Below are 72089 nucleotides of genomic sequence, written 5' to 3'. Positions count from 1 at the left end.
TCTTCCATCCGACATGTACAGTGATAACGGCACTAATTTTCAAGGCGCGGACCGCGAATTAAACACTACCTTTCAGCGACTTGTCGCCGACCCTCAAATACAAGACGCTATCGCTAATGATAACATAAAATGGCATTTTATACCTCCCTCTGCTCCGCATTTCGGCGGACTTTGGGAAGCCGGTGTCAAAGGATTAAAGTTTCATTTGAAACGAGCGATTGGTTCCCGAACATTATCGCAGATCGAGTTCGCTACGCTGCTGTGTCAAATCGAGGCTTGCCTAAATTCCCGCCCGATTTCCGCGTTACATGATGATCCGAATGACTTTTCCGCGTTAACTCCGGGTCATTTTTTAGTCGGTCGCCCGTTAGTAAGTCCGCCTGAAGAATCTGTTTTAGATATCGATTCGAATCGGCTGTCTCGATGGCAGCAAGTGCGTGCGATTTTAGAGCAGATCTGGCGTTCTTGGTCTTCTGATTATTTGCATACATTGCAACAAAGGCGTAAATGGCAAGAAAACAAACCGGAGCTCAAAATTAACGAGCTGGTATTGTTGAAAAATAATTTGGCACCTCCTTCGAAATGGGAACTTGCCCGAATATTAGACGTACATCCGGGATCGGATGGGCATGTCCGAGTAGTTACATTGCGTACTGCCAAAACCACTCTAAAGCGACCAATAACGCAGATCTGTCAGCTACCGATATCAAGTGACACTGGCTCTTAAATTAACTTGCGTTTTCTTTATGCGTTAATAATTAAGTTTGACTTTAATTATCGTCACGCTCTGTATATGTACATATATCTACTCTAAGAACGCTTATGTAAATAACCCTATGCTAAGATTTACTGATTAGGTTAATTCATGTATTTCGATTGAATCACCGACGATCTTTATCTGTACTCTTTTCCTATTATTGTATGTTGAAAAATTTGCTGTAGAGCTCTTCGGACCGTCTGATCGAGAATTATCATTAAGATGCCGTGTATCGATTATAGTGGTAGGATTTAACCAGTTATTTCGTAACCTACCCGGTATACGAGGCGAGCGGGATGTTCAAGAAAGTAAGCGTTTTATAAACTATATTATTAATTTCGTTTCTCGAACGTTCTAAAGCGAGACGTTACGTGCGAAGCCTTGTTTTCATTCCGTGTTTGCGGTTTCTTCGTATCGTTCGATTCTGACAAACACCTCGTTATCGATAGCCGATTGGCTCTCGGAATCGAACGATCGAAATTCCTCCTTTTTTGTAGTACCCGTATCAACCAGGACTATTGTACGTGGATCGCCGAGAAGGCTTTTCGTTAAGACACTTCGTCGCAAGTCTTCACCGGGAGCACACCGAACGCCTCACGCTCATAAAGTTATAATTAAACGATAATTCGCGTGTCCGCTCATATCTTGCTGTCGCGTGCGATTACCTAAGACGGTCCGGGAGTTGGTGTCGAAAGGAATAAATACTGTTCAACAAACTAAACCCGGACAACTCAATTACGTCCTATCTCTCCGATCGGCGAAACAAATAAATTCTGTTAATGTGGACGTGTAAATCGAAGGCGCGGCTACATACCCAATGCGCCAGCCGAAAATACAGAACCACCCACTATACCTATTGTATATACGTTCAGAGATCTGCGTGCCAGATTGGACAAATAAATTTCATCATAACCCGTTACTCCGAAATTTAAACTAAGGGGGGTGGTGTGACGTCTTTGCCGCACGTCAAATTTTATTTAAATAATATATTTATTGTTAATACACCTATAAGGGGTGAAAGAAGTAGAAATCCGGAGAAAATTATTCGTTCAAGGCAAAGTTCTAACTTGTAAAATAGTATTCATATTTAAGAGTCACCCCGTATGTAGCCAACGCTCGAGCGCGCCAGCGGGTGACGCAAAAATAACCATCATATGTATAAATCATAAGAATAACTAATAATTTATATTTGCATTGCACAACCAGGCAGTCAATTCAAACGCTTTAAAAATTGTAATAAATATTATATATATATATATATATATATAAGTATACAAAAGATCTTTTAATAAAGCATTAAATTCAATTAGAAGATACAAGCGAAAAGTGAACAATGCAAATGTAACGTTATTACGCTTTAATATAATAATTTTAAGTACACGAATATATATATATTCGTTTTAACTTTATATTCATATTAGCCTTAAAAACTTTATATCCGCATACGCGTATACACATATTCTACGTAGCATAAGACTCTATTATTAACCATATAGGTAACAATAAGGAACTAGGCATATAAGAATATTCATTATAAAATATTTTATTCACTGCAGTATTATAAGAGTTTTATAAGAGCCTTAAACTGTACATGGTATGCGGACTAGCCGTCGATCGATATTCTTATCCGCCCGCTCGATAAGATTAGGCCGGAAAAAATAAGTTGGAATGTTGCGAGGGTACGATATAGCTGTCCTTCTCGCACAGAGATCCCTACCAGCGGCTCTTCCACTTGCCATTGCTCCCGCCCATGGGTCTCCCACCAGCATCAGGAAGTCTTAGGCGAAGCATAGGAAGAATATCCCACCATCTACAAGAGGCGATCCCACTGCAGCATCTCTCCCACCAACACCTGAAGACCGGAGGAGCTCAGTGCAAGCCCGACATCCAGCATTACTATTCGCGACGGCAAACTGTTAACACGTTACTACTTTCGAGCTCTGAATACCTTTGTCAAGCGTCAGTAATCCGGCGTTACGCGTCGTCAAACTTCTGTACAAGTCTTTAAGACTCTTAGATATACTCTGAAACGGAGTTTACCAGTCGCTAGCATAGCGACTGTAATAATAATACTATTCAAACGTTGAATATAAAATAAAGTGTTATATACTACTATATTCGACTCTACAATTATTACTACGTTCCGGCTACCTATTCATCCAACATCAGCCTACATTATTATAATTAAGAAGAACATACATAAATATTCAATCTCGAAGGATCGTCGCAGGAGAAATCCAACCCGACGACGTATATTCCTAAGTAAGTTAACGCCTTATACGGACAAGTTGTCAGTCTTCTGATCCCCATTAGACCCGGTGAATACAGGGTGACCGAAAAAGAAATAAAACATCTAAAAGGCGTAAATATCTTATTCAATCTAAACGAATAAATTCTAATTTACTATTATCATAAAAAATCAATATAGTCACGTTCAGAAAATAGATTTGCATTAATAATCTAGATTTAATTTTTTTTTATCAACTTCGAATATCGGGACGTGACACTATGTACGCAAGTTATGTTCATTCGGAGCGTCTCAGTTACGTGTCAGTATGAAGATTTGTCGAAAATTCTCGTGCAACATCAAGGAAAGTGAGCAGAACCGTTTTTCGGCACACTGTATTAAGAACGCTATGTACGCAAGTTTTGATCGTCCGGAACGTCTTAGTTACGTGTCAGTAGGTGAGATTTGTTGAAAATTCTTGTGCAAAATCAAGGAAAGTGAGCAGAACCGCTTTTCGGCACACAGGGCTAAGATCGCTATGTACGCAAGTTTTGTTCATTCGGAACGTCTCAGTTACGTGTCAGTAAGTGAAATTTGCCGAAAATTCTTGTGCAACATCCAGGAATGAGAGCAGAATCGCTTTTCGGCACACAGGGCTAAGATCGCTATGTACGCAAGTTTTGTTCATTCGGAACGTCTCAGTTACGTGTCAGTAAGTGAGATTTGCCGAAAATTCTTGTGCAACATCAAGGAAAGTGAGCAGAATCGTTTTTCGGCACACTGTATTAAGAACGCTATGTACGCAAGTTTTGATCGTCCGGAACGTCTTAGTTACGTGTCAGTAAGAGAGATTTGCCGAAAATTCTTATGCAACATCTAGGAATGTGAGCAGAATCGCTTTTCGGCACACTGTGTTAAGAACGTTAGGTACGCAAGTTTTGTTCATTTGGAACGTCTCAGTTACGTGTCAGTAAGTGAGATTTGCCGAATATTCTTGTACAACATCAAGGAAATTGAGCAGCACCGCTTTTCGGCACACTGTATTAAGAACGCTATGTACGCAAGTTTTGTTCGTCCGGAACGTCTTAGTTACGTGTCAGTAAGTGAGATTTGCCGAAAATTCTTGTGCAACATCAAGGAAATTGAGCAGAACCGCTTTTCGGCACACTGTGTTAAGAACGCTAAGTACGCAAGTTTTGTTCATTCGGAAAGTCTTAGTTACGTGTCAGTAATTGAGGTTTGACGAAAACTCGTGTGCATCATCAAGGAAAGTGAGTAGCACCGCTTTGCGGCGCACAGGGCTAAGATCGCTATGTACGCAAGTTTTGTTCATTCGGAACGTCTCAGTTACGTGTCAGTATGTGAGATTTGCCGAAAATTCTTGTACAACATCAAGGAAATTGAGCAGCACCGCTTTTCGGCACACAGGGCTAAGATCGCTATGTACGCAAGTTATGTTCATTCGGAGCGTCTCAGTTACATGTCAGAATGTAAGATTTGTCGAAAATTCTCGTGCAACATCAAAGATAGTGAGCAGAACCGTTTTTCGGCACACTGTGTTAAGAACGCTATGCACGCAAGTTTTGATCGTCCGGAACGTCTTAGTTACGTGTCAGTAAGTGAGATTTGTGGAAAATTCTTGTACAACAATAAGGAAATTGAGCAGCACCGCTTTTCGGCACACTGTATTAACAACGCTATGTACGCAAGTTTTGATCGTCCGGAACGTCTTAGTTACGTGTCAGTAAGTAAGATTTGCCGAAAATTCTTGTGCAACATCAAGGAAATTGAGCAGAACCGCTTTTCGACACACAGGGCAGAAATCGCTATGTACGCAAGTTTTGTTCATTCGGAACGTCTCAGTTACGTGTCAGTAAGTGAGATATGCCGAAAATTCTTGTGCAACGTAAAGGAAAGTGAGCAGAACTGCTTTTCGGCACACTGTATTAAGATCGCTATGTACGCAAGTTTTGATCGTCCGGAACGTTTTAGTTACGTGTCAGTAAGTGAGATTTGACGAAAACTCTTGTGCATCATCGAGGAAAGTGAATAGAAACGCTTTTCGGCACACAGGGTTAAGATCGCTATGTACGCAAGTTTTGTTCATTCGGAACGTCTTAGTTACCTGTCAGTAAGTGAGATTAGTCGAAAGTTCTTGTGCAACATCAAGGAAAATGAGCAGAACCGCTTTTCCGCACACTGTATTAAAATCGCTATGTACGCAAGTTTTGATCATCCGGAACGTCTTAGTTACGTGTCAGTAAGTGAGATTTGACGAAAACTCTTGTGCATCATCAATGAAAGTGAATAGAAACGTTTTTCGGCACACAGGGCTAAGATCGCTATGTACGCAATTTATGTTCATTCGGAACGTCTTAGTTACGTGTCAGTAAGTGAGATTTGACGAAAACTCATATGCATCATCAAGGAAAGTGAGCAGCACCGCTTTTCAGCACACAGGGCTAATATCGCTATGTACGCAAGTTTTGTACATTCGGAACGTCTCAGTTACGTGTCAGTAAGTGAGATATGCCGAAAATTCTTGTGCAACATCAAAGAAATTGAGCAGAACCGCTTTTCGGCACACTGTATTAATAACGCTAGGTACGCAGGTTTTGTTCGTTCGGAACGTCTTTGTTACGTGTCAGTAAGTGAGATATGACAAAAGTTCTTGTGCAACATCGAGAAAATATAGCAGCACCGCTTTTCGGCATACTGTGCTAAGATCGCTATGTACGCAAGTTTTGAACGTCCGGAACGTCTTAGTTACGTGTCAGTAAGTGAGATTTGCCGAAAACTCATGTGCAACATCAAGGAGTGTGAGCAGAACCGCTTTTCGGCATACTGTGCTATGATCGCTATATACGCAAGTCATATTCATTCGGAACGTCTCAGTTATGTGTCAGTAAGTGAGATATGCCGAAAATTCTTGTGCAACATAAAGAAAAGTGAGCAGAACTGCTTTTCGGCACACTGTATTAAGATCGCTATGTACGCAAGTTTTGATCGTCGGGAACGTTTTAGTTACGTGTCAGTAAGTGAGATTTGACGAAAACTCTTGTGCATCATCGAGGAAAGTGAATAGAAACGCTTTTCGGCACACAGGGTTAAGATCGCTATGTACGCAAGTTTTGTTCATTCGGAACGTCTTAGTTACCTGTCAGTAAGTGAGATTAGTCGAAAGTTCTTGTGCAACATCAAGGAAAATGAGCAGAAACGCTTTTCCGCACACTGTATTAAAATCGCTATGTACGCAATTTATGTTCATTCGGAACGTCTTAGTTACGTGTCAGTAAGTGAGATTTGACGAAAACTCATGTGCATCATCAAGGAAAGTGAGCAGCACCGCTTTTCAGCACACAGGGCTAATATCGCTATGTACGCAAGTTTTGTTCATTCGGAACGTCTCAGTTACGTGTCAGTAAGTGAAATATGCCGAAAATTCTTGTGCAACATAAAGGAAAGTGAGCAGAACTGCTTTTCGGCACACTGTATTAAGAACGCTAGGTACGCAGGTTTTGTTCGTTCGGAACGTGTTTGTTACGTGTGAGTAAGTGAGATATGACGAAAGTTCTTGTGCAACATCGAGAAAATTGAGCAGCACCGCTTTTCGGCACACAGGGCTAAGATCACTATGTACGCAAGTTTTGATCGTCCGGAACGTTTTAGTTACGTGTCAGTAAGTGAGATTTGACGAAAACTCTTGTGCATCATCGAGGAAAGTGAATAGAAACGCTTTTCGGCACACAGGGCTAATATGGCTATGTACGCAAGTTTTGTTCATTCGGAACGTCTCAGTTACGTGTCAGTAAGTGAGATAAGCCGAAAATTCTTGTGCAACGTAAAGGAAAGTGAGCAGAACTGCTTTTCGGCACACTGTATTAAGAACGCTAGGTACGCAGGTTTTGTTCGTTCGGAACGTCTTTGTTACGTGTCAGTAAGTGAGATATGACGAAAGTTCTTGTGCAACATCGAGAAAATATAGCAGCACCGCTTTTCGGCACACAGGGCTAAGATCGCTATGTACGCAAGTTTTGTTCATTCGGAACGTCTCAGTTACGTGCCAGTAAGTGAGATTAGTCGAATATTCTTGTACATCAAGGGAATTGAGCAGAACCGCTTTTCGGCACACAGGGCTAAGATCGCTATGTACGCAAGTTATGTTTATTCGGAAAGTCTCAGTTACGTGTCAGGATGTAAGATTTGTCGAAAATTCTCGTGCAACATCAAGGAAAGTGAGCAGAACCGCTTTTTGGCAAACTGTATTAAGAACGCTATGTACGCAAGTTTTGATCGTCCGGAACGTTTTAGTTACGGGTCAGTAAGTAAGATTTGCCGAAAATTCTTGTGCAACATCAAGGAAAGTGAGCAGAATCGCTTTTCGACACACAGGGCTGATATCGCTATGTACGCAAGTTTTGATCGTACGGAACGTCTTAGTTACGTGTCAGTAAGTTAGATTAGTCGAAAATTGTTGTACAACATCAAGGAAATTGAGCAGGACCGCTTTTCGGCACACAGGGCTAAGATCGCTATATACGCAAGTTTTGATCGTCCCGAACGTCTTAATTACGTATCAGTAAGTGAGATTTGTTGAAAATTCTTGTGCAACATCAAGGAAAGTGAGCAGAACCGCTTTTCGGCACACAGGGCTAAGATCGCTATGTACGCAAGTTTTGTTCATTCGGAACATCTCAGTTACGTGTTAGTAAGTGAAATTTGCCGAAAATTCTTGTGCAACATCTAGAAATGTGAGCAGAATCGCTTTTCGGCACACAGGGCTAAGATCGCTATGTACGCAAGTTTTGATCGTCCAGAACGTCTTAATTACGTGTCGGTAAGTGAGATTTCCCGAAAATTCTGGTGCAACATCAAGGAAAGTGAGCAGAACCGCTTTTCGGCACACAGGGCTAAGATCGCTATGTACGCAAGTTTTGTTCATTCGGAACGTCTCAGTTACGTGTTAGTAAGTGAAATTTGCCGAAAATTCTTGTGCAACATCTAGAAATGTGAGCAGAATCGCTTTTCGGCACACAGGGCTAAGATCGCTATGTACGCAAGTTTTGATCGTCCAGAACGTCTTAATTACGTGTCGGTAAGTGAGATTTCCCGAAAATTCTGGTGCAACATCAAGGAAAGTGAGCAGAACCGCTTTTCGGCACACAGGGCTAAGATCGCTATGTACGCAAGTTATGTTCATTCGGAGCGTCTTAGTTACGTGTCAGTAATTGAGGTTTGACGAAAACTCGTGTGCATCATCAAGGAAAGTGAGCAGCAACGCTTTGCGGCGCACAGGGCTAAGATCGCTATGTACGCAAGTTTTGTTCATTCGGAACGTCTCAGTTACGTGTCAGTAAGTGAGATTTGCCGAAAATTCTTGTGCAACATCAAGGAAAGTGAGCAGAATCGTTTTTCGGCACACTGTATTAAGAACGCTATGTACGCAAGTTTTGATCGTCCGGAACGTCTTAGTTACGTGTCAGTAAGAGAGATTTGCCGAAAATTCTTATGCAACATCTAGGAATGTGAGCAGAATCGCTTTTCGGCACACTGTGTTAAGAACGTTAGGTACGCAAGTTTTGTTCATTTGGAACGTCTCAGTTACGTGTCAGTAAGTGAGATTTGCCGAATATTCTTGTACAACATCAAGGAAATTGAGCAGCACCGCTTTTCGGCACACTGTATTAAGAACGCTATGTACGCAAGTTTTGTTCGTCCGGAACGTCTTAGTTACGTGTCAGTAAGTGAGATTTGCCGAAAATTCTTGTGCAACATCAAGGAAATTGAGCAGAACCGCTTTTCGGCACACTGTGTTAAGAACGCTAAGTACGCAAGTTTTGTTCATTCGGAAAGTCTTAGTTACGTGTCAGTAATTGAGGTTTGACGAAAACTCGTGTGCATCATCAAGGAAAGTGAGTAGCACCGCTTTGCGGCGCACAGGGCTAAGATCGCTATGTACGCAAGTTTTGTTCATTCGGAACGTCTCAGTTACGTGTCAGTATGTGAGATTTGCCGAAAATTCTTGTACAACATCAAGGAAATTGAGCAGCACCGCTTTTCGGCACACAGGGCTAAGATCGCTATGTACGCAAGTTATGTTCATTCGGAGCGTCTCAGTTACATGTCAGAATGTAAGATTTGTCGAAAATTCTCGTGCAACATCAAAGATAGTGAGCAGAACCGTTTTTCGGCACACTGTGTTAAGAACGCTATGCACGCAAGTTTTGATCGTCCGGAACGTCTTAGTTACGTGTCAGTAAGTGAGATTTGTGGAAAATTCTTGTACAACAATAAGGAAATTGAGCAGCACCGCTTTTCGGCACACTGTATTAACAACGCTATGTACGCAAGTTTTGATCGTCCGGAACGTCTTAGTTACGTGTCAGTAAGTAAGATTTGCCGAAAATTCTTGTGCAACATCAAGGAAATTGAGCAGAACCGCTTTTCGACACACAGGGCAGAAATCGCTATGTACGCAAGTTTTGTTCATTCGGAACGTCTCAGTTACGTGTCAGTAAGTGAGATATGCCGAAAATTCTTGTGCAACGTAAAGGAAAGTGAGCAGAACTGCTTTTCGGCACACTGTATTAAGATCGCTATGTACGCAAGTTTTGATCGTCCGGAACGTTTTAGTTACGTGTCAGTAAGTGAGATTTGACGAAAACTCTTGTGCATCATCGAGGAAAGTGAATAGAAACGCTTTTCGGCACACAGGGTTAAGATCGCTATGTACGCAAGTTTTGTTCATTCGGAACGTCTTAGTTACCTGTCAGTAAGTGAGATTAGTCGAAAGTTCTTGTGCAACATCAAGGAAAATGAGCAGAACCGCTTTTCCGCACACTGTATTAAAATCGCTATGTACGCAAGTTTTGATCATCCGGAACGTCTTAGTTACGTGTCAGTAAGTGAGATTTGACGAAAACTCTTGTGCATCATCAATGAAAGTGAATAGAAACGTTTTTCGGCACACAGGGCTAAGATCGCTATGTACGCAATTTATGTTCATTCGGAACGTCTTAGTTACGTGTCAGTAAGTGAGATTTGACGAAAACTCATATGCATCATCAAGGAAAGTGAGCAGCACCGCTTTTCAGCACACAGGGCTAATATCGCTATGTACGCAAGTTTTGTACATTCGGAACGTCTCAGTTACGTGTCAGTAAGTGAGATATGCCGAAAATTCTTGTGCAACATCAAAGAAATTGAGCAGAACCGCTTTTCGGCACACTGTATTAATAACGCTAGGTACGCAGGTTTTGTTCGTTCGGAACGTCTTTGTTACGTGTCAGTAAGTGAGATATGACAAAAGTTCTTGTGCAACATCGAGAAAATATAGCAGCACCGCTTTTCGGCATACTGTGCTAAGATCGCTATGTACGCAAGTTTTGAACGTCCGGAACGTCTTAGTTACGTGTCAGTAAGTGAGATTTGCCGAAAACTCATGTGCAACATCAAGGAGTGTGAGCAGAACCGCTTTTCGGCATACTGTGCTATGATCGCTATATACGCAAGTCATATTCATTCGGAACGTCTCAGTTATGTGTCAGTAAGTGAGATATGCCGAAAATTCTTGTGCAACATAAAGAAAAGTGAGCAGAACTGCTTTTCGGCACACTGTATTAAGATCGCTATGTACGCAAGTTTTGATCGTCGGGAACGTTTTAGTTACGTGTCAGTAAGTGAGATTTGACGAAAACTCTTGTGCATCATCGAGGAAAGTGAATAGAAACGCTTTTCGGCACACAGGGTTAAGATCGCTATGTACGCAAGTTTTGTTCATTCGGAACGTCTTAGTTACCTGTCAGTAAGTGAGATTAGTCGAAAGTTCTTGTGCAACATCAAGGAAAATGAGCAGAAACGCTTTTCCGCACACTGTATTAAAATCGCTATGTACGCAATTTATGTTCATTCGGAACGTCTTAGTTACGTGTCAGTAAGTGAGATTTGACGAAAACTCATGTGCATCATCAAGGAAAGTGAGCAGCACCGCTTTTCAGCACACAGGGCTAATATCGCTATGTACGCAAGTTTTGTTCATTCGGAACGTCTCAGTTACGTGTCAGTAAGTGAAATATGCCGAAAATTCTTGTGCAACATAAAGGAAAGTGAGCAGAACTGCTTTTCGGCACACTGTATTAAGAACGCTAGGTACGCAGGTTTTGTTCGTTCGGAACGTGTTTGTTACGTGTGAGTAAGTGAGATATGACGAAAGTTCTTGTGCAACATCGAGAAAATTGAGCAGCACCGCTTTTCGGCACACAGGGCTAAGATCACTATGTACGCAAGTTTTGATCGTCCGGAACGTTTTAGTTACGTGTCAGTAAGTGAGATTTGACGAAAACTCTTGTGCATCATCGAGGAAAGTGAATAGAAACGCTTTTCGGCACACAGGGCTAATATGGCTATGTACGCAAGTTTTGTTCATTCGGAACGTCTCAGTTACGTGTCAGTAAGTGAGATAAGCCGAAAATTCTTGTGCAACGTAAAGGAAAGTGAGCAGAACTGCTTTTCGGCACACTGTATTAAGAACGCTAGGTACGCAGGTTTTGTTCGTTCGGAACGTCTTTGTTACGTGTCAGTAAGTGAGATATGACGAAAGTTCTTGTGCAACATCGAGAAAATATAGCAGCACCGCTTTTCGGCACACAGGGCTAAGATCGCTATGTACGCAAGTTTTGTTCAATCGGAACGTCTCAGTTACGTGTCAGTAAGTAAGATTTGTCGAAAATTCTTGTGCAACATCGAGGAAAGTGAATAGAAACGCTTTTCGGCACACAGGGCTAATATGGCTATGTACGCAAGTTTTGTTCATTCGGAACGTTTCAGTTACGTGTCAGTAAGTGAGATATGCCGAAAATTCTTGTGCAACGTAAAGGAAAGTGAGCAGAACTGCTTTTCGGCACACTGTATTAAGAACGCTAGGTACGCAGGTTTTGTTCGTTAGGAACGTCTTTGTTACGTGTCAGTAAGTGAGATATGACGAAAGTTCTTGTGCAACATCGAGAAAATATAGCAGCACCGCTTTTCGGCATACTGTGCTAAGATCGCTATGTACGCAAGTTTTGATCGTCCGGAACGTTTTAGTTACGTGTCAGTAAGTGAGATTTGGCGAAAACTCTTGTGCATCATCGAGGAAAGTGAATAGAAACGCTTTTCGGCACACAGGGTTAAGATCGCTATGTACGCAAGTTTTGTTCATTCGGAACGTCTTAGTTACCTGTCAGTAAGTGAGACATGCCGAAAATTCTTGTGCAACATAAAGGAAAGTGAGCAGAACTGCTTTTCGGCACACTGTATTAAGATCGCTATGTACGCAAGTTTTGATCGTCCGGAACGTTTTAGTTACGTGTCAGTAAGTGAGATTTGACGAAAACTCTTGTGCATCATCGAGGAAAGTGAATAGAAACGCTTTTCGGCACACAAGGTTAAGATCGCTATGTACGCAAGTTTTGTTCATTCGGAACGTCTTAGTTACCTGTCAGTAAGTGAGATTAGTCGAAAGTTCTTGTGCAACATCAAGGAAAATGAGCAGAACCGCTTTTCCGCACACTGTATTAAAATCGCTATGTACGCAAGTTTTGATCATCCGGAACGTCTTAGTTACGTGTCAGTAAGTGAGATTTGACGAAAACTCTTGTGCATCATCAATGAAAGTGAATAGAAACGTTTTTCGGCACACAGGGCTAAGATCGCTATGTACGCAATTTATGTTCATTCGGAACGTCTCAGTTACATGTCAGTAAGTGAGATATGCCGAAAATTCATGTGCAACATCAAGGAGTGTGAGCAGAACCGCTTTTTGGCATATTGTGCTAAGATCGCTATGTACGTAAGTTATGTTCATTCGGAACGTCTCATTTACGTGTCAGTATGTAAGATTTGTCGAAAATTCTTGTGCCACATCGAGGAAATTGAGCAGCACCGCTTTTCGGCATACTGTGTTAAGATCGCTATGTACGCAAGTTATGTTCATTCGGAACGTCTCAGTTACGTGTCAGTAAGTAAGGTTTGTCGAAAATTCTTGTGCAATGTAATGAAAATTGTACAGAAATTCTTTTCGGCACACGGTACTATGATCGCTATGTACGCAAGTTTTGTTCGTTCGGAACGTCTTAGTTACGTGTCAGTAAGGGAGATTTGTCGAAAATTCTATCGCAGCATTATGGAAATTGAACAGAACCTCTTTTCGGCACACAAGGCTATGATCGCTATGTACGCAAGTTTTGTTCGTGTGGAACGTGTCAGTTAAGTTTCAGTAAGTGATATTTGCCGAAAATTCTTGTGCAACATCAAGGAGATTGAGCAGAACCGCTTTTCGTCAAACTGTATTAAGATCGCTATGTACGCAAGTTTTGATCATCCGGAACGTCTTAGTTACGTGTCAATAAGTGAAATTTGCCGAAAATTCTTGTGCAACGTTTTGAAAATTGAACAGAACCTCTTTTTGGCACACAAGGCTAAGATCGCTATGTACGCAAGTTTTGTTCATTCGGAACATCTCAGTTACGTGTCAGTAAGTAAGATTTGTCGAAAATTCTTGTGCCACATCGAGGAAATTGGGCAGCACCGCTTTTCGGCACACAGGGCTAAGATCGCTATGTAAGCAAGTTTTGTTCATTCGGAACGTTTTAGTTACGTGTCAGTCTGTGAAATTTGTCGAAAATTCTTGTGCAACATCAAGGAAATTGAGCAACACCGCTTTTCGGCACACAGGGCTAAGATCGCTATGTACGAAAGTTTTGTTCGTGCGGAACGTGTCAGTTTAGTTTCAATAAGTGAGATTTGCCGAAAATTCTTGTGCAACATCAAGGAAGGTGAGCAGAACCTCTTTTCGGCAAACTGTGCTAAGATCGCTATGTACGCAAGTTTTGATCATACGGAACGTCTTAATTACGTGTCACAGTTTTGTTAGTATCCGTGATTTAGGGGTCATGTATAATGAAGCGTTCCGGAATGTGACCGGTAATTCTGTGTGACAGGTATTTGTTTTCCTAAGTGCAACGTCTATAGGTATACATCTTGTGACATGAATTACTTCTCCTGCAGTCACTGCCATGTAACTCGGAGATTTCATGAGCCGATACGCAAATTCATCTGGTAGATTAGAGGCAAGCGACACTGGGTTCTGTATCACTTGTTTCTTTAGCTCATATTTTTGTAAGATTACGTCTTGGTATAATGCTGTTACTTGGCTTCTTACGTATTTTTCAACGTAAACGAATTTTGAGTTTGCGTATTTAAACATGTCAAGGTTTGTAATATCAGTTTTTGATTTTATTTTAAAGACGTTACCCTTTTGTGTCTCAAAAATGAATAATTTTGGATGTTCGGTCCCGTATAGGGTGTATCCACAGATGGTGTGTCTGCGCGTAAGTGTGAGGGCAAATGTGGTGTCTCGTATCTTTAGGAAGAATATGGTAGTATTGTGCGAATCTTGAAATCCTTGGAATTTAACAGCGTTTCCTTCGTACAGTATGTCGTAATTTTCAAAACCACATGCGGTGGTGGGGAGACTCTCCCAAAAAGAATATCCGTCGTCAGAATCTATACATGTTTCGTCTCCTAAATCGCAGACGGTTCCGGATTTTAAAATTATTTTTCCCGTGCTTAGTTTTATGCGTATGTACGAGTCTTTTAAAGATATTTTTACAATAGCTTGTACAATTACATCGTCCCATGTTCCATAATAATCTGAATATTGAATGCCCTTACATGTACCGTCGACGTTTACCTTTCCGGCTAAGGTAACGCTTCTATAATAAGTATGATTTGACTTTAGTTCATCTATTATTTCCTATTCTCAAAAGGCCCTCTCTATGAATTTGCATACACTTATTTCTGGATGTTTCTTGGAGGTAACTCGCATAACCGTTTTGAACTGCCGAAATATGCGAATGCATGCCACAATGATATATGGTACGCATAATCTCTATTTTACACTGTATAACTCGTGTCTGCGCGTAGTTGGATAGTTGTAACAGTTGTATGTACGTATTAGTTGTCGCTGGCGTATCTATATTCAGGTCGCATTCGCCAGATCGTAGCAATGACACGGTTGTTACATTTAGGTATGTTCCTCCGCAGTCGTATGCGATAATGGATTGGGTGCCATAGAGTACAGTTGCGATGGTCAGCGAGAATAGTATCGCTCTGTATGCCTTAAAATAGAAATATTATAATTAATCTTTAAGATTATAATTAGTGTTGGTTGTTTGTGTTGTTTTGTGTTACAAAATGTGTAAGATAGAATAGGAGTAATACTGGATATTTCTTAATAATACTGGATCCGGGGGTCCGGGCCACGATTACAAACTCTGATTTTTCGTTTTCCTTCAACCCGGATCGATATAGCATGTGCTTTTGCACAACTTTAGTTTATTGATATGAACAACGCGTGGTTTACCTCGGAAATCTATTCTAGCGTTATTCATCGGTAATAATTCAAGAATTTTGTAAGGACCGGCATACTGGTCGTCTAACTTTCCCTTTGTTGGCTCGTTTATGAGATAGACTTCATCATTGACTTAAAATCTTTGAACGTTAATTTTCCTATCATAATATCTTTTACTTATTTCTTTAGATTTTACTGAATTTTACTTTGCCAAGTCTTGAGATGATTTTATCGTATCAAAAAGGTTAGTAAGATAGTCTTGATAAGGGGTGTTGGTTACCTCTTCAAGATTTACAAAGGATGAGGGTGTTCTGGGGAGATGTCCAAAAACTAAGGCATACGGTGTATAATTAGTGCCCTCATGCGCGGATGTATTATAAGCGAACATAGCAGGTCGGAGGTGTTCATCCCATTCGTCATTTTGGTTAGTGTACATTTTCAAGTATTCTGTTAGCACATGATGTGAACGTTCAATGATCCGTTTGATTGTGGGTAGTAAGCAGTGGTTCGACATTGTTTTATTTTAAAATAACGCGATAGTTTTCATTAGGGAAGTGAAAAAGGTTGGAGCTTGATCTGTTAATAAGGCTTTTGGTGCTCCGTATATGCAAATGCAATCTTTTATAAAGGCGTCAGCAATGGAAAGGGAGTCAGCAGTTTGCATAGGGGTAGCAATTGAATATTTTGTTAGAAGATCCTGGATAGTTAAAATGTAGGAGTTATTTCGGCTGGTCGTGGGCAATGGCCCTACAACGTCCATGGATATTTTATCGAAGGCAGTGCCCGGGGTATCAGTAATCATCATAGGTTGTTTTGTTTTCACTCTAGTCAATTTCTTGATTTGGCAATTTCGACAATTTTTTATGTAATTTTGTATATCCCTTTTCATCGTTGACCAATAGTAATTTTGCCTGATTCTATGGTAAGATTTATTCACGCCTTTATGCCCTCCAATTTTAGTTGCGTGTTTTTCGTAAATGATATTCTGTCTTTCTTGCGGGTCGGGACAGCAAATTAAAAATTTGCAGACAGTTATGATGATTGGTAGGTCCGAAAGAAATCTTCTTAAGTTTTTGTGTATGAAATTCCAGGGGACTGTATCGTAGAGGTCGTTTTGAGCTACGCTGACTGTTTTTAGATTTAGTTCGATTACGGCGTCTCTTAGGGATCTTATTCCGTTTAAGACATCGTTTTGTTCTATTGGTGACTTTTCGTTTTGTTTAATAGGGATGGTTATCAAATGTTTCTTGCTACTTAGGCTTGTAATTTTTACTCTTGTAAATGTTAGATCCTTATACGCGGGGAGTTTGTTTTCTTTTAAGTAATCTTTAGCGCCCTTGTCGTAAGGATGTCCTCCGAGTGTGGTAAAAATAATATGATTATCCTTTCGAGAAAGTAGCGAATCACGCGTTTCGTTGATTTTGAAATTATTTCCTTCGTCTGAAGAGCGGGGTTGTGGGGATACTGATATATTAAGCTCACTTTCATCCTGTGAATTCTCTTCTGATGTTTCTGATTCATCATCGAAAAATTCTTGTGGTTGCCCTTCTGGATCTTCGTCTAAGCTCTCGGTGTTCGGGAAGAAATGTTGAGACGAAGTTCTTGCTATTGCGGGTGGAGTTAGTAAAGCATCTTCAGTTAAATTTTCGGTGAGTATTTGTTGCTGGGGGTTAAGGGTAAGTGTGGGGTTAGTATCATTAGAAGGAATAGTGATAGACGGTCTAGATTGTTGCGTCGCTGTTTGATACGAGAACAGGGATTCGTTTGAATCATCGTCAAATTCCATTAAGGGAAGTAGAGAAGCGTCAGGAAGTTGCGGGTCTTTGGAGAGTGCGTCTGCTTCTACGTTAGTTTTCCCAGTTTTGTATTGTATTTCATAATCATACTCTGAGAGTTTCAATCTCCATTTCCACAATCGGGAGCTGGGATCCTTAACCGAATGCAGCCAAACTAAAGGCTTGTGGTCCGTGAGGATTGTGAATTTTCTACCGTACAGGTAGTGCCTGAAGTGTGTGGTGCGGTAGACTATGGTTAGACATTCTTTTTCTATTGTCGAATACCTTCCTTCTGCCTCATTCAATGTTCTGGAAATATATGAGATAGGTAAGTCTTTCCTTGCCTGTTCTTGACTTAATACGCCTCCTATAGCGTATCCGCTGGCGTCAGTGGTTAACAAAAATGGTTTTGCAAAATCTGGATATTGTAAAACGGGTCCTTTTAATAATTTGTTTATTAGTATGTTAAAGGTTTCCTCTTGTAAAGATGTCCATATAAAAGGTTTATCTTTCTTTAGCAAATCTGTTAATGGTTTTGCAATTTTTGAAAAGTCTCTAATGAATCGGCGATAATATCCTATCAGTCCTAAAAATTGTTTTATATTTTTATGATTCTTTGGGGTTGGGAAATGTTTTACGGCACTAATTTTATTCGGGTCCGGTCTCACTCCGTCATTTCCAATTATGTGACCTAAATAAGCCACTTCATGCCTCAGGAACTGACACTTGTCCGGTTGCAATTGTAAATTCGCCTTTTCCAACCGGCGCATCAATCCTTTAATTTTTATCTTATGTTCTTCTAAGGATCTTGCGTACACGACAATGTCGTCTAAATAAACAAAGAGTTCGTTTCCCTGCAGGCCCGTTAATACATTGTCCATTAGACGTTGGGACGTCGCTGGTGCATTCTTTAATCCGAATGGCATTCGTTGATATTCGTAGTGGCCATATGGTGTAGAAAATGCTGTCTTTCCTTGATCTTCAGCAGCCATAGGTATTTGATGAAATCCTTGGGCGAGATCGAAAATAGAGAAGTATTTCGCGCTACCCAACTGGTCTAATATCTCCGAAATATTAGGCAGTAGATACGCGTCTCCGACTGTCTTCTCGTTTAATTTTCTAATGTCAATGACCACCGTCCATTTCCTTTGTCCGTCTGCCGCGGACTTCTTCGGGACGATTTATAAAGGGGCGTTATAAGGAGATGCTGATGGCACGATTATTTCACCCTTCAGCAATTTTGCTACTTGTTTGTCAATTTCTTCCTTATGAACCGGTGGATACCTATATTGTTTCACATGGATAGGCAAGTTGTCCGTGGTTGGGATGGTATGCTTAACAGAAGTTGTACATCCAAGACTTTCACCGGGTAGATGAAAACAATCTACGTACTCTTCAAGTATGTCTCTTACATGATCTGCTTCTTCGTCGTTCAAATGTTCGATGTTTATAAGAGCTCGAAGTTGTTGTATGCGGTTGGATGTACTCAAAATTTCGGGACAGACCCTCGAGTCTGGGGATATAGCGAACGTATCGCTCGGATTTAGAAGATCCTCTAGATCCATTGACCCTGTACGTGAGTCGGCAGAATTCTTGAGGCTTGCTGACACTGAAAGCGTGTCACTGAAAATAAAAGGACCCTCAAGGTCTAAAGGCGTACTAATAAAATCCTTGAGGCACGAAGATGCTGGCGTTGCATCTTGTGTAGAAGCATCTTCCTGGTGTTGAGGCACCGGAAGAGTATTTAGTGATTTAAAATCTGAGGATTTCCCGTTTTCGGAGAACTCCTTTTGGCTTCTGGATTTAGAAGATGAGGATTTCACGTTTGGCTCGTAGAATTAGAATTAAGGTGCTCTTTGAAGTCACTTGGTACGAAATAATCCTCAAGAGGCATCGGGTATACCTCTATGGTGTAGTTGTACTCTGTCAAGTTGTAAGCCTTAATATGGCCTTTCCCTCGGGAGTTCTTGACGAGCGCTTCACCTAGGAATAACCCTTTAACTGGCTCGTTCCGCGGAATGTAGCCTTCCTCTTTTTCTGGGTTCGTGATGTTGAATGTGACGTCAACAATAGAGCGTAAAGGCACCATGATGTCTTTACTTAGAATGGTACCTGAATGTTTCCAACGCTAAACATTCGTGTTGATAGTCGACGACGGCTTTGTTACTTTTCAGGAAATTGGCGCCTATTATGCCGTCGGCGGGTATTCCGAAATTGTCTGTAACGATGTAAAATTTGGCACTCTTTCCCATGATTTTGAAAGTGGCTGATCCTAACGTTGTAATTGGTTTACTCGAAATCCCTTTTAATTTCAGCCTATCTTGTGTATTTATTGGTGTTTTTTAAAATTCCTACTTTTACAAAATTTACGGAGGACCCTGAGTCTACCATAAAAAAGCAATATTCTTTGAAATTTGTACAAGTGATGGCGACTCTAGGTTGACAAGTTTTTGTTTCTAAGTTCGCGATTCCGATAATTGCTTCCTCTTTAATTTCATTTATTGGTTCAATGGCCGGCGCTGGGTCATTATGTTTAATTGATAAATTTTTGAAATAAGCTGGATCCTGATTTTTGTTTCTTATATTTTTCAGGTTTTGCTGGTTGTTGGATCCGCTAGCGTTGTAATGGGGTGCGCGGTTGCTTGGGCCGGTTCCCTGGTCGCGCTTACCGACGGACGGCCCTCCGCATTTCCCGACGGTTGGACTGCGTTTCGGTATTCTAATTTTCGGCATTCCGCTACTCTATGTCCTGGGTGTTTGCAATAGTTGCACACATTAGGTGCATTTGGGCCTGGTAGGCCGGGTATTAAGGGGCGGATCCACGGTCGCGGAAAGGAATTGTTATTAGGATTTTTTAATATCGATCTGGGTTGCTCTACTTACGGAGGTTTTTGATTACTTAAGTCTGAACGCGTTACGGGGAATTGTCGTGGCAAATTCTGCCGTTCGCGTTGCTTTTCGTCTTCTAAATTCTTTGAAATTTTGACGGCCCATTCTATGGCCTCATCTAATGTAGCAATATTTCTATATTCCATGCGGGTGATAACGTTAGAAGGTAAACTGTTTATAAATGCTTCGAGGACTTCCTCCTCGACCTCGTTGTTGAACCCGCGATGGTTCTTTCCTTGTCGCTTATTTCCGTCTAATATTGTTGTTCTCAAATCTTTAATTCTCTCTGCGTATTTTAAAATTGTTTCGTTGGGTAATTTATATGCGTTAGCCAATTCTCCGCGATATTGCGCAACCGATTTGTTTGGGGGAAAAATAGTTTTTAATTTGTCTAAGAGATCTACGACGCGCACGTATACGCTTCCTTCGACTACCTGATACGCGTCGCCTTCGATTTTGTTCATAATGAACTGCACTAGTTGCGGATAATAAGTCTCGGGCTCGTTCGCACGCTCGGGCGAATTGGAAAACACAAATTCTGTAGCCATTAAACGGGGGAATGTTTGCGACTACGTCTTTTATTTTCAGGGCTGGCATCGTCACGGGTAGTACGTCTTCGTGTACTAAATTGTCAGCGCATTCGTCGTACGCGGGCGTGGCGCGGGATGCTTCGCTCACCCTTTGCTCTAAGCTATTCACTTGCTCCGGTAATTTTCGTAGCTGTGATAACTCTGATTGTATCTGCAAAAGTACGTTAAACAATGAGTTCGCGTCGATCGATTCATTTGGACGTTTAGTTGTCTCATCCCGCTCCTTGAGCGACATTTTGGAATTCGATAGTTTTTCGCGGTCTTCCACGTATTTTTGCTTCTTTTCGATTTCCGGGTCGACGCTTACTGTACCGTGCGATCTCGTAAATTGGGCCATAACTCGGTATACGTAATTTCGAAATGGTTATCGGCTCTAATTGTTCTTCGCACAACAATTGTGAAAATTTAATAATATAAAAATTTATTGTAATACATACAGTAATGCTATAGTTTCTTAATCCTGTAAGAATATGATATAGTACAATAAAATAAAGACAGTGTGATAAATCAGTACATAAACAATGACAAAAGCCGTATAGTGGTTAAACAAAATCGTAAGAATATAGTAGCAGTATAACAAAAGAAATATATATATGTGCATGTAATACTATGATAATAAAATAAGAATATTTTTATGGATTTTTTTTAAGTTACTTTATAAATTCTCGTAGCAAAATTGTAAATAGTAAAACTCAAGCAAATAATAAATACGATAAATGGTATGTATATATATAGTGTCAAAGCTAGTAATTGTGGTATATATTTCGCAATAATAAAAGATTCTTAACTAAGGAATATATATATATATATATTTTCTCATTCATTCAAAGTTCTTCTTCATATGCTTCTATCGTTAGAACCGTAGTATCGTCGTCGAGTGTTGCTTCAGGCAAATCTTCTTGAAATTCGGTAAATCTTAGAAAACACTCATAACATTCGTTCCCGATTCTAGAGACAGTTAGCTTTTTCCGACATTTGTCACAATAGTGACTAATAAGGATTCCGCCAATTATTAAGGTATGTCTAAAGACTTTACGCCAATTCGGTTTTTCAGACGGATCTATTCTATCACAACACTGTTGGCAAAGTGTAATTCCAACCCTTTGTTTAAAATATACTGTTGTTTTTTGGCAAAAATAAACTTGTCCCGTTATTGGGGGAGGGGTTGGTACTTCGTAAATCGGCGTAAGGAGTTTCGAAAATCTGTGCAAACACATGAATTTTATTTCATCATGTAAGCAACAATGACATAGTAACGAGAAGCTCTATAGTAATGTATATATATATATATATATATATATATATATATATATATATATATATATATATATATATATATTGAAAAATAGGCAATGCAATGAAATATAGGAATATTCTGAAAATAAGGGTAATGCAATTATAAGGTAGGGTATAATAAAACGCACAAAATAGTATAATATGAAGGTAACAATAGTATATATGTTTCTTTATTCGCTGCTGGCGCTAACGCTTTGAATTTGAGTCTTTTCGTAATATTCACGACGCGGGTCGTTCTCCGGGATTTCTGAATATGGTAACGGAGATTGCTCGACCGTAATCGGAATTAATTTGTAAACGTCGTTATTTACTTCGGGTATCTGCTCGGATACAGAATTATTAGAACTGCTAGTGTCGGTTGATTCGAAGGAATTATTCTCGAGGGCTCGATAATATTGTGCTACCAATCGTCTGAGCTGATATTTTCGACCGGCACGGCGTGTCCTCGGCATATCTAATTGACAAGCATTTCGATATCCGTGTGACGTCTTAGGCGCACGTCAAATTTTATTTAAACAATATATTTATTGTTAATACACCCATAAGAGGTGAAAGAAGTAAAAATCCGGAGAAAATTATTCGTTCAAAGCAAAGATCTAACTTGTAAAATAGTATTCATACTTGCGAGTCACCCCATATGTAGCCAACGCTCGAGCGCGCCAGCGGGTGACGCAGAAATAGCCATCATATGTAGACCATAAGAATAATTAATAATTTATATTTGCATTGCACAAATTAGACAGACGATTCAAACGCTTTAAAATCATAACACATATATATATTATATATATATGTATATATACGAATATACAAAAGATCTTTTAATAAACGATAACTTTCAATAAACGAAACTAACTTTAAAAGCATTAAATTCAGTTAGGAGATACAAGCAAAAAGAACGAAACAATGAACAATGCAAATGTAACGTTATTAACTAACAAATGGGCGTCCCGTATAAACATAACAAAATGGGACATTGGTACACGCTTTAATATAATAATTTTAAGTACACATACATTTATATACACACCATAATATTTAACTTTATATTATTTTATATCCTTTATTCAGTAGCATTAAGAATCTTCACACGCATTTATATACTCTACACTACGCGCACACGAATCCTATATAACGTGGCGTTTTTCATTATTAATAATGCGTTTAATAATAAGAAGCTAGGAGTATAGGAAATAATATTTTATTCACTATAGCATTATAAGAGTTTTATAAGAGCCTTAAACTGTGCATGGTATGCGTACTAGCCGTCGATCGATATTCTTATCCGCCCGCTCGATAAGATTAAGCCGGACAAACAAGTTGGAATGTTGCGAGGGTACGATATAGCTGTCCTTCTCGCACAGAGATCCCTACCAGCAGCGCTTCCACTTGCCATTGCTCCCGCCCATGGGTCTCCCACCAGCATCAGGAAGCCTAAGGCAAAAGCATAGGAAGAATATCCCACCATCTACAAAGAGGCGATCCCACTGCAGCATCTCTCCCACCAACACCTGAAGACCGGAGGAGCTCAGTGCAAGTCCGACGTCCAGCATTACTATTCGCGACGGCAAACTGTTAACACGTTTACTACTTTCGAGCTCCGAATACCTTTGTCAAGCGTAATCCGGCGTTACGCGTCGTCAAACTTCTGTACAAGTCTTTAAGACTCTTAGATATACTCTGAAATGGAATTTACCAGCCGCTAGCATAGCGACCGTAATAATAACACAAATTTAACGTTGAGTATAAAATAAAGTGATTCTTTTTATATTGCAACGATTCGTAATTATTTAACGACCGGCTATTCCTACATCCTCGATCGGCCGTCGTCCACTGTAGTCAGCAGACGCAGTAAATTCTTTGGAGCCTTCGGAAGACCATCCGTAGGAGGAAATCCAGTGTGCTTAGAGAACATCATACAGCACGTATTTAGATATAAAATCTGGTGAGTCAAGTTAACACCGATTTCACAGCGACAAGTTATAAGTCTTCTGGTCCCCGGTAGACCCGGTGAATGCAGGGTGACCGAAAAAAGAAATAAAACATTCTAAGAAATAAATATTTTATTCGATTTAAATACTTAAACTCTGGATTAAATACAGACTCACTACTACTATTATTACAATTGATATAGTCACGTTTTAAGAGATTACTTAGCATTAGTAATTCAAATTAATATTTTTTTTTTATTAACCTCGAATACCGAGACGTGACACCTGTATACTGATCGTCTAATTTTCCTTTTATTGGTTCTTTTAGTAAATAGACTTCGTCATTAACTCTAAACCTTTGAACATTGATTTTTCTATCGTAATATCTTTTACTTTTTTCTTTTGATTGTATTAACTTTTTTTTGCTAAATTTTGTGAAGTTTTTAAGGTATCAAAGAGGTTAGTAAAGTAGTCGTGATAGGGTTGTTCATTTACTTCTTCGGGAACTGCGGAAGAAGAAGGGATCCTGAGGAGGTGTCCAAAAACTAAGGCATAAGGAGTGTAGTTAGTACCTTCATGCACGGATGTATTATAAGCAAACATAGCAGTTTTTATATGCTCATCCGATTCACTATGCAAGTTGGTATACATTTTTAGATATTTTGTTAATACGTGATGAGACCGTTCAATAGATCCATTTAATTGTGGGTAATAAGCGGTTGTACGACATTGTTTTATTTTAAAATAACTAGTGATAGTTTTCATTAAAAAAGTGAAAAAGGTTGGAGCTTGGTCTGTTAATAGGGCTTTCGGTGCTCCGTATACACAAATAAAATCTTTTATAAATGCGTCAGCAATGGAAAGGGAATCTGCAGTTTGCATAGGGGTAGCGATTGAATATTTTGTCAAAAGATCTTGAATAGTTAGGATATAGGAATTATTTCGGCTGGTCATGGGCAATGGTCCTACGACATCCATTAATATCTTATCGAAGGCGGTTCCCGGGGTATCAGTAATCATCATAGGTTGTTTTGTTTTCAGCCGGATAAGTTTTTTTATTTGACAGCTTCTGCAGTTTTTGATGTATTCTTGTATATCCTTCTTCATTGTGGGCCAATAATAATTCTGTCTTATTCGGTGATAAGTTTTATTTACGCCTTTATGTCCCCCGATTTTCGTAGCATGTTTTTCGTAAATAATGTTCTGTCTTCCCTTGGATCGAGACAACAAATTAGAGATTTGCAAATTGTTATTGTTAAAGATAAATCTACTAAAAATCCTTTAAGAGTTTTAAACATAAAGTTCCAGGGAATCGTATCATATAAATCGTTCTGAGCAATACTAATAGATTTCAGTCCCAGTTCTATCACAACATCACGTAGTAACCGAATACAATTTTGAATATCACTCCGTTCAATAGGGGTTTTATCGTCCTGTTTTATCGGAAGACTTATTATAAATTTTCCATTATTTAAATTTGTAATACGCGCTCTTGTGAATGTAAGTTCTTCAAATTTTGGGAGTTTATTTTCCTTCTGATAATCTTTCGCTCCTTTATCGTAAGGGGCTCCGTTAAGGGTTATGAAGGTGATCCTTCCGAGTGAGTAGAGTCACGAGTATCATTTGTTTGAAAAGGACTTTCGTTGTCCGAGGATCTGGGTTGAGGGGAATCTTCTTCAGTTTCATCTGTTTCATTTTCGGAGTTCTCGTCCGACATTGATTCGTCCTCGTTAAGTTCCATTGGTTGGTCATTTGAATTTATTTCTTCTTCAGGGTTTATGGGAAATGGGAACTGCGGTTTATCGGTAATGATAGGAGGGGTTAATAAGGCATCCTCGTTTAGATCTCTGATAATTATTCGGTGTGGAGGGTCTTCGGATATATCATTAGTAATGGAAGGTCTAGATTGCTGAGTAGTCGACTGGGCTGTTTGATAAGAGAAAAGAGATTCATTGGAGCTATCGTTTAATGTGGTTAAAGGAAGCGTGAAAACATCTGAAGTGTATGGGTTTCTAGAGAGAGCGTCGGCGACTAGGTTAATTTTTTCCGCTTTATAATTTATTTCGTAATCATATTCTGAAAGTTTTAACCTCCATTTCCACAGCCTTGAACTAGGGTCCTTTATCGAGTGTAGCCAAACCAAGGGTTTATGGTCAGTCAAGATGGTAAACCGTCTGCCGTATAGATAATGGCGGAAGTGCGTGACACAATACACAACGGCCAGACACTCCTTTTCAATAGTGGAGTATTTTCCTTCGGCGTCGTTCAACGTCTTGGAAATATAAGATATTGGTAAATCTTTTCCAGCTTCGCCTTGGCTCAATACGCCTCCTATGGCATATCCACTCGCATCTGTGGATAGCATCCACAGATTTCTCTGTAATCCTGTGAGCACGTTATTAATTAAACGTTGGAAAATAGCAGGTGCGTTTTTAAGTCCGAAGGGCATTCGTTGGTATTCGTAGTGTCCATATGGAGTAGAGAAAGCTGTTTTCGCTTGATCCTCAGCAGCCATGGGTATCTGATGGAATCCTTGGGCGAGATCAAAAAAAGAAAAATATTTCGCGCTTTCCAACTGGTCTAATATTTCCGAAATATTAGGCAGTGGGTATGTATCTCCAATCGTTTTTTTGTTCAGCTTCCTGAAGTCTATTACCATTTGCCATTTTTTCTGTCCTTCAGCCGCGGACTTCTTCGGGACGATCCATAAGGGAGCGTTGTATGGCGAAGCTGATGGTACAATAATTTTGTCCGTTAATAATTTAGTCACTTGCCTATCTATTGCCTCCTTATGGATAGGTGGATACCTGTACTGTTTTACGTGTAAGGTATATTGTCTGTAGTAGGTATAGAATGTTGGACGAAGGTAGTGGACTTAAGATTCTCCCCTGGGAGATGAAAACAGTCAGCATGCTCTCTAAGTATGCTTTTAACCTGCTCTGCTTCCTCATCATTTAAATGCTCTGTATTTATGAGAGCTTGAAGCCGTTGTACGCGGCTAGAGATTGCATCTGAATTTTCAGAAGGGACCCTCGGGTCTGGAAATATAATAAATGTGTCAGTTGTTAAAGACATGTGTGAAGATTTCCCATAGTTGGTGAGCTCTCCTTGGCTCTTGGATTTAGAAGGTGAAGATTTCCCATAGTCGGAGAGCTCTTCGTTGCTCATAGGAGACTCTGTCAGATTCCCGGAAGCGAGAGGCTGAGCAGAGTTGGTTGAATCACAAAACTCCTCGGAGTTCAAAGAAGAAATTGAAGATTTCCCAATATTGGTGAGCTCTCCTTGGCTCTTAGATTTAGTAGATGAAGATTACCCATTGTTGGCGAGCTCTTCATTGCTCATAAAATCAGGAGTACCCTAATGGTATTCTTCAAAATCACCTAGTATGATATAATCCTCCAAAGGCATTGGGTACACTTCGATCGTGTAATTATACTCTGTCAAATTATAGGCTTTGATTTACTCTTTCCCTCGGGAATTTTTGACGAGAGCTTCCCCTAAAAATAAGCCTTTTACTGGCTCGTTACGAGGAACGTATCCTTCCCTCTTCTCTGGATTTGTGATATTGAAAGTGACATCAACCACCGATCGCGCGGGTATTGTAATATCTTTGTTTTTAAAGAAAGGGACTTGAATATCTTCAAATGCCAAGCATCCTTGTTTATAATCGACAATGGCATTATTGTATTTTAAGAAATTAGTACCTATTATACCGTCTGCAGGTATACTAAAATCGTCCTTAACGATGTAGAATTTAATTCTTTTCCCCATAATTTCGATAGTGGTTGCGCCCAGTGTTTTTATCAGTTTCTTCGCAATCCCTTTTAATTGGAGTGTGTCTTTATTATTTATATGGACGTTCTTTAAGATTCCCAGTTTTATTAAATTCACAGAAGCTCCCGAGTCTACCATGAAGAAACAGTACTCTTTAAATTTTTCAGAAGTAATTGCTACTTTAGGTTGGTACGTTTCTTAGCCTAGATTCGCTATTCCTATACTAACTTCTCTACTTTCAGAGTTGTTAGTTGGTTCGACGGCCGGCGCTGGATCGTTATAAATTTTTAATGAATTTTTTGAAAAAAATGAGCCCTGATTCTCCCTTTTTATGTTCAGGTCTAGCTCGTCGAGGGTTTTGGTTGTATCGTGATGGAACGCGCGGTTGCTTGGGCCGGTTCCCTGATCGCGCTTACCGTCGGGCGCGACGGGTACTTCGTAAATCGGCGTAAGGGGTTTTGAGAATCTGTGTGGACACATGAATATTTATTTTACTTTGTAAGCAATAATAAAATATTGGATGATTGCATAAGTTCGTGCCCGATTTTCATAGATGGCATTAAGTTACTGCATGGCGGAGTTTTATTGTTTTCGTGTGGTAATTGTTGCTTACACCGAATAGATGACGTTGTCTTATGTCAATTTAGCGTCAGACATTGTTCAGATAAGTCCATTTGTGCATAAGAGAAATCATTAAAAATGGAAAACGAAAGGTGCATTTGCGGCATGTAATGCTATATGAATTTCGGAAAGGCGTGAGTGTTGGGATTGCACAAAAAAATATTCAAAGTGTTTATTTGGACCGCGCTCCTGCTCTCCGAACAGTCAAAAAGTGGTTTGGCAGATTTCGAAATGGTGATTTCAACATGGAGGATCAACCCCGCTCAGGACGGCCTTCTGGCATCGATGATGACATTGTGCATGCCTTAGTGGAAAGAAACGCAAGGATTACAACTGAGGATATTGCTGAGAGGCTGAACATCGATAATTCAACCGCTTTTCGTCATTTAAAAAAGCTTGGATACATTTCAAAGCTTGATACGTGGGTGCCGCATCTCCTGACTGAAAGGAATAAGCTGCAGGAAAACTGCAGGAGTTGCAATGGGAAATTCTGCAGCACCCGCCATATTCTCCAGATATTGCGCTTTCAGATTTTTATCTGTTCCGGTCTTTGCAGAATAGTTTAAATGGCAAGAATCTCAATTCCGAGGAAGTTGTCGAAAACCACTTTACAAACTTTTTTCAAGAAAAACCAAGTTCTTTCTTCAAAAATGGGTTCGAAAAGTTTATAGATCGTTGGAAAACCATTGTAGAAAAAAATGGAGACTATATAATTGATTAATAAAAGTGTTATCTCTAGAATATAATCTATTAAAGTTTATATTTAAATCGGGCACGAACTTATGCAATCACTCAATAGTAATATGAAGCAATATAATAGTATATATATATATATATATAATATGATGTAGCTTTTTGTAGAGTTTTGTTTTGATTGCTTGTAATGGACAATAAATGTCATTGTACAAACATGCCTTGAGAATAAAAGATTAATTTCCTAAAAATATAAATAGATGATTGTTGATATTTTCATAACATTTCACAGGATTCTAATAGCGGAGAAAATTATAGTAAACTCTCGCTTAAAAGAATCTCGTGCTTTGTTAATCAATTCTTTTCTAGTGCTCCATGACAGATCTGCTGTGCAAATTACTATAGATGCGTAGGATATGTGGCTCTCAGTTCTGTTATATCTGAAATAGGCGTTTAAAAATATTAATAAATAGCATAATATATTAGAATTTCATTTACAGAATAACTTTAGTAGAAATATTATCAAATCTCTCTCATGAGTATATTATATTATTATATTATATTATAGTATACGTACGTACAGTTTATTAAATAGCAGATTACCCTAAGGCTACAGAAACAGCAACTTGTATTGTAAATGACTTCTTTCACAACACTGATGGAGATATCGATATTTTCATAACATTTCACAAGATTCTAATAGCGGAGAAAATTTTAATAAACTCTCGCTTAAAAGAATCTCGTATTTTGTTAATGAATTCTTTTTTAGTGCTCGATGACAGATCTGCTGTGCAAATTACTATGGATGTATAGCATACATGGCTCTCAGTTCTCTTATATCTGAAATAGGCGTTAAAAAAATGTTAATAAATAGCATAATATATTAGAATTTCATACACAGAATTCTTTCACGGAACTGATAGAGATATTGCACAAATTACCATGATATGCTATCTATAACAAAAATAAAATAAATTCATCACTGAAAATAAGAAAGATCTATTACTTCTTGGACTATTGCTAGGAATATCATTAAACTGCATTCTTGTCTTATTTCGAAGTATTTGAATACACAATACTTACTGAAATTGTGATGTATCTAATTGAAGCTCAAAGAAGAATTTATCTCAGATGAAAATTACAATTAATTTAACTTTATATTTAACTGATATGTTTTCTTACTTCCTGATTACATTACGTTGTGTCTGTTACGTGTGCAATGACACCGACCGGAAAAAAGATTTGGAGAATTTACAGTCGTTTGACTCTTTAAAAATAAAAAATTAATTATTACGCTGTGTCACTACGAGAGGTTAGGAAATCTGTCAATAACTATGTCCAAGGCAAAGATACAAAATGGTATAATAAAATTATTAATTATTATTTATGGACAACACGTACCATATAAAAAGTAGAAATATGTTTATAATTATAAGCTTTTTCATCTTCTTCTTCTAATTATAAGCGATTACAGCAAATCTGACAGCAAGAAATCACAGTTGTAACAGCCTTTTCTTAAATATATCAACAGTCAGAATGTATGAATATTCAGATGCGATACGCTTGATCGAAATGTGCGCAAAAGAAATGTGCGTAAAAGAAATGTGCGCGAAAGAACTGTGCGCAAAAGAAATGTGCGCGAAAGAAATGTGCGCAAAAGAACTGTGCGCGAAAGAACTGTGCGCGAAAGAAATGTGCGCAAAAGAAATGTGTGCAAAAGAACTGTGTGCAAAAGAACTGTGTGCAAACTAATTGTGTGTAAACGAACAGTAACAAACGTTTATTTACCAAATGAAATTAATAATAAATGTCAAAAAATTTCAAAATTATACATGCATACATGCGTGTGTATGTATTTTAAATTATACAAAAATATGTGTTGTGTCCAAAAGCAACGTGTCCAATTGAACGATGCGCAAATAAAATGTGTCTAAACGAACCGTGCGTAATTGAAATGTGTCCAATCGAACGGTGCGCAACTTTGTGTCTAATATCACAGTGTGCGATTGCAACGTGTCTAATTGTACTGTGCGCAAGTGAGCCTCTCCCGTCGGGACGCATTGCTTCCACAGTTCGTCGGCGGGCATCTCCCGGAAATCCAGGTCGTGCAGTATATACCTGTACAAGTGCCCGTCGTGTATCCGGTAATCAGGTCGGTCGGCTGGTCGAGTCTGGACGTCCCGACTGATTCGGCGATACCATGCGCACGGTGGTATTTGTCGTGCTGCAGCGACCTCGGGTTGGCGGGAGAGCGCGTCGGCTACTTGATTCTGAGTAGCCTAACCTCGCCGTTATTTGATTTCAAAATCGTTGCTGGAGTTCGATCATCCAGCGAGCCAGTCGGCTGGACGGCGCCTCCAGGCGTTGCAGCCACCGGCTGGTGGTCGGTGAGCACGGTGAACCGGTACCCTTCCAGATAATCTCGCATCCTGCGTATCCCCCATACCACGGCAAGGCATTCGAGTTCGGTCGCACTATAGTTCCGCTCGGCGTGGTTTAGCGTTCGGCTGGCGTAGGCAATCACTCGTTCGCCCTCGTCGAGTTGCTGCGTAAGCACGGCTCCGAGCCCGTGCGTGCTGGTGTCCGTCTGTAGCGTGAACGGTCGTTCGAAGTCCGGGCATGCAAGCACCGGGGCGGCCGTCAGGGCGGTTTTAAGGCATTGGAAGGCCTCGTTCTCGGTGGCGGTCCAGGCCCACCGCGCATTCTTCCGGGTTAGGCGGGTCAGGGGCGCGGTGACGGTGAAAAAGTCCGCGATGAAGCGCCGGTACCATGACGTCAGGCCATTTTTTTTTAGCCTTAGCAGGGAGGGGAAATGCCTTTACGCATTTCCTGCCCATATTTCAGTGGGTAGGAGTATGTGGGACTCCCCCCGGGCCTAAACAAACGGCCCGGGGAATACCCACTAAAACCTCCCCCGTGGTGCCAGGCTCCTACCTGGCGTTTCACGGCCCGATGGTGGGATGTGCTTACGCTCTATAACCACCGCCGGGCCACACATCCGGACGCTTCCCAGCGCCTTTCCTCCGTAACCCTACCTCAGGGCGCGCCCTCTGGCGCTTTCCTCCAACGGGTGATCAGAGGGTGTAGGGGCTATTCCACCTCCATTTTCTGATTACCCCCTTTCCCACCTGCCCCTTGGGCAGTCGAGGGCTCCGGGACGGAACACGCCCCGGAGGGATCGGGCTCCTGCGCCCGGCCCAAGGCTCCCCGAGGTACCTCGGGTAGCCTCCCCCCTTTCCCTTCCTCGCCCAAAGGAAGGGGTTACACCCCCTACCCCTCAAGCGATGCTCGGCGCCCGAGTCCCGAACAGATCGGGCAACTCGGGGTCCCCTCGCACCGAGGTGGCCGGGCTTGCCACACCGGTAGCATAGCCCGGACCGATCCTCCCCTCCCGTGCACCGCTGGCCGATCGCCAGGCAGCGGAAGCACTGCAGGCGGCGGGCGCGGAGCACCTCCACCTGTGCCCACGTCCACCCTACGCGCACCCTCCCGGCCACCGCCAGCCGAGGGTCACCGAGCTGTCCAGCCCTCTAAGTCGCATCTCCGCGAACTTAGTGGGCCGGGCAACCCGGACCCTCCTAAGGCTCTCCACTAGCCTGTCCGCCAGTTCGGCGGATGTGGGAGGCTCCGGGTCCTCCTCGTGGGCCCTGACTGGCCTGGGGATATCAATCAGGATCCCCCCGTTCATGGCCCCCTGAACACGCGAGTCGGCGATGCCCAGACCCGGGAGGTCTATACGCTCCGGGGAGTGGCCTTCACTTGGACACAGTACAATTGGACACGGTGCAAATGGACACGAGATTGTGCACACGGTTCAATTGGACACAGTGCATTTGGACACAGTAATTTTGGATACAGTAGCTTTTGGACACATAAGAAAATACGCATCGTTTACTTGGACACCGCTCAATTGGACACTGTTCATTTGGACACCGTTCGTTTGGATACAGAAAGATGCGCACCGTTCATTTGGACACCGTTCGTTTGGACACCGTTATTTGCCCACCGTTCGTTTGGACACCGTTCATTTGCCCACCGTTCGTTTGGACACTGTTCATTTGCCCACTGTTCGTTTGGACACCGTTCATTTGCCCACCGTTCGTTTGGACACCGTTCATTTGCCCACCGTTCGTTTGGACACCGTTCATTTGTACACAGAAACATGCGCACTGTTTGTTTGAATATGTAACAGATGAAGAGAAATAAAAATCATTTTGGGAAAATATAATCAGTATTCTTATAACACTTTATACTGGTAAATCTATGTAAAATATGAAATCGTGAAAAGGAGATACATTTGAAGGTTATAATATCTGTCAAAATAAAATATATTCATGCTTATATATCTCTGATACTGATGTCATTAATTTTACATTGCTTTTAGCACTTTGTTTAGCTTTTCGCATATTTGGATGTCATGCATGGATACAGTGGGTTCCGCCCCCCCTGCGGGGGGGCTCCACTTCCGGAAGATATAACCTAACCCAAACCTATTTCTTATTTAAAACGAAAATTTGGTGCGAATTACGTCGTATAACTTAAATCAAATTTTGGTGTCCAAACGAACGGTGTCCAAACGAACGGTGGGCAAATGAACGGTGTCCAAACGAACGGTGGGCAAATGAACGGTGTCCAAACGAACAGTGGGCAAATGAACTGTGTCCAAACGAACGGTGGGCAAATGAACGGTGTCCAAACGAACGGTGGGCAAATAACGGTGTCCAAACGAACGGTGTCCAAATGAACGGTGCGCATCTTTCTGTGTCCAAACGAACGGTGTCCAAATGAACAGTGTTCAATTGAGCGGTGTCCAAGTAAACGATGCGTATTTTCTTATGTGTCCAAAAGCTACTGTATTCAAAATTACTGTGTCCAAATGCACTGTGTCCAATTGGACCGTGTGCACAATCTCGTGTCCATTTGCACCGTGTCCAATTGTACTGTGTCCAAGTGAAGGCCACTCCCACTCCTCCAAGAGGAGCTTCAGGGTGAGCCCCTTCACCACGTCAAGGTTGCACACCGTCGAAAGGGATGACGCCAGGCCTAGGAACTGGCGTACTTGCTGGAAGTTAGTGGGCGTTGGCCACTCGGTGATGGCGCTCACCTTGGCTGAGTCGGTATGGATTCCGCGGCGGTTGACAATGTGGCCCAAGGACCGTAGGCTGTCCTAGCAGAAGTGGCACTTGTCTACGTTGAGCGGAGTTTCGCGGTTCGCAGGCGTCGCAAAACCTCGGCTAAGTGGCCCAAGTGCGCCTTGAACGTGGGGCTGGCCACGACGATGTCGTCCAAGTACACGAGGACGTGTGACTCTGGTTCGGGCCCGAGGATTGAGTCTAGGAGGCGTTGGAAGGTGGCGGGGGCCGAGGACAGCCCAAACGGCATCCTTCTGAACTGCATCAGTCCCCTCTCCGGGACGGCGAACGCCGTGGCCGGTCGGCTTTCGGGCGCCAACGGTACTTGTCAATACCCGTTCTTGAGATCTAGCGTGGTCAGGTACTTCGCGCCTCGGAGTTTGTCGAGGGTGGCCGCAATGTGTGGCAAAGGATAGGCGTCCTTCTGCGTCACGTCGTTGAGTTTTCGGAAGTCGATGCAAAATCGGTAGGTGCTCTCCTTTTTCTTGACTAGTACGACCGGGGAGCTTCACGAACTATGCGATGGCTCGATGATACCGGCTTCCTCCATTTTCTGGACCTCTTGATTAATGACGGCCTGCATGGCCGGATTACGCAGTCGGTAGCGCTGTTTAACCGGCTGATCGGTAATCAGGCGAATCCGGTGCTCTATGCGGTCCGTTGGGCTGCACACAGTTTCGAACGCAGCCAGTTCGTGGCGCAGGAATTCTTGTAGTCGTCGGTCTTCGTCGGGGGTGCGTGGCGTTAGTCCTGCCGAGATTTCCCCTACCGCGGGTTGATTGCTGATCGTGGCGGCCGGAGGCGCGGGCATGGCTACCCCAAGAGATCGATTCTGATTAGGATGGGCCCGCTAAGGTTCGGCATGACCTGGAACGTGTGGGTCACGGTGCGGTCGGTAATGGTGATCGGTAGGTTCACCGTCTGAGTGATCGGGACCGTGGTGCCGTCGGCCGGGTTAATCTGCTGGGTTACCCCCTAAGGGGGGTGGCCGCAGTACCTGGCTCGTTTCGCCATGGCTGGGCTCACAAACGAGACCTCGGAGCCGGAGTCGAGCAGGGCCCACAGATGTCGGCGGAGCAGCTGGATCTTGAGGTGCGGCCTAGGCGTGAACTTTATGCGGTGCGGTCGGGTCGGGCGGTGGCCGCTGGTCCCCCGGCCTGTGTGTCGTTTCCCGACGGTTGGCAGTCTCGGGTGAACACGCCGTCTTTGCCGCAGCGGGAAGAGAACTTGCGGGGCGGTCGTTTGCAGTCCAGGCGGTTGTGTCCTCGTTGCTTGCACCGCCAACAGCATTCCTCTCTGCTGTAGGTGGCTGCGGCGACCGGCGGGCTAGGCATGCTTCGGACCAGTGGCTGTTCCTCCTTTTGCCGACGCAGGACCTTTTCGTGCTCGGCGGCCCTGGCACTTAGCTCCGCGACGCTGGTAGCCTCGGTTGACCGGATGTAGAGCTGGTAATTTAAGTGCAAGTTACCGTAGAGCAAGCGAGCCTTCTCCTGTGGTGAGTAGCCCCCAGCGCGTCTCAAGATCGTTAGCAGGTCCGTGGCGTACTCGTCGAAGGCTTCCCCCGGTCTTTGCCTTCGGGCCTGGACATCTTGTCGGAGCTGATCGCGGTAATCGGGTGGGAAATATTTCAGCCGGAAGGCGTCCCAGGTCGTCCAGTCTTCGTAGTTGTTACGGTACCATAACAACGGGTTTCCTCGCAACATCTCTGGTAGCCCTAAAAGAAACAATTCGTCGGCGTAGCGGTAGGATCGCTTTAGCTCCTCTAACCTCTCGAGGAACGCGAACGGATCTTTGCCGTCAAAGCAAAGGCCCCATTTGCACATTCGGTCTAGAACCGCGGTGGAGTCGGATAGTTACGGTTCGGTACGGTCAGGGGTCGGTTCGGCTCGGCCTGGCGTTGTGTCTTCTTCGTTGTCGGCGGTATCGTGTTCGGGGAACAGATCTAGGTTTTGGGTTACGAATTGACGCAGTCGATGTTGCAACGTATCAAGGGTTCCGGTACTATCGAGACCGTGCGTGACTAGAAGAGTCATGAGCTGGACTTTCGTAAGCGCGTATATCCAAGAGATTTTCATCGGGGTGCGTACGCAAGCTGGAGTCTCTACTGGGCAGGTCCCTGTTGGGGCGCCATGTAACGCGATCACCTCGCTCGACGTTCGGATCGGCTCGTCAGTGTCCGGGTTCGAGAGAAGGGGAGACTCAAGCTTACGAGAACACAGTATAGGTCGAAAAGATAGTTTATTTTAGTTAGAAGCAAATATATACAGAGCAGCGTGCAGGGCCAGGCAATGTTGGTCAGCGTGTGGTAGGCAGAGAGCGGGTATCAGGCGTGGGGCGATGTGTGCAAAGCGGCGGGCGCGAAGCGGTAAGCGGCGAGAAGCGCAAGGCGGCATGCGGCGGTAGCGCAGAGTGGACGCGGCTTAATTTCTACGGCGGTTCTATTTAGGCGGCGCGGTTATAACTAGCAGGCTCTTAGGACTAGCAGGCTTATTTCTAGCGGACTTATCATTAACAGGCTTACTTCTAGCGGACTTAGAACTAGCGGACTTATAGCTAACGGGCTTAAGATTACGGTGTGATATCTACAGGCGGCTTATCAACTATCGCGGTTATAGCTATCGGACTTATATATATCATGCGGCAAATATCTACAGCGCGGTCTGTACATGCACTTATAAGCTACTGTCAGGGTAGGCGGCTAGGTATTGCCAGCAGGCTCGAGTGTCACGTCGAGCACTGCCTGAGCAACGGAAGTCGATTCAGCCCGACAGAGCCAAGTACAGCCTTGGCCCCAGGTAGAGGCGGGAGCCGGTGCAACCCGGCGGGGTCGAGGGCAATCTCGACTCCAGGAACGATGTAGGCAGGAGCCGGTCCAACCCGGCGGGGTCGAGGGCAGCCTCGACTCCAGGTAGAGCGTGTCGGTACAACCCGACAGAGCTGAGTTCAGCCTCAGCCCCAAGAAGTAGTCGGTAGGGTGAGATCGGTATCAGGAGCAGGTCGGGATAAGATCTGGTCCTGATGTCTCGGCCGGCCGGGCTTATATACCCGGCCGGCGTCCCCAACTGGGCGCCGTCGGTCCGGCGGTGGGAGTCGGTACCGCGTGGAGACCCCGCGAGAGAGATAGAGCGTGCCGGTGAGCGCATGCCGAGAGAGATAGCGCATATTGAGAGTGAGACCGGATGCGTGCGGCAAGCAAGATGGCGGTAGCGGGACAGGTAGAGCTGGGTGCAATAAGCGAGTCGTGCGGGTGTATATATCGATATATTTTGCCGGTACACGGCCTGTAGTAACGGCCCTGTCGTTACAGTTTATTCGAAAACTCGTGGAGCGAGCGACGACACGTATCCCGCGTTTAAGATCGGGAATCTTCTTAAGGTCCCTCTATGACTTGCTTTTTTCCGTGTTTCAGCAATCTTGAAAGTTCTCTTGCTAGATGACCTCGCGAGAACGGAAATCTTGACGCAGGATGGATTTTAGCGCGAGACAGAAGACAAACGCGATGCGATGAACGATTCAAAGCTCTCGGACTCCCCACTTACACAATGTTATACTAGCTTAACAGTAAAAGTTCAAGAATGATCGGCAACATTAATAAAGAACTGACCGCAGCAAGAAAGTGAAAAGCGGTCGAATGCGAAACTCTTCGTAATGAGTGTGAGAAGAGTAAGCCTACTGCGTGTGCGACACAAGCGACAATTAGCGAAAATGAAAAGTGAGAAAAGCGATGATTTTCGAATGGCTCGAGTCGTTATCATAGGTAACTAAATCGACCGATCGCGGAAGCTCACGCTCAGCCGAAGGAGATAACAAGAGTTTTTCGGTATCGAACGTTCGAGAACTAGGTGTTTGTCATGGTTTTTCACTATGAGAATCACGCGATCACGCACCGAGCGGGTGACCGCGACGCTATTTATTCTCGCTCGTGTTTTATTTATCGAGGCACTCGTTTGAATTTGATGGCGACGTTCGCCGTTAAGCTTTAGAGACAAAAGTTAATATTGCAATTTTGAACAATTACCAATCGGCGTAAGTAAAAATGGGATATCCAGTATATCCCGCGAGCATTCCATCTAGTTCGCTTTGCTTATATCGCATATACAGGGTGGTCCTCGTAACGGTCGCCACGACTTTTAAGGCACTTACAATAATCTGACATAAAAAAGGTTCAAACAAAAGTTGTGTGGCTTCAAGGGAGCCATAAGATGGTGACAATGATTTGACCTTGGAAAATCATTTGAAGGTCATGTAAAGGTCAACTTTAAAATCTTAAATGGAAACCCCCATTTTTTATTTAGTATTCTTGTAGCTGACATCGAGAGCTTTTCAAAACACTATAATAAAGTATTTTTCATTAAGTACTTTTTGAGTTATTTTATATTTTAATCTGACATATTTTGATATAAAAAATAAAATATTTCGTAAAATATTTAGTTTTCGATAATTTTACCGTAATACTTCTATGTACAGAATAATAAGACAAATTAATTAGTGCCCAAAAAAAACAAATAATTGTTTTAAAAAATACATTGTAAATAGTTTTCTTAAAAACAATTTTTTTTATACTAATTGATTTGTCTCATTATTCTGTACATAGAAGTATTACGGTAAGATTATCAAAAACTAAATATTTTACGAGATATTCAATTTTTTATATCAAAATATGTCAGATTAAAATATAAAATAACTCAGAAAGTACATAATAAAAAAATACTTTGTTATAGTGTTTTGAAAGCTCTCGATGTCAGCTACAAGAATACTAAATAAAAAATGAGGGTTTCTATTTAAGATTTTAAAGTTGATCTTCACATGACCTTCAAATGATTTTCCAAGGTCAAATTATTGTCACCATCTTATGGCCGCCTTGAAGCCACACAACTTTTGTTTGAAACTTTTTTATGTCAGATTATTGTAAGTGCCTTAAAAATCGTGGCGATCGTTACGAGGACCACCCTGTACATGCGAGAATTTTGAAAAATACGGTTATCGTGTTTACTTTCTTGCTACTCTGGAACGATATCTAGAGTTTCTGTACGTGGTCCAACAACAATCTAAAAAGAAAAAAAACGAGATAAGCTAGCTTTATTGTATATATATCTTTTGTATGTAATATTTTCTTAAATTATTCAAATAAGTATATATGTATCTGAACATTCAAAGAAAAGTATCCTTTTCTATTTCTAAAAGTTTCGTCAATATTTTGAAGTTTAGTATGTACCAAACGAATATGTGTACAATCTATTGCGCCATCGATACTAGGAAAACCTATGCCTCCATGACCACATCCAAGTTTCTTAAATAATCGTTTATTCTCAAAACGTGATTCTTTTGACGATGGTATTTTTATATATCGATTAATGTAACTAGCCAATAAAGTGGACATTCTAAACATAATTCGTGAAATTGTTGGTTGTGATATTGTTATTATATCATCTAAAACAAGCTTCAAAAACATATACTTATTAAATTATTTAATAATATATTATATATACAATATATATTTATACTATTTACATACCTGAAAACTTGCCGTTAAGTAAAATCTTAAACATATTAATAATTGCAGAATAAGAAGTATTGGCAAGCTTCGATTGTTTATTCTAGCAAGTCCTTTTTCTACTAAAGATAAAATGCCTAATATTACTGAATTTTTGCAAAATCGAAATCTTCGTTTAAACTCCCATTCGCTATAGAATTCAAAAGAATTTTGATAATCACGAAAATATCGTTTAGGAGTACGTATCGGTATCTCCTCTACTACCTCCTCATCACTTGAAAAATTTAATTCATCCATCTCCAGATTATTTGAATTTTCCATTAATGCTGATTATATTAGTTTTAAATACAGCAATTATATTGTGGAGTCTAACCTCCAAAAAGAAATTTTCAGGATGTTCCTGTGAAAAATCAAGATTAATATCAACTGATTGCGATGTCCCAACAATATGATAGCATAATTTTTTATTTTAATTACCTTACGTTTTTGAACCGTCAGTCTTTCCTTGCTGAATCTTGATATTGTTCATAAAAAATATGATTTATCGTCCACAAGCATATATTTTACAAGTATATTGCAAATAAGACATCCTCGGACATGTTTTTGCGAAAATTATCTTATTTATCAATGTGTGCGTGAAATAAGATGGTCTTAAATGACTATAAATTCATGATTAACAAGGTAGTCTTAATCCCATGCTTAAATGTGTTTATAAATTACATTAAGACATTTCCACATAAGATCATCTTGAACAAGGTATGTCTTGAGAATTTACTTAAATCCCGCCTTCTTTTTTGACTATGAATCTAGAGGGCGTCTTAAGACCAAACTGAAGGTAGTCTTAAGAACAAGTTCCCTCTATGAATACGGTACTAAGGCTCTTTCAATAATAAAAAATGCAATTTTCCCCTAGGATTCCCCGTTTCTTAGTAATTTTGTAAAAATTTTAACGCTCGATAACTCCGAAACTATCGATGCGGGAAGAAAAGTCTAATATAATCTTTTTTGTAGGCCTTGGGGATGTCTTTCGATTCCCATTGGTCCAAGTCTCCAATCGTCGACTTGAAAAATAACAAGGTATTCACCATTTACCATCAGAGTACATCATGTTGCCATAAAGGAACAAAAAAAAAGTTTTAATCGTTTTTTGTCTGATCCTATTTATGCTATTTTAGTGTGTGTGTGTGTGTGTGTGTGTGTGTGTGTACGCGGAATTTTAATTTATTATTCCGAGCACAATAAAATAGCGCAAATAAACCAACATGTTCCTTATAAGAAACAGTGCAGCATCGTAGTATTAAAACCGATGATCCTCCTGCTCAGCAATCACACACTATGTCTGCCAGACCACGGCGCCCCTCTAAGAAATCTTAATTAAATGTACCTTATTAAGTTTTTTGTCCTAATTCTAAAATTTCGCAATTGAAAAAGCGACAATTGATACTTGGAAAGAGAATACCAAAATGCCACATATATACTCGTCGCTTAATATCATCTTATTTAAGCGACACATGCGCATTAGCGATACTTAATTTGTATCGCAAATACACATGTATCGGTATAAATCGAACAACAAATTATCTTCCTCCTGATTGGTAAGTAACGTTTCGTCCATCACTATGATGGTAAATCATTACCGATCTAAATAACTACCTTACCATTGCCACGGCGATTCTTCATTATATCTCATTTCATATTCTATGCCAAGATAATTAAATTGTATAAGTTAATATGTAAAACTATTGTTTACTATACACTCTATGCCTAATAACACTAATCAGCATCAAAGTAATACATTTATATCAGTATCAATAAATCTCGTATTAGCGATTACTTTTCCATTATCCAAAACAATAAAACATCCTTATAGGTTTACAAACTTTATCCATACCGACGCTTCGTCGCTCCCAGCAGCGGAAAGAAATGTTGACCGTGTTAGACAACGAACAGTACTATACTTACAAATACACTTCTGTAGTTAGTAACCTACACCTCATATTAGCGAGAAGGCACACTCAAATCTGGTCCAAAACGTCTTTTCGTCGTCCTCAACAGCGCAAGCGCACAGCAAACACGCCAATACAACAATAATAACGCGGTTGACACATTCACTATTCAAAGCGGTAAAACGCCGTTACTGGTACTTTTATATGTGACCTGCAACGGTACTTTAATCAATGCAAGTGTACCGTGTTCCGAATCAATACATCGACACTCTACCGTCTTCTACACTGTCACGTATCATGAGGCCGCGTTTCCATGTGTCTTATAATAAAAAACTTGGGTTCATATTAAAATATGTTGATTAATTGATCGGGTTTGGATTAACCCATTTATTCGAAAACGCTATGACACCGCATTTTCATGTTTCTTAAACCGATGAAGTATATTCACTAGTATCGGGAGTATAAGCCGAACCTTTATATCTCTGCCAAGCTTAATCTGCTTCCTCTTTCTTTCTCATTACTTCTTCTGCAAAATACAAGGTTATCTTCCAATTCGATTCAGATCTCATGTTTTTATGTATCCTATAAGTTGCCTACCGTAATAATTAATTGTTTTTAAGTATTCTATTCTTCGTAAATGCTTAGAAACTGATTGAAAAATAACTCGTCACCTGTAATTTGTATATGTATGAAAAAAAGAAACTCGTCGCATCGTATTATCCTATATATACTATTGCAATCCCTGCGGAACCTTAATTTATTCCGCGAACATTGCAACAACACAAATTGAACAACATATTTTTTCTATAAAACGAGCCAATATGGGGAATCGATCGTAGGATCTTCTCTATTCAGAATCGACAAACAGACACTCTTATTTTTTTTATTTTTATTACTTATACATATTTTTTAAGGAAAACGGCGAGTGCTGAAATATAAGAATTTGCAGATGGGAGCCCCTTCCTTCTCTATGACTCCCTCTTCAAGTCCATGCTCCTCCTGTGATGCGATCGGCTCTGGTGTTCCACATGTGGAACACGGAGACGACCGCATGATGGAAGCCGCTTCCTTCTCCATGATTCCCTCTTAGAGTCCGTGCTCCTCCTGCGATTCGGTCGGCTCTGATGTTCCATATGTGGAATACGGAGGCGACAGTGCCGGTATTCCACATGTGAAACACGAAGGTGACAGTTTGCATGCTACAAGTGGAACACGGTGGACTGGTTCCTAAAAAAAGAAAAAATAAAGAATTAAAAAATAATAATAAAAAAATGGAACGAGGCTTCAGTATGTCTCCTTACAACTACGTAGAGTTCAACGTAGTTGTAAGGAGACAACCTGAAACTTCGATATACGTACCTTCTTGCTGCTCCTGTTCCTTCTGCTCTGAGGATTTTTCCTCAGAATCCGCGTCCATATGCACTCTTTTTCGAGGATATTTCATTATTTTAAAGTATTCTGTAAATGATGAAATAGTAAATAACACTTCATTATGTAAATATAATGTACACAAGAATATTTAAACAATCCAAGTAACTTACGACAGAAGGTTCTTGAAAAAAGTTTCTGTGCTGCGATCTAAATAAGAAAAATTCATTATTTGATCAGGATTTGTTTAAATTTTTAAAGTCGCAGAATTCGTGAACAGTGATAGATTCGAGATCGGCATTAATCCTATTTTGTTTATCTCGTCGAAATGTACGAAAAAAGTGGTCCAACCTTGTATCTCTCATCGTTCAAGAGTGGTCTAAAGAAAAAAAATTGCTCGATCATTCGACCATGTCTCATCCTTACCTTTATCCGTATGCTCTGATAGCAGGACCTACAATGAGCCAAAAATGGTGCTCGCTCGATTATGTACTCTATCCTTATAGAATACATAATCGAGCGAGTACCATTTTTGGCTCATTGTAGGTCCTGCTATCAGAGCATACGGATAAATATATATAACCTTTTATATATAAGAAGGTTAAATCATAAGCTCCGATTAATGCAATGCAAAGAAGATTTAGCTATTCGAAAAATTTATATTTATTAAATAAACTGCAGTAGTTTTATCAAAATCGAGGGAAGGGCGGAGTCTTTCGCGTTGTTAAGTGTATACGCGGAATCCGTGTGTCCCACTCCCCGCGGGGAGGGGCTCCACTTCCGGAAGATATAACCTAACTCAAACCCAATTTTAGTTGCGATTCATCACGTTGCGATTTCGTATTTGAAACAAATTGTGAACCTCCTCCGCCTAATTATGTTTCAATTATATAGTATCTTTAATTTTCAGTTTAATTGTCGTGCGTTCAACGATAAAGCAACTAAAACACATGCGCATATGCCCACGGAGCATGCGCATGCGTTTTTCTTGGCGGAAGCGCATCGTTGTTAAGGACTCGTAATTTGCATTTCAATTTTAACAAATTTAATAATTAACAAGTGCGAAAAATTAAAGGTATTGTATTTGTATTAAACACAGTCAATTGTACATAGTGTAAAAGAAATAATGTTATCTAAAGGAATGCGCGATTGCGCATATGCGAGGGAGGAAACAATCTTATCATCATGACAGTAAGATGTGTGAAGTCTCATATATACAGGGTGGTCCTCGTAACGGTCGCCATGATTTTTAAGGCACTTACAATAATCTGACATAAAAAAGTTTCAAACAAAAGTTGTGTGGCTTCAAGGGGGCCATAAGATGGTGACAATGATTTGACCTTGGAAAATCATTTGAAGGTCATGTAAAGTTCAACTTTAAAATCTTAAATGGAAACTCCATTTTTTATTTAGTATTCTTGTAGCTGACATCGAGAGCTTTCCAAAACACTATAATAAAGTATTTTTTTATTAAGTACTTTTTGAGTTATTTTATATTTTAATCTGACATATTTTGATATAAAAAATAAAATATTTCGTAAAATATTCAGTTTTCGATAATTTTACCGTAATACATCTATGTACAGAATGATGAGACAAATCAATTAGTATAAAAAAAATTGTTTTTAAGAAAAAATATAATTATTTACAATGTATTTTTTTAAACAATTATTTGTTTTTTTTTACACTAATTGATTTGTCTCATCATTCTGTACATAAAAGTATTACGGTAAGATTATCGAAAATTAAATATTTTACGATATATTTTATTTTTTATATCAAAATGTCAGATTAAGATATAAAAAACTCAAAAAGTACTTAATGAAAAATATTTTATTATAGTGTTTTGAAAAGCTCTCGAGATAAACTACAAGAATATGCAATAAAAAGTAGGGATTTCCATTTAAAAAATTCAAGGTGACCTTGGCGACGCCACCCAAGGTCAAACTTATAGTATTTAATAAATAGATCTTTTGAAACCCTACAACTTTTATTTGAAACATTTTTTCGAAAATGCTTGATTTTTCAGATATCTCACCGTCCCGGTGCTTTTTATACACCTTGTATATATATATTTATGCACATCATGACAAAATCAAAAGAGACAATATGAGCAATATTCTATTATTGTGTTCAAAATATGTATGCGACACAGACATCTGTGCTGTAAAATTGCTTGTACGAGATAGAGCAGTAGAAATACATTTTTTCTGTCTCCACATATTTAACACAACGCGAAAAAGTTGGGTTTTATTGCTCTGTCTAAAATATGCATATGTCCCTGACTCTAATTATTCTACGTAATACTGTCGATAACGTAACTATAAAGCGTTGGTAATATACCGAAACTTTTAGTTACGTTTAGATGAGGGCGCTAACCCGTCGGAGTTCGCCCGTCGCTCCGGCATCCTCTTAAATACTTTCTTTCATTAGAACTCTGTTAAAACGCAATGTACATGCCCAGAACTGTGCGAGAATTATTTTCGAATAAGCAGAACTCTTGAAAATCGGCCAGCATCTTACCTATATCATCGAAAATACGCGTTTTTCAACAATCGTTTATTCGTCAGAACTATTAACAAAATATATCTAGACTATAGAACTCTACGGAATTTTACTTTTTTATGATTAAACTTTCGAAATATGATGAGATGCTATCATATATTACCGGAAGTTAGCATCTCATTTCTTTTTAACGCAATTTTAATAGTAAAATCACCGGAACTATTATTAAAACTTATCAGGAACTATAGAACAATGCAAGTAAATCTGAAAGGTATTTGTGAAATGCTAACACTTGAGATGCTAGATTTATAGTAGGAGTAATAGGCCGGTTCTAAGCCATGGTCCTCCGAGAGGTGGTGAGGGACGGGGGGGATTTCGATGGCGAGGGCGGAGAGGGATTTTGGAGGCGAGGGGGAAAGACGTCAGGCGGGCGGGGAATGCTTATCGCGGGAGCATAATCGGCGGGGTATATTACAAAGGCGGATGCCGATTGATACGGATGCTTGAATTTATAAACAAATATAAACAAATAGCGTCTTGCACTGTTGTGCGGAACATTAGATAATAAGGCGAGCGCCGATTTCCGGCTGCTCGAGAATTTATAAATAATATAAACAAGATAGAACCATTGCGGTGCTCTCTTCATCTTTTTTTTCCAGGAAGAGTCGCTTGCACTATTGTGCGTAACGTTAGATAATAAGGCGAACGCCGATGTCCGGCTGCTAGAATTCGCGTCGGGACATGTTTATCGGTATACTTACAAAGGCGGGTGTCGATGTCTGAGCGAGCGTTGATAGGATTTTATATTAATATTAATATTAATATTAATATTAATTTTATGGATAGGAAGTATAGGCTGCACATGGTAATGCTATCCTTGTCTTATGCTCATATAGGCGCATCGCGCTATCCTTCTCCCACATGCGTGCATGCGGTCGCCTCGCACTATCGCCCTCATACTCATCGTCTTATAAACGCTATCCTTGTCGCACCAACTTACGAACGCTATCCCTCTTCTACGCTCATGCGAACGCCTCGCGTTACTTTTCTCCCACACATTTTTTTTGCCGAGCAGGGAGGAGAAATGCGTTTACGCGTACCCCGTCCGCCGGAGCTGACGGGGTTATGTGGGACTTGCCCCGGACCTAAACAAACGGCCCGGGGAATACCCACTAAACCCCCCACTCGGCGATAGCATCCTGCCCCGCGGAGCTCGCCTCTAACTCCGCGGTTGGCCCATCGTCCGATGACGACACAGCAAGGGCCCGGACTGTACCCCCGCTACGCTGACCCCTGGGTGTCCGATCACCCTGGGGTGGTAACTTTTTCTTCTTTATGGGCTTCATCCATATGAGCTCAATTGGTTTTCTGTCGGGGTTTCCGTCCCTTAGACGATTGCCTTACCAGGCTAACGGGCTCGTCTACCCTAGTGCATTTATTTCGAAGGGCACTACCCTGTAGGCATACTTCAATCGGCTCCTACCTCTCGGGCCTTACCGGCATGGTTGAACCTACCGGCATTGCCCCGAGAGATCATGGGAAACCGTATGCCAAAGAGTTTACCCAACCCCGAGACTCCAAAAACCCTTCCCTTAATACCCCTGGTGTGCACTTAGCACTCCTCCACCCCTCAAAGAGGAGCTTCGGGATGAGCCCTCCCACCACGACAAGGTGGCACACCGTCGAGAGGGTCTCCCACGCATTGAGGCATCGTACCTTAAGATCGCGCGTGTGGTTTGTATGGAGGATATGCAAGGAAGGGAAGCGAAAGAAATACATAATCATATTTTTAACAAATTTATTTATTTATTTATTTATATTACCATACATCTCAAAATTTCCATACGTCTCAAGGTTTCAGACAAAATTTCATCCACAGCATAAACTAATAGTTCGCAATCTATGATAGATGTTTTATCATAGACTTCGCGCAAGATTTTGACCGCAGAATCTCTCTCGGCGCCAAATATATTACTTTGCAAACTCCGAACAAATTGATCGAAACTCTCATTTACAGCTTCTAGATTCTCACACAGCTTTAAATACTCGTGATTAACATAGTGTTCGAGTTTGAATAAGAAGAAAAATATAGTTGACGGTTTCATGTACCAGCAAGAATCGCGCAACGTAAGTTTGACAACACTCGCATCATTTATTTTAACAATCTCAATTGTTAAGTCGTTAATCCATATCGGTGCATGATTAGGCGTTTGTACAAGTTGTTCAACGTCCGCTCGTTTCAGCATTAGCGATTCCCATGTATCGATAGACAAAACGATTTGGTTGACTTAATTTCATCTCGGGGTTTCTTGCACGGCTTAATTTCATCTCGTGAAACGTAGTAATTGCGTTTGCAACCGTTGCTGGTGCTTCCTTCAGCGGAGTACATTTTGTCTCTCGGTTATAAGAAGTTGACCGTCGGTACTAGCAGTTGACGCGACACTGATCGTATAAAAATTAACCGAATATATGTGACGCTTATTTTTCAAAAGTATGATGTGGTGGGAGATCAATGCTATGAAATATGTAGGAGAAGGGGAAACGGTCAGCGTATGATGTGGTGGGAGATTAATGCTATGAAAAATGTCGGTGAAGGGGAAACGGTCAACGTATGATGCGGTGGGAGATTAATGCTCTGAAAATTTAGGAGAAGGGGAAACGTCCAATGTTAAAAAGAATTCTTAGAAACGACTCGCGAGGAAAGGAGTGGGGAGAATAAGAAATAAAAAACATTAAATATGTTTACACATTTTATTTTAAAAGAATTGCAATTTTTGACGTTGCGACCACCAGTTAAATATTTTTAATACATTTTGTAATGCGCAATTCTTAACATATTTTCTACATCGTTTAGTATTATTAACATCTAGATTATTTAAAGATTCAATATCTTTGTAATCAGCATCCAAAGTCTCGATGATTAGATTTTCTCTCGCTTAATTCTCAAGCAAATCCACCAGCCATTCTCGTTTCTGGCATCCCTTGACGTACACGAGAGTCGACGTATCGTTGTCCTCTTCTGTACCAAGCACGGCCGATTTAATCAAGTGTTTAGCAATGTCGTACGGCATGTTTCCGTCTTCCCATCGTAACCCGTGATGATTCGCGATCAGCCAGGAAGCGCATGACTTGTCGGATTTTGTAAGGAGATTCTATGGTATGGGGTAAAAATATAATGCGCCAGAACAGTCCCCTTTTTCAGCACTTCCTTTACGACAAATTTCATCCCGACGAAGAATCTTTGCAGGTCCGAACGTTGGTACGGACATGACGTTTTTTATATCAGTATGTTAAGAGGAAGACTGCGATTGATCCTGATGTATTATAGATTTTATATCGTCTCATTCCCCCGCATACTTAGGTGATTTTGCGAACAACATTGGTCAACGGGTTATACTGAATCACGCGATCGTGTATGGACCGTTACGTACAAATTGCGTGACGGTGAGACTCGGCTCGAGATACTCGTATCCGTAATAATTTTTGCAGAAACGTTGATACGTGTCGTACAGAATCGACCATCTGTTTTTATCGAAATCCAGATTCATATCGTCGTACGGATAACATTCCGAGTTCAGATAGAGTTTCATGTTGGTCAATTTGCAGTCGTCGAATCGACTCGTATCCTCGGACATGACGGCCTGTCTGCAGAACGTAAACAACGTATCGCGGCTTCTCCAGCTGAGTCGCGGTCTTAATGGGCCACGAATGTTTGGTTGTACGCTGCAATAGCGGAAATTCGTACAGATCCCACGAGCGAAAACCCATACTGAGGTATTGTCCGCTTTCCAAGGCGCGCAGCATCGACAGCTTGTTAATCTCGTTCGATACGACGTGCGGCATTCGCCATTGTATCTTGAATATGTCGATCACAGGCTCCAACACCAAATATCCAATCAGATAATTGTTGTCGTTGCGCGATCGTATTAAAATCAATTCGTGACGTGCGTTAATCACCACGCGCCTGTAATCCTCGCAAAATCCCAATAACATGTAGAGCGGTACGCAAAAATTAAAGTATCCATTCGTGTTAGTATGCGCATCCCAGCCGGCGTTCCTCATAATCCCGGTTCTATCGGATGATATCGTTACACAGTTCTTGAGTGTGCTGGTTATTTCCACATTTCTGCTACGATCAATCTCCACACCGTCGAGTTCGTATCAAATCTCATCGAACATGAACGCGACGCAATTATTTCCCAGTACCACATCAAACCTTTCAGCTGGTTTGTTTATGTTTAGTTTTCCCTCGATGTATAAAAAACTCTCATACGGCAACATATGCAGATTCTGTTGTTGTGTGGGTATTCGTATCTCGTCGCTATGCTCAAACGTCGTATTGGCGTACGGATTATACGTGTGCGTCTCGATCTTGACGATACGATCATCGAAGATCGGCTCGCTTCTGATGTTAAGGATATGGGTCATGTTTTCTCAGATATTTCGCACCGCAAATCCCAAAGATTGTAAAAATTCAACGTTCGACGCGTTGAGTTTCTTTTTCTTGGTGCAACCGGATAATTGGATATTAGCGAATGTTGACGCTGTTGTTGTCGCTGACCTCGCGTTATCTCTCGCGTCTTACGCTCTGTTCAACACGAGCATTTCATGTATCGCACGCTTATTTTGTGGTACGTGCAATCTGATGGTGATCTCTTCTCCTCGAAAATCGAGCAATCGTGCTTTTTGATCTGCGTCGGCGTTTCCGATATCTTATATCCTGGCGGCACTCTCGGTAAAAATTCATGTATTGTGTGAACGCGTTTGCCGTTGCTGTACGCATCAGCGGTCACGTTACATAATGTTTACGTTGATGATATTAATCGGTATGTCCGATTGGTGCCACTGTCCCGGCAGCAATATACGCTTCGACGAGAATCCCAGCAGCGATCCAATGTTGTTGGATTTGTTAAAGTTTACTCAGAAAGCGCACTTCTGCATACCGCTACCGAAAATTTTCAAAAACATCGGCCAATAACAAAACATCCGTTTTTACGTATAAGTCGTTATATTCGCCTAGCGTTCGAACGGAGAACCGCTTCCAGACATTTGCGTAATCGCTCTCGGATACAGTGTCGCCGGTCAAGGAACTGTAAAATGATTCGCGCGGTGGTAAACACGTATCGTGCAACACAGTCAATGTATTTGTATGGAAAGATCCCTTTTCGTGTCAATAAATTGAACTCTTCGATCGATAAATTTTGAAATTTTGATTTTAAAATTTGGAGTTTCTCATTATTTAGAAACGATGCCAATTTTTCGAAACTAGTACTGAGAAATTTGTACAAATCGATGAACCGTAACTTTATATCGCTTCGCCAATCTGATTTTTCGGCGGTATCTTTAACGTGTTTAGTGAATGAAATATACTTTTCTTTCGTTATCGGTAGTACATTGATCGAGCCTTCGAACGCGGTAACTATTTCCTCGATAATAAAATGTGAATCGTAACCGGATAAATTATGAAATACGATTGGAATGCAAAAAGAGTTTTTATAATTTAAATTGCAGTTTGAATGCGCGGGATCTCGGTACCGCCCGGTAAGATGGCAATGATCGCGTACGCGCGTGTCGTCTTGCGCGAACGGTTTTTCGCAAATGTGACAGTATGTCGCGCTGTTAAACTTTTCCCGCTTATCTCGCGTTAAATTTACCATGGGGATATTCGTGGTTAAAATAGTCTTTACGTGTTGCGCTAAATTTTTTAATTTTTCCACGAACCGCGAAACGCAATCGGTACTGCGGCGAGAATGATACGCGGATAACGATTCGTCGTACGAACAATGTACGTAATAAGCTATACTAAATACTTGATGATTTCGTGTACGTAGACGCCATCGGATCACCGTCGGTCTTCCTCAGCACGCACTCCAAGTCGGCGTATACGACGAATGGTGGCCGCTCCTTTCTGTTGTAGTTGTTGAACGCGAGCCACTTTTCTTTATCGCTCGGTAATCGGATGGCGCACTCGTTCATTTCTCGGCAGTCTACAATGTACGACTGCAACTTGTCGTCCGATCCATAATAGTGTAAACATCTGTAAAAACAGAAATAATTAATTTTTTTTTTTGTATATTTTATATATTGTATTTTTTATTAAATATACATATCGATCACAGATATATTTTCTATGATTCTTTTTGCTCAGTTGCGAGCTCTGAGGCGGGATAAATTCTTGATCCACGCGAAATGTCCGACGTCTTGCGAATCTTGCACGTGCAGCAATTTGACGTGTCTGTCCTTTTTTTGCGCCGAAAGACGTATCGGGACAATGTTGTTCTCTTTCTCGATGCAATATACATTTATCGAAATGTCGTTATGAAGTTCAAATTTTTTTATCTGATTCACAGTTACTGGAAACTCAATGTCCTGGAGATTCAGCACTGTCGTTTAATGCGAATACGAAGATTTCCGATAAACATAACTTTCAGCTGGATGTAGAGCGGCGACCACGGACCACGCAAAACACGCATTGTCTTCGGATTGCACGTTTATCACCGCTCTTTTCATAATTATTTCTTACGATAATTTAATATGGCACCCCGCGCGCATTGGATTATATTTATTTATATTTACAATTAAATTAAGGATTCGCGACAAAGCCCATCCGCTGTCGCGTTCTTGAAATTCTTCTAGCGAGGCAAGCGTGGGCTCGACGATGCGTCACTCGTACCACTGTAGATCCGACGTGCGAAAGAGTTCATAGTTTTTGGTATTAATACTCTTATTGGCGCTCTTATCACCTGACACGAATTCACCGTTGAACACAGTGTTCACTTTTACGTTAAAGTGTCTTTCTATAACTTTTTGCACGTATACGAGCACGATGTCTTTGGCGTCCTCGAGAAATTGTCGCGGGTGATATAGTCTGCGTTAATCACCGCACCGGTCAGTATAAGATTTTCGAACGCGGTATCGATCTCTCGCCAAACGAGTCTTTCTGCGTTATTGTCACCACTGTAATCACCACCGCTGTGTATAAACCGTCTCTCTAATCGAGTTTTCGCACTCTCGAGTCGCGCGATTCTAGCCACCAAAGATTGTCGAACTCCGATCGAGAGTCGCAGACGCTTGACACGACTGTGTTCTTCGAGCTGTTTGATAAATTCCTCGCATCGCTGCGCCCACGCGAAATACTCGCCCAGGGTAGCGACTCGATGCGACAGCTCCAACAGGTCGCGTTTCGTTTGCTCGGTGTTTCCCATTTTTTACAATTATTTTTCACATTCTTTATGATAATGTTTTTTTATTATCGCGTGCAAATTGGACACATATTGCAAGGAAAGATCTGATACATCGGAAGTCTGCAATTGGAGCAGGACCGGCCACTTATCGCCTCATATATTTCAATCACATGCTTCCGAACAGCATACATGTATCCGAAATCAGTATTTGCTATAGCGATTATACACGAAGCACATACGGCAAATGGCCTATGGAATAATAAAAGTATATAGCGCAACACTTTGTATGTCCGTTTAGCGCAATAATTTGCGAATGAGGCACTATCTTGTCAACACGTTCCGTAAGGTCCTTGCTTAAATCGCTCTTGTAATTACTGTCATCCGACAATGCGTGATCTTCGTCGGACGATTCATTTAATTCTTCTTCGAAATTATTATTATCTATTTCCATTTTGTTGATTATCACGACAAAATCTTTCTCTACACCAAACACTTGGCACACAAAAATTTACAAGTACCCGCTGTATCTCTTTCAATCGATATACGGACCGCAAGCTTTCAAATCGCATACTGAGTTTTTGACACCCTTCGTTCTTCATTATATATTTTTAATCTATCGCGTTATGGTATCGCGAAACGTATCTCGACAAGCAACACGATAAACGGCTCTTCCTGGAAAAAAGATGAAGAAAGCACCGCGATGGTTCTATCTTGTTTATATTATTTATAAATTCTCGAGCAGTCGGACGTCGGCGCTCGCCTTATTATCTAACGTTACGTACAATAGTGCGAGCGACTCTTCCTGGAAAAAAGGATGAAGAGACCACCGCGATGATTCTATCTTGTTTATATTATTTATAAATTCTCGAGCAGCCGGACATCGGCGCTCGCCTTTGTAATACACCCCGCCAATTATGCTCCTGCAATAAGCATTCCCCGCCTGCCTGACGTCTTTCCCCCTCGCCGCCGAAATCCTTCTCCGCCCGCGTGACGTCATTCCCCGTCGCCACCGAAATCCTCCTCCGTCCCTCACCTCTCCTCGGAGGACCATGGCTTAGAACCGGCTTATTACTCCTACTATTCATACAAGTGAGTGAACGCGTAAGTGAACATACGAGGAGCATGAACCTAAGCGATACGTAGTATATAGTGAGCGAGCGATTAAAAAGAGACAAAGCGTATGATCGAGAGAGAAAAGATACTGCAATAATGTTAGTGCGTACATGTATGTTACTCTACACGCACGAAAGAGACGAAGATAGTACTATTATATCTGTCCTTGTCATGTATTATTCATATTCATATAAAATTGCAGTTCTGCCTATTGCTATATCACGCAATAATCTATTGCTCTGTTTTACTCTTGAACCTCGATCTCGCATACCCACATATGCACGAAATTTTTGCAGACAGTAATCTTTTTTACTAGGCCTCTAAACACATTTCTAAACATTCACCTATATTCTTTCATGCATTTCCAAGCAGAGAGGTATCTTATTTTGCACGTACACATTGCAAAACTTTTATAGTATATAAGTATTGTTCCGACCTGACGCCAGAAGCCGATAAAAAAACTGTAATTTTTTAATTTTTTAACATAAACTCGTAAAGTCTCACCTTTATTTTGATGTGTACTTAAATCGTGGAAAAGGATTTATTATTTTATTCAACCAAAAAAAAGATTACTGTATGCAAAAAAATAATTGTTTTGGTTAGGTTAGGTGGGTAAAACAGAGCAGTTCGTCATCCTTTTAAGTGATTAAATTAAAGTAATAAAGAAATTATTCAGTTACAAATTATAAGAATATCGCGGAATAATACAAGAAAGAGAAATAATTTCTTCTAATCAATGTCATTTTGGACAATTAGGTTTTATTATGATTATCGATTATCGAGGACAAATTAATAATCCATACAGCACAAAATCGTCTAAGAGGATTACAAAAACTCGACATATTTTTGTCAAAGATATCTTTTTGTGAAAGCATTTAGTCGACGGAAAGATGACTTAAAGTTGACTCATGACCCGAATGAGTCACATTTAAGTCTTATCCATATGATGACTAAAAGATGACTAATAGTAGATATCTTTTAGAAGTCTGTAAGGCTTTTCTTAGACATCTTTTTAGTCATTTTTAAGATTTTTTTAGATATCTTTTAGTCGGTTTTAAGATTTCTTTTTAGACATCTATTCATGGTCTTAATTATAGGTAAGGTAAAATTAAAATATATAAAAGCAGATATATTTATAAAATTTATTCAATAAAATTTATTGAATATTTACGCAACAATTTGAGCTATTAATTATATACATAGTGATATATAAAATAATCTTTAATCTATCATACTATGATTGATAAAATAATCAAATTTATTTTTTTTCGAATTGTATATCGAATTTTTCCAATATCTTATCGAGAACGAAAGCGAAATGACAACAAGAATAAGATAAAAATTAGAGGGAACGAATGAAAAGATATAGAAATATAAGAAGTCAAAACTTGTGCGCACAAATACCCCAAACGGTCAGACTTATTCAGATAAGATTTATATATTAATTATTATATTAAAGATATATTGCGATCATTTATAGACGATAAATATTGCGACTAACGAAGAATTAAACAATCCAAGATTAACGTACTACCTGTATTCGAATTTGAAAATCCATTTCCAAGCCGTCATTGGAGCATCATTCGATCCCTCTTAAGCTAACGCTAGACTATGCGCGTATTCGTGATTCGTTTATAATTCGTGAATAATGTGGATGGAAGATTCGTCAAATTCAACCAATCAGATTTCTGTATACTGTTCACGAATACGTGCATAGTCTGGCGCTAGCTTTAAACAATCTTAGTCGCGAATATATCGGTTGCAAAAAACGACGCATGAACTTATTCTAACCAATATTTACATATGTACAAAAAAAGAGTATCGAATCTTATTATGATAAAGCAGTCGAAAAGAACGCTATTTAGAATACTATATTCCTTTTTTTCGTCTTATGTTAGATGAAATATATTTGTCACATATGTATATGTTAGCGTACATATATACGTAAGAATAAATTTTTTTATATATGTCATATATATTCTAAATACTATTTTTTCTCGAAAACAACGCGCAGATGCTCCTGTTGTTCTTATCCGAAGGCTTCGCGATTTCTTTCTGGACATCATATACAAGAATTTCGAACGTGATTCAGCAATTGACGAACAATGTCGAAAGCATAATGTGGAAGGAATATAGTATTCTAAGATTCCATTTCGGCAATCATATCGAACGTACACAAGAAAGTCTCACCGCCCGCGATGAACATTACTGACGGCTTTATCCGTTGTCATATAGGGTTCTGCATCGCAGAATATACGGGCTTAGATCGTAATCTTCTCTTCTCGCATTATGTGTTCCCGGTAGATACAGCACACTTAATATTGTTAAAGGAACAAACTCTCTCGCTAGTGTATCAGGCAATATAACAGGCGACGCGTTACGCGCCAAGCTTCCGCGAATAACTTCTGCGCGAGACGGCCGACTTGGATCTCCATTCCATAAAAAATAGCACAAACGTGCCGAAAATTGTAAAAAAAGAAGAACTTCCGTCTCCACTACAGCTTGCACCTGTATAAACAGAAATTAAAGTTTATCACATAAGATCACAGTTTGAGTATATGAGTTTATCCAAAATGTGTTAATAATGTAATATGTCTGTAACACTTTTTTTAACTTTGCAATATCTTGTTCCATACCTTCAACAGCCTCCATTTTTGAAATCCATATATGACGTAGATCTATATATATGACGTTCTAACTTTTTCAGTTGATATCGATACCTATCTCCCGCTCTTCGTAACCATTCCGAAAACTTATTCAAATTATAATAATTCCGAAAACTTATTATTTAAATTATAATAATTTGATGAACTGTATATGTTTGAATTAGTACCTAAAAAGAATTTTTATTATAAGATAAATATATATGTATAAAAAATTATTTTTTATTTAAAATAAATTTTATTAATTTGTACAATTACCTGTGATAATAGTCGCAAAAGTCGTGTTTTTAATCCCCTCTGTTTGTCGTTGACCTTTCCAAGTTAAATGCATAGCTAGTTCATTGGTGAGACATATAACCAAACAGTTAATGAGATGATGTTCTGGTGTTTTTTCACCAACACTTCGAATCTTTTTTACTAAAATATTGAATACAAAATATTACTTTAAATGTTAATAAAACTAATAAATAAAAATAATTTTAAACTTACAAATTGTTTTCGTAATTCCTCATTCTCATTTAAATCCGCAGTAAATTTTTTTAAATTTTCTACAGAATTTAATGGAAAAATAGGTAACTGTTTGATAAAGTACCCGAGGAGTTTCTGGTTTCGGGGGTGTCGGGAAGAACACTTAGAATCCACGCGCACGTACGTTGGTCCGAGCCGCACCTCGCGAATATTCTTACTCAAACTTACTTCGATTATTGATTTCCGATTGATAATGTCCTTATGGTCACCGAGAACCTTGAGAACACCGTGAGATTGATCACTAGATCCGATCCGAATCGCTAAACCGAATTCCGAGAGCTTTGTAGACTTTTCTAAAGGCAACGTGCGTTATGAAAGACCGTTACTCACAGAATGATCGAGGATCACTGGAAGGGTCGATATCGACGCAGGAGCGCGGAAAAGGTCCTGAGAGCGTGCTTATGATTGGATGATAGCATGGCGCGATGCTAATTAGATTGATAAGACAGGCTTCGGGATTGGGTTGAGGTCGCAAGAGAGAAAAGGAAGAGAGAGAGAACACTAAAAGAGAAGGACCAGAGTGAGTGAGACGACGTTGAGGAGATTGCGCAAAAGTTGCGAGATTTTCTGAACATTCCGCCCGCCTTCTATGACAGCGTTGAAGAATTATGATATTGGTGATGGTGTGACCGGATCCGTTGCTGACTGCTCCGTGAGTGAGGGTTGATCTGGTGTCATCGGAAACACTGCCAACTTGGTGATAGGCCGCTTGAGTTCTGTTGTGGCCGTCTTGAGGGTGACCACTCTGCAGAGACCGTCCGAGCCAAGATGAAGCTGTGTGACCCGAGCAAGAAGCCATTTTGATGGGGGGAATCTCTCATTCGTGAGAAGTACAAGAGAGCCGACCTTGATTTGCGTGGAGGGATGATGCCATTTCGATATCGCAAGCTGACGTTGAAAACATTCAGCTAACCAATGTGACCAGAAATGTTGGACTTGCTGCTGAATGAGCTGCCACCGAGATAACCTTGGGAGGGGCACTGCGAAGAGAGATGGTTCCGGAATTGTAACTGGCGTTGCCCCGATGATGAAGTGCCCGGGGGTGAGGGCTGCCAAGTCTTCCGGGTCGTCTGAAAGTGGACACAATGGCCTGGAGTTGAGGACTACCTCGATTTGAACTAGAAGAGTCGTAAGTTCTTCATAGGTGGGGGGTGTCTCGCCTATAGTTCTTCGCAGATGATGCTTGACCGATTTGACAGCGGCCTTCCATTTACCGCCGAAGTGAGGTTGCTGGAGGATTGAAGACCCAAGTGGTGCCGTCATGGGTCAGTAGCTGAGCGAGTTCCGAGAATTCCTTTGATCCCGCGATGAATAGCCGCTTAAGAGATGTATCTGCCCCCAGAAAATTGGTTCCACAGTCGCTAAAAAGAGTTTGGCAGATACCTCGCCGTCCCGTTAACCGCCGATACGCTGCGATGAATCCTTCTGTCGAGTAGTCCGTCACTGCCTCCAGATGAACCGCCGAAGTTGAGAAGCAAACAAAGATGGCTAACCATCCCTTGTGACACTTAGCCCCTCGTCCTCGTCAAGTTTTGAGAGTGAGGGGGCCGGCGTAATCAACCCCTGTGTTGAGGAAGGGACGAGATGGCGTAATGCGAGATGATGACAGTTGACCCATGAGTTGCTATGCCCTTACGCCACGTTGTCGAGCACACCGAACGCAGCGGAGAATGTGAGATCTTACTGGAGCTCGGCCACCAACAATCCAGTAACCCTGGCGAAGATATGTCAAGGTTACCTGAGTTCCGCCGTGAAGAGTCCTTAGATGAGCGTCCGATATAATGAGTCGGGACAGATATGAATCCCGTGGCAAGATGGCTGGGTGCTTGCATTCGGGAGTGGTGCACTTGGACACAGTATAATTGGACACGGTGCAAATGGACACGTTACAAATGGACACGAGATTTTGCACACGGTTCAATTGGACACAGTGCATTTGGACACAGTAATTTTAGATACAGTAGCTTTTGGACACATAAGAAAATACGCATCGTTTACTTGGACACCACTCAATTGGACACTGTTCATTTGGACACCGTTCGTTTGGACACAGAAAGATGCGCACCGTTCATTTGGACATCGTTCGTTTGGACACCGTTATTTGCCCACCGTTCGTTTGGACACCGTTCATTTGCCCACCGTTCGTTTGGACACCGTTCATTTGCCCACCGTTCGTTTGGACACCGTTCGTTTGGACACCAAAATTTGATTTAAATTATACGACGTAATCCACACCAAATTTTTGTTTTAAATAAGAAATAGGTTTGGATTAGGTTATATCTTCCGGAAGTGGAGCCCCCCCGCAGGGGGGGGCGTAACCCACTGTATCCATGCATGACATCCAAATATGCGAAAGGCTAAACAAAGTGCTAAAAGCAATGTAAAATTAATGACATCAGTATCAGAGATATAAAAGTATGAATATATCTTATTTTGACAGATATTATAACCTTCAAATGTATCTCCTTTTCACGATTTCATATTTTACATAGATTTACCAGTATAAAGTGTTATAAGAATACTGATTATATTTTCCCAAAATGATTTTTATTTCTCTCCATCTGTTACATATTCAAACAAACAGTGCGCATGTTTCTGTGTACAAATGAACGGTGTCCAAACGAACGGTGGGCAAATGAACGGTGTCCAAACGAACGGTGGGCAAATGAACGGTGTCCAAACGAACAATGGGCAAATAAACGGTGTCCAAACGAACGGTGGGCAAATGAACGGTGTCCAAACGAACGGTGGGCAAATAACGGTGTCCAAACGAACGGTGTCCAAATGAACGGTGCGCATCTTTCTGTGTCCAAACGAACGGTGTCCAAATGAACAGTGTCCAATTGAGCGGTGTCCAAGTAAACGATGCGTATTTTCTTATGTGTCCAAAAGCTACTGTATCCAAAATTACTGTGTCCAAATGCACTATGTCCAATTGAACCGTGTGCACAATCTCGTGTCCATTTGTAACGTGTCCATTTGCACCGTGTCCAATTGTACTGTGTCCAAGTGAAGGCCACTCCTTGCATTCAGGGTCCAATTGAGAATGCCTGAGTCGGGCTCCGACTCTGAGTATGCCCGAATGATCGATGAAGGGCGTAAACTTGGCGAGAGGATGAGACCTTGACAAGCGTGCTCCGCTTGAGATGATTGTCAGTTCCGATGAGAAGTACGCCGATTGAACTGACCGAATCCAATATAGTCGTGAAACTTCCAGATCTGCAGGTGTGAGAGGTGTGGCCAGAGAGGACTGTGGTATACCTTTGAGGATCGCGCAACACCGTTGACAGTGAGCCGTAATCCGAAGAAGCCGTGTGAGCGATGAGTAACGATAGAGAAGCTCCCAGAGGTGGTGTTGCCTTACTGTTGAGGAGATGAGAAGAAGCCCGGGCCGCTCCTCAAGAGTCGCCGCCGAATCTAGCTGTGATACTGTGCTTGGCCAATGTTGAGGAAACTGTACTAGCCACGAAGGACCGTTCCACCAAAGATGATGCCGAGAGAGTTGCGCGGAAAAGAGACCGCGAGAAGCACAGTCTGCTGGATTCTCCTTGCCGGGAATAAACCGCCAATGGCCCTGAGGTACGCGTTCTTGAATGGCCGCCACTCGATTCCGAACGAAGTCTTTCCAGCGAGAGGGATGACTGTTGATCCAGGGAGCGATATTGATGAGTCCGTCCACAGGTAGATTGGTATCTCCGCGAGTTCTAGTGTTCGTTGAACATAGCTGATGAGACGAGAGAGTAGAACCGCCGCCGTGAGTTCCAGCCGGGAAATGGTAAGCCTTTTGAGAGGTGCAACCTTGGTTTTGGCGCACACCAGTGTAATGATTGGCTCTGTCGTGTGAGGGGTGACCTTGATGTAAACTACAGCCGCAATGGCAAATTGCGAAGCATCCGAAAATCCATAAAGCTCGACCGTGGCTGACGGCGTGAGAGACATCCACCGAGGAATCGTGATGGAAGTCAGGTCAGACAGCTCTGAACGGAAGTGCGTCCACCGATCTCGAAGTTGCGGCGAGAGACAGAGTCATTCCAGCCGACCTTTTCCAGCCACAGTTCCTGGAGGAGCGTCTTCGCCCTGATGATTACCGGAGATAAGAATCCCAAAGGATCAAACAGTTGCGCTACTTCCGATAGTATGGTCCGTTTGGTGATGACGGGCCGGTTGGAGGCCTTGCTCTGGAAGACGAACTGATCTGAGTGAGGCTGCCATGTGAGTCCCAAAATCTTACCCTGCGTGTTAGCAAACGAGTGAGGCTCTACTGCTGCGCCGTCCATAGGGACAGCCTGGAATAGCTCCGGATGATTACTCTGCCACTTCGCCAGAGGAAAGCCGCCCGCCTTGCAGAGGTTTACCAGTTGGTGAGCGATAGAGATCAACTCCGGAAGAGTGTCAGCGCCACCACAGATGTCGTCCACATACCGCCCCTTGAGGAGAGGGGGGGACCGCCAAAGGGTAGTTCCTACCTTCGTCTTCGATAAGTTGGAGGAGGACGCGAACAGCTAAGAAGGGGGCTGATCGGGTGCCATACGTGACCGTCGTGAGTTGATACGGGATGATGTTGAATTGATCGTCGACCCAGAGGATCTGTTGGAGATCCCAATCGTCTGGATGAACCTAAATTTGGCGGAACATCTTGGTGATATCCGTGATAAAAATGTACCGGTGTCGTCGCACCCAGAGTAAGATATCTGAGATGTCTGGTTGGAGGTTCGCACCCGTGTGCAGAATATCGTTGAGGGAAGATCCTGTGCTGGCGAGGCTGGACCCGTTGAATACCACTCTTAATTTGGTGGTGATACTGTCATCCTTAAGGACTCCATGGTGAGGAAGGTAGAACACCGGTGATGGTTCTGGAGTGGAAGGGGGAATCCTGACCATGTGCTGAAGCTCTTCGTACTCCCGAATAAATGATGAGTACAGATTCTGATAGGTCGGATCTGTTGAGAGGCGCCGTAGTATACGTTGCAGGCAACGTTGAGCAGTTGTTCGCGATTCCCCTAGATGACTGGTCTGTAATTTGAGGGGGAGCCGTACGACATAACGCCCAGCACTATCTCGAGAATGGGTGTCCTTGAAATGAGTTTCGCACTCCTCTTCGTCAGGGTTGAGCTGAGTTGTGGAGAATGAGGGAACCTCTTCTTGAATTCAGAACTTCGTGAGCAGATCGTGAAGCTCATGATCCACCGCGACATGATGAGAACTATGTGCTGTGGCCGATGGTGTAGAGGTTGGACCGAGAACAATCCATCCAAAAATAGTGTGTTGAGCGATGGGCTCCTCCTCCGACCCTTTAATGATATCGGGGTGGATAAACAGTCCGTAGGAGTCGGCACCGAGGATTAAATCTATGGGTCCGGAGGTGAGGAAATCTGGATCCGCCAGCTGGAGCCCGCGAAGGTGAGGCCAACTATGCTCTGCTGTCGCTATAGACGGGAGTGAAGTTGTTAAATTCTTGAGGAAGTAAGCTGTAACCTTGATGGATTGCGAAGAGTAAACTGAGTGAAGTGTTAGGGGGACGACATCCCGAGTTCGCTCCGACTGAGATCAGTGTTGTTGTTCGAGCCGGGTTTTTTCGCGCATGCGTGACAAACGCGGTATCAGTACAGTGCTTAGTTGACCAAAAAGAAGTACCATTAATCATCCGCACAAAAATATCTAATAATTGTTAAACATCTGTTATAAAAATGTTAAATATTCAATACATATATATTATAAATAAAATATAAATAAACTGAAAAAGAAAAGGATAATAAAATAATTAATTAAAAAACATTTTAATATAAACAAAAGTAAAATTTTATTTTTGGCAGAATCTCGGAGAATACCAACATTTGTTGCAAGGGTAAGGAAAACTGCCAAAAACCTCACCAGTATTCTTACAAAAAATACAAAAAATAAAAATATTTATTTGTTTAAATAAACATAAATAAAATTCATTAAATATAAAAATATCTTTTTAAAAATAATTAATTAAATAATCAATTAAATAAATAAAAAACATTTTTTCTACAAATACTAATTTTAATTATAATGTAATTTATATCATTTTTTTTTATTAAAAGAGAATATAATAATTAAATAAAATAAATTCTAAAAATAATTACAAACTAATTAATTGCACATAAATATTAAAATTAATTGCACATAAAATTTGGTTTTTAGTATAGAGATATAAATTTATAATAAAACAAATTTTATTAAACTGTAAAAAACAAAACAATAATAAAGATACAATAAAAACAAAAACAACATTGACTAGATGTGTAATTGTACTTTATGCAAAATAAAATATATAAAAGCAATAAAAATGATTGTACATGACGCAAAATAAAATATATAAAAGCAATAAAAAAATATTAAGATCCATCAGATTGCAAATCGTTGCATGACTTACTTCTCCATATATTATTATGCAGCGCTAAATGTCTAGAATCTACTTCAAAAGTAGTACAGTTAATATTTTCATCCTCAAAACTTGATCGAATTATACAAATTGCAGAAACCATATCATTTGATAATCGATTCCTTTTTTTAATTTTTACATCTGTTACTACAGAAAAAATACGTTCTGCTTCGGCATTTGAATGTGGAAAAGAAAGAACTATTTGAACTAATAAATCTAAATTTATAAATACTTTTTCATCATTAAAATCTTTATATTCTACAATTTTTTTCCACATTTCATCAATTTCTAAAGAAGCTAATTCCTTTTTCTGTTCTTCATCAAAAATAGACGGTAAAATTCTCCATTCGAAAGCTAATTTAGTAATATCAATATTAATAGATTTTATTTGATTAACAATATAAGTTAAATCTTTAATTTTAACTCGACCTTCATCATATAAAGCATACTTAGGTTCTAAAAAAGATAATTGTTCAAAAAGAGTATTATTATATGGTAAACGTTTTAACATTTGCCGAGTTGCTGTTTTATAAAAATCTAGACATTTTAGCTTTATTTGTTGACTGTATTCTGGAGATAAGGTGTTCAAAAAGTTCTCACATTCAAGTTCAACATATATATTTTCTACAGGCTGTATATTTTCTTCATTATCAATATCTAAAGATGAAATATTCTTAATTGCATTAGAAATCAGAAAATTTTGTATTAATTGTCGTATCAATTGTTGACTACTTTCAAATAATTTATGAATTAAAATCTTACGCGATTGAAACAAAGCATTAAAATTATTAAAAAAATGTAATGCATATTTTAAAAATAATAAATAAGCTTTAATTGAATTATCGTTTAATTCCGTTAAAATTATTTCCGCAGATTTAGTTTTATCTTCGACGACTGCTAAAGTAAAATAATTTTTCAAAACATCCCAATTTTCAAGTAATCTAACAACGCACTTTTGTAAAACAAGCCATCTAGTATTTGACAATTTTAATAATTTATGTCTTTCCACATTGAAAAAGTCTTGGAATTCACCTAAAATTGCACATCTCTTTGCACTGCCGGAAATGTAAGTAGAAACCCCTCTAATTAAATTTTCACACGACGAAGGTAATGTTTCGCAAGATTTACTAGCTACAAGCGCGGAAGAATGGCATATACAATTTAATGTTATTAATCCCGGTACTTCTAATTTTAAACGATACATAAAAGAATTATTGCATCCAGTCATAACTGATGCATTATCACATGCCATTCCAACAATATTTGTTATAGGGATTTCTTTTTCGTCTAAAAGGTTTTTAAATGTTTCGAAAAGTTTGCTCGCGGAACAATTTGTAGCATTTAATAAAACTAAATCTAATAATTGCGTTACGACTTTTTTATTTGAAGGTGAAACATAGCGAACAAGGATACACATTAATTTCGTATCTGATATACTCTCATCAATTAAAATAGAAAATTTGCAAATTCGTAAATTCATAATAAGTTTTTCATTTTCTCTTTTAGCGATAACATTTTTAACAATATTCGCGCATTTTAATCGGCCCAGTGACATATCTTGTACAATTTTAGGATATATACAAATATCTTTCAATAATGGAATCAAATGATCTGCGGTATAAAAAGCTACATTATGTTCGGCAAAAAATGCTGCTAATTTAATTTCTGCACGTTTGACTTTATCTTTATATGATAATATATCTTCAACGTTATCAACTGCGTTGTTATTATTATTATTATTATTATTAATGTTTTTATTATATTTGACCGTTTGCGAATGTTGAACTAAATCTGTCTTACAACATCTGATGGTCTTATTACATGCAGTACAAAAAGCTTTATTCTCTACATGATGGGGAGCTAACCATTCTTTAAAATTATCCTCATGCAGCCATGCATTTTGAAAGTCTCTAACTTTCGGTCGTTTAATTGCTCCTTTTCTTTGCGCATGCATTATTTATAAATATACTTACCTATTCACCTTAACCTAGCCTGTCCTTATTGCCGGGCCCGCCAAGACTTTCGCGCCCAAACACTACTCCTCTTATATACACCGCTGCTTCGGCTGCCATCTACCACGCATGCGCGAGAAAACCCGGCCCAAATAACAACACTGACTGAGATCCGCCAATACATATGATGGAGACACAGGCGTGCCGTCGAGGTACCTGGAGGGTTTTGATAAGTTGCCTGGAAGCAAAGGTGAGTTCAGATCCGGGATCGACGAGCATCCTAACCGAGTGAGGCGAGCCGCCAGGTAATCGGATGACAGCGCGACAAGTAGCGAGTAAGACTGCCGGACGAGTGAGAACTACCGAGTGAGATGGAGCGAGGACTGCGTGCGTGAGTCATTCCGAAGCCGCTGATGTAGTGCTCTCAGTTGGTGAGGCTGGCGCCGACGTCTGTGGGGCTGCGGTCGAAGAGGTTACCTTGCCTTGTGTAGCTGACCGACGTGGGGGCGGTTGACCATCCATGTGTATCATGGTATGATGCTTGTTGCCGCATTCTCTGGAGTGGCCTTCACTTGGACACAGTACAATTGGACACGGTGCAAATGGACACGTTACAAATGGACACGAGATTGTGCACACGGTTCAATTGGACACAGTGCATTTGGACACAGTAATTTTGGATACAGTAGCTTTTGGACACATAAGAAAATACGCATTGTTTACTTGGACACCGCTCAATTGGACACTGTTCATTTGGACACCGTTCGTTTGGACACAGAAAGATGCGCACCGTTCATTTGGACACCGTTCGTTTGGACACCGTTATTTGCCCACCGTTTGTTTGGACACCGTTCATTTGCCCACCGTTCGTTTGGACACCGTTCATTTGCCCACTGTTCGTTTGGACACCGTTCATTTGCCCACCGTTCGTTTGGACACCGTTCATTTGCCCACCGTTCGTTTGGACATCGTTCATTTGTACACAGAAACATGCGCACTGTTTGTTTGAATATGTAACAGATGGAGAGAAATAAAAATCATTTTGGGAAAATATAATCAGTATTCTTATAACACTTTATATTGGTAAATCTATGTAAAATATGAAATCGTGAAAAGCAGATACATTTGAAGGTTATAATATCTGTCAAAATAAAATATATTCATACTTATATATCTCTGATACTGATGTCATTAATTTTACATTGCTTTTAGCACTTTGTTTAGCCTTTCGCATATTTGGATGTCATGCATGGATACAGTGGGTTCCGCCCTCCTGCGGGGGGGGCTCCACTTCCGGAAGATATAACCTAACCCAAACCTATTTCTTATTTAAAACAAAAATTTGGTGTGGATTACGTCGTATAACTTAAATCAAATTTTGGTGTCCAAACGAACGGTGGGCAAATGAACGGTGTCCAAACGAACGGTGGGCAAATGAACGGTGTCCAAACGAACGATGGGCAAATGAACGGTGTCCAAACGAACGGTGGGCAAATAACGGTGTCCAAATGAACAGTGGGCAAATGAACGGTGTCCAAACGAACGGTGGGCAAATGAACGGTGTCCAAACGAACGGTGGGCAAATAACGGTGTCCAAACGAACGGTGTCCAAATGAACGGTGCGCATCTTTCTGTGTCCAAACGAACGGTGTCCAAATGAACAGTGTCCAATTGAGCGGTGTCCAAGTAAACGATGCGTATTTTCTTATGTGTCCAAAAGCTACTGTATCCAAAATTACTGTGTCCAAATGCACTGTGTCCAATTGAACCGTGTGCAAAATCTCGTGTCCATTTGTAACGTGTCCATTTGCACCGTGTCCAATTATACTGTGTCCAAGTGCACCACTCCCCATTCTCTGCATCTCTTGGAATTTTGACAGGCGAGTGCGTTATGCCTGCCCAAACAATTAAAGCAGAGTCGGCGGTCGATTACGATGTTGCGCCGCAGATGAGGAGACATATCTCTGAAACGAGGACAAGAGACAATGTAATGAGGGCCATAGTACAGTGCACATCCAGAGGTTTCCGAAGTCCCGGAGGGAGGTGAAATGGTCACATGAGCGGTGGCCGTCGATGGTTTGCTTCTGTGTCGTAATGCCGGGGACGCTGGATTGTCCGCTGGAAAGACGCTCAACGTTCCGAATTCCATACTTTCCATGGCTCGAGCGCGGCCGGTGAGAAATGTGCGAATGTCCTTGTATGAGGGGGGGTCCGTAGTGGAGCCAAGCTTGACTTCCCATGCGTCTCGGGTGCTTGGGTCGAGCCGTTGGACAGTGAGGTGAACCAAGAAATGATCTCAGTGTTGAACAGGAGCTCCGAGAGACTCCAAGGCATTGAACGCTTCCGTTGTGGTGTTGAGGAAGGTGTTGAGCTCCTTGGCGGACCGCTGTGAGATGGTCTTAGTGCGGAATAATCTATCCACCTGGGCCGAAATGAGAAGCCACTTGTTTTCAAAGCGACTGACAAGCAAGTCCCAAGCGGAGGCGAATGAGTCCTCCGACACTGGCAGGTTGGAGATGAGAAGCCTTCACTTGCGCACAGTACAATTGGACACGTTGCAATCGCACACTGTGATATTAGACACATAAAGTTGCGCACCGTTCGATTGGACACATTTTAATTGCGCACGGTTCGTTTAGACACATGTTATTTGCGCACCGTTCAATTGGACACGTTGCTTTTGGACACAACACATATTTTTGTATAATTTAGAATACATACACACGCATGTATGCATGTATAATTTTGAAATTTTTTGACATTTATTATTAATTTCATTTGGTAAATAAACGTTTGTTTCTGTTTACACACAGTTCGTTTGCACACAGTTCTTTTGCGCACAGTTTTTTTGCACACATTTCTTTTGCGCACAGTTCTTTTGCGCACAGTTCTTTCGCGCACATTTCTTTTGCGCACAGTTCTTTTACTCACAGTTCTTTCGCGCACATTTCTTTCGCGCACATTTCTTTCGCGCACGTTTCTTTCGCGCACAGTTCTTTCGCGCACAGTTCTTTCGCGCACAGTTCTTTCGCGCACATTTCTTTCGCGCACATTTCTTTCGCGCACATTTCTTTTGCGCACAGTTCTTTCGCGCACATATCTTTTGCGTACATTTCTTTTACGCACATTTCTTTTGCGCACATTTCGATCAAGCGTATCGCATCTGAATATTCATACATTCTGACTGTTGATATATTTAAGAAAAGGCTGTTACAACTGTGATTTCTTGCTGTCAGATTTGCTGTAATCGCTTATAATTAGAAGAAGAAGATGAAAAAGCTTATAATTATAAACATATTTCTACTTTTTATATGGTACGTGTTGTCCATAAATAATAATTAATAATTTTATTATACCATTTTGTATCTTTGCCTTGGACATAGTTATTGACAGATTTCCTAACCTCTCGTAATGACACAGCGTAATAATTAATTTTTTATTTTTAAAGAGTCAAACTCTTGACTGTAAATTCTCCAAATCTTTTTTTCCGGTCGGTGTCATTGCACACGTAACAGACATAACGTAATGTAATCAGGAAGTAAGAAAACATATCAGTTAAATATAAAGTTAAATTAATTGTAATTTTCATCTGAGATAAATTCTTCTTTGAGCTTCAATTAGATATATCACAATTTCAATAAGTATTGTGTATTCAAATACTTCGAAATAAGACAAGAATGCAGTTTAATGATATTCCTAGCAATAGTCCAAGAAGTAATAGATCTTTCTTATTTTCAGTGATGAATCATATTTTTGTTATAGATAGCATATCATGGTAATTTGTGCAATATCTCTATCAGTTCCGTGAAAGAATTCTGTGTATGAAATTCTAATATATTATGCTATTTATTAACATTTTTTTAACGCTTATTTCAGATATAAGAGAACTGAGAGCCATGTATGCTATACATCCATAGTAATTTGCACAGCAGATCTGTCATCGAGCACTAAAAAAGAATTCATTAACAAAATACGAGATTCTTTTAAGCGAGAGTTTATTAAAATTTTCTCCGCTATTAGAATCTTGTGAAATGTTATGAAAATATCGATATCTCCATCAGTGTTGTGAAAGAAGTCATTTACAATACAAGTTGCTGTTTCTGTAGCCTTATAGTAATCTGCTATTTAATAAACTGTACGTACGTATACTATAATATAATATAATAATATAATATACTCATGAGAGAGATTTGATAATATTTCTACTAAAGTTATTCTGTAAATGAAATTCTAATATATTATGCTATTTATTAATATTTTTAAACGCCTATTTCAGATATAACAGAACTGAGAGCCACATATCCTACGCATCTATAGTAATTTGCACAGCAGATCTGTCATGGAGCACTAGAAAAGAATTGATTAACAAAGCACGAGATTCTTTTAAGCGAGAGTTTACTATAATTTTCTCCGCTATTAGAATCCTGTGAAATGTTATGAAAATATCAACAATCATCTATTTATATTTTTAGGAAATTAATCTTTTATTCTCAAGGCATGTTTGTACAATGACATTTATTGTCCATTATAAGCAATCAAAACAAAATTCTACAAAAAGCTACATCATACTATATATATATATATATATATATATATATATATATATATATATATGTTGCATCCCTGCGGGTCGTCTGTGACCGTTATTCCTGAATCTGCTGTACCCGTCTCCGGGAGAACGTTGCTAAGGGTTGTTGTTAAACAACGGCGTTCATCTGAAGAGAGATCGGCCATCTGAGAGTCTCGCGACGGATGCCATTCCGGGCGGACGTATGCGAGCGAGATTACGATAACCGTTATTGTTCTGTGTTCCTTGTATAATAGTGTTCTGTGTTATTATATTAAAGTTCCTTTCGTTCTTTCAAAGGAGTGTTAATTATTTACTTGCGGTACGCGAGTGTCGGTTGTGTCACGCGGATTCGAGTTATATCGATTTCGATCCACGGACGCAACAATATATATATATATATATATATATAATATAGTAAAAACGTAAATTTAGTAAGTGTATGTACTTACTAGCCAACGTATGCATTTACGATAGGATTTCAGCAAAAGTATCACCTAAATATAAAAATGTCTATTTCTGATAAATAATATTCATTTACTAGACAATGTATACATTTGCTACAATACATTATAGTAGAAAATGTATGCTTCTACTGGTAAAAGTTTAAATTCCGTTGCTTGTAAATACATTTACTTTTATCAAATTAGTACACACACACACACATACACACACACACACACACACACATATATATATATATACAATATATATATATATGAATATATACACAACATGGGATTAAAGGTTTGCTCACAACAAAACACTAATAAATAAAATAAAAATACAAACGTAACGACATTCTATATATCAACTATTTTAAAATATACAAGTAAATTTCAAACACAATAAACGAGTAAAAAAGAATTAATGAAAAAAATATAAAGAATTAACAACACAAAATTACTTTTGATGAAAACTACTTTTAAGTCGATTTTAATTTTAATTATTACAAAACTATATTATAAAAAACGACATCCGACGATTGGAAAGAGATAAACTCTGAACTAGTAAAGCCATTTCAGTTATAAAGGATAAACTTCATTATTGCTTCAACAAATATTGAATAATATAAGTTCATAGATAAATGTTGATCATTCCATTATAGATTACAAAATTATATGTACAGAGACTTTAATATTGAACTCTAGTTTAAAAGATTTTTCCTGCTTTGTAATGGATTACTTATTTATATGCAATCATATACATATATGAAAGAGAGATACACATATATAGTACATATAATAATATATAAAAACAACATGCTCTTTATAAAAGTGTGATATGTTAAGGCTCCTGAGTAGTCGCCGTGAAACTCTGAGTTGACGGTGGCGACATGGGAATAAAGATGCTGCGGTAGGAATAAGAACCCTGTCCAACGACTTACCATATAAGTAAATTATGTTACGAATTAGTCAAAAAGTTCAATCGATGAAATGAAATAATAAACATTGTCAAATTTGTGTTACAAATTGGTCAAACAGTTCAATCGATGAAATAATAAATATTGTCAAATGAAATAATAAATATTGTCAAACATTGAGGCTCTTGGGTATTCGCCGCGGCCATATGGGAATCGGGATGTCTGAAGCGAGAATGACACATTGAGAATTCTTGCATGTTATTTTTAAATAAAAAGATATTTTGATAAAACAACACTACAGATCGCTTTAGCACACTTGCACAATTGTCCGAAAACTATGTTTTTCTCTTGACAGTTAATAAACAGCCGTAAAATGAGTGTTATACGAAGCATATATGCTTTTAGCATAGTTTTTGAATAATTTTACAAGTGTGCTAAAGCGATGTGTAATGTTATTTCATCAAAATATCTTTTTATTTAAAAATAGCACGCAAGAATTCCTAACGTGTCCTTCTCGCCTCTGACGTTGCGATTCCCATGGCCGCGGCGATTACTCAGGAGAGTCTCAAGAATTGAATTCTTCCTTTTATTGTAGTGTGTGTGTATGTGTGTGTGTGTGTGTGTGTTTTCCTTACTCTAAAATTCTTTAAAATTGATAGTTTCACAAAATACTTTGAAATTATTTTCTTAGATATATACAATATTAAATAATTTTAAATAATTTCAGTTTTTAAAATTATTACAAAAGTTTTATAATTACAGTGCCAATAATATATTATTGTATATTACAGTATAACTGTTACTCACGCACGTACACATAATTTTTAAACCTTATAATCGTATAATCATTACCTTAAATTATTCAGACGAGTACAAGTTGGCTTCATGGGGTTTTAGATGCTACTTTGCGAATGCATTAATGAT

The 72089-nt window shown here is 40.4% G+C and overlaps 3 protein-coding genes and 1 pseudogene across 3 annotated transcripts in view; 1 reads left to right on the top strand and 3 right to left on the bottom strand.

The window, feature by feature from the left end:
* LOC138937337 (uncharacterized) overlaps positions 1 to 727 on the top strand; it is a 963-nt gene extending 236 nt beyond the window's left edge. The window contains exon 1 of the mRNA XM_070303517.1: positions 1 to 727. This exon is cut by the window's left edge and continues 236 nt beyond it. Coding sequence (XP_070159618.1) covers positions 1 to 727 — 727 coding nt within the window.
* Positions 728 to 36514: 35787 nt separating this feature from the next.
* LOC138937323 (putative nuclease HARBI1) lies at positions 36515 to 39867 on the bottom strand (annotated as a pseudogene).
* Positions 39868 to 48325: 8458 nt separating this feature from the next.
* Positions 48326 to 49817, bottom strand: LOC138937317 (uncharacterized). Its single transcript, XM_070303483.1, has 4 exons — positions 49606 to 49817; positions 49135 to 49518; positions 48821 to 49034; positions 48326 to 48541 (listed from the first exon to the last, which is right to left on the bottom strand). The coding sequence occupies exons 1-4, from the start codon at positions 49815 to 49817 to the stop codon at positions 48326 to 48328; spliced, it is 1026 nt and encodes a 341-aa protein (XP_070159584.1).
* Positions 49818 to 57483: 7666 nt separating this feature from the next.
* On the bottom strand, positions 57484 to 58140 carry LOC138937313 (uncharacterized). Its single transcript, XM_070303469.1, has one exon. The coding sequence runs from the start codon at positions 58138 to 58140 to the stop codon at positions 57484 to 57486; it is 657 nt and encodes a 218-aa protein (XP_070159570.1).
* Positions 58141 to 72089: the final 13949 nt, after the last annotated feature.

The sequence above is a fragment of the Polyergus mexicanus genome, unplaced genomic scaffold (assembly GCF_030449975.1).
Source record: "Polyergus mexicanus isolate NDT 795.1 unplaced genomic scaffold, iyPolMexi1.0 SCAF_1, whole genome shotgun sequence".
Classification (NCBI taxonomy): domain Eukaryota; kingdom Metazoa; phylum Arthropoda; class Insecta; order Hymenoptera; family Formicidae; genus Polyergus; species Polyergus mexicanus.
The sequence above is the reverse complement of the archived record's forward strand: the minus strand, read 5'-3'. Positions and strand labels throughout refer to the sequence as shown.

What these genes read in the sequence shown, in the direction of transcription:
- LOC138937313 (XM_070303469.1), bottom strand. Translation starts at nt 58,140, where the DNA reads ATGACGGCACCACTTGGGTCTTCAATCCTCCAGCAACCTCACTTCGGC.
- LOC138937317 (XM_070303483.1), bottom strand. Translation starts at nt 49,817, where the DNA reads ATGACCCATATCCTTAACATCAGAAGCGAGCCGATCTTCGATGATCGT. An exon ending in ATAAACAAACCAGCTGAAAG is followed by an intron (nt 49,519 to 49,605) that starts GTTTGATGTGGT and finishes GATTGATCGTAG; the next exon opens with CAGAAATGTGGAAATAACCA. An exon ending in GGTTTTCGCTCGTGGGATCT is followed by an intron (nt 49,035 to 49,134) that starts GTACGAATTTCC and finishes TACGTTCTGCAG; the next exon opens with ACAGGCCGTCATGTCCGAGG.